We start from the raw sequence: 72,089 nt of genomic DNA, 5'->3' as shown, positions 1-72,089 counted from the left end.
GATGGCCCCGCCCCTCCCTGAGCCTGGTTCTGCCGGAGGTTTCTTCCTGTTAAAAGGGACTTTTTTCCTTCCCACTGTTGCCAAGGTGCTGCTCATAGGGGTCATATGATTGTTGGGTTTTTCTCTGTATCTATGAAGCGCCTTGAGGCGACTTTTGTTGTGATTTGGCGCTATATAATAAAATTGAATTGAATTGAATAGAACTTCATCACTTTTACTGCATACACAGAACTGGATGGCTTTCAATACAATGTTGCTTTTACAAGACTGTTATTGAAAAGCAAAGAAACATTGTTTAGAGAAAACCTGCAGGATGTGGAAGAGTTTTGATGTAATGATGGATGGAGGGCTGCAGTGATCCATACAGGACACACAGCATGAAGGTGTGAGGGACCACACGACAGAGAGCAAGGGGCGACTCGAACAATATATACTTACCAGAATTCAATTCAATTCAATTCAATTTTATTTATATAGCGCCAAATCACAAACAAAAGTCGCCTCAAGGTGCTTCATAGATACAGAGAAAAAACCCAACAATCATATGACCCCCTATGAGCAAGCACTTTGGCGACAGTGGGAAGGAAAAACTCCCTTTTAACAGGAAGAAACCTCCAGCAGAACCAGGCTCAGGGAGGGGCGGGGCCATCTGCTGTGATTGGTTTGGGTGAGAGAAGGAAGACAGGCTAAAGACCTGCTGTGGAGAGAGACAGAGGTTAATAACAGATATGATTCAATGCAGAGAGGTCTGTTAACACATAGTGAGTGAAGAAGAAACACCCAGTGCATCATGGGAATCCCCCGGCAGCCTACGTCTATTGCAGCATAACTAAGGGAGGATTCAGGGTCACCTGGTCCAGCCCTAACTATATGCTTTAGCAAAAAGGAAAGTTTGAAGCCTAATCTTGAAAGTAGAGATAGTCTCTGTCTCCCGAATCCAAACTGGAAAGAATAACAACAAAAGATGCAAAGGGTGGGATACAGCTGGAAACTATAACATGATGAGACATGAAATAAACACACCATGAGTCTGAACAAGGAACCATGGTTAGTTTAACAGGAGGACCAGACAGGACAGCACAGAGAGACGGATGAGATCGGGGACACAAGAGAACAAATCAGGGAAAATGAGACAACAAAGGCACAGAGGGACGATAACCACAGAAACACCAGATCGAAGGTCCATGAACAAACACAAGACTTACTTCACACACGAGACTAAAGGACAAAACACAGAGACCAAGATAAACAACATAGGAGGCATGAATACAAAAGGCACAAGCAATAAACTGAAACTAGATACAATACAGTAAACAACTCAATAAATGCAGAAAAATGACAAAACACTGGGTGGATGACCCAGGATGACCCCTTATGGTGCCTGTCTTCCCCATCCTGGTGTTTGAACCTCAGTGGGGTATACTGCATTGCAACACGTTCCTAAAGTATTGTCCAAACATTGATCTAAAATCCAGCAGATTTGATTGCACCATGTAATGTTTTATACATTTATATTTTTAAGGATCATGTATGTGTGTGGTCACCATGGTACCCAGTGCTTCTCTCTGTTTTCTGCCTTGCAGGTAGTGTCAGTGTTATACATGAGTCAGAGGCCCCAGAAAGTGAAAGACACGCTGATGAGATCAAAAGAAGACATCCGTGATAATGTCATTCACTATGACGACGAGGGAGGTGGCGAGGCTGACACTGACGCGTTTCACATGGGCACCTTGTGCAAAACAGACCACAGCAGCATCTCCAACAAGAAGAAAAATGGCTATGGCGACGGCATTCTGATGCATCTCAGCACCCACTGTGACATGTCAGGTCACCTGACATCCATCTGCAAACAGCCAGCTTCATCGCCCACCGGGAACAAGCCTCCACTCTTCTGCCGCGGCAGGGCGACCCAAGGCGATGCTGAATTGATCAGAGAGGTCATTGAACACCGACTGAAGGAGAGCCAGCAGGGTACGCGGCCCTACCTGCTGATTCAACTGGCAACCTACGCATACAGAGGGGGATGGCTCAGAGGCGCGTTCTCTCTCATCCATAGAGGACTCTTTTGTACTTGACAGTTTAGGGGATTTTAGCCTCGCTTGGCGACTGGGGACAGCCATTTAAAACACTGGCTAGCATCCTTGACAAGCAGCCACCGTCTCTCTTTAACGAGAGCTGAGAGGAAATTGAACTGAATATTAGTTCAGTTAGGCCAAATATTATTGAACATGTCACTTGTCAATGTATTTCTAAAGGTGCTGCTGACGTTTTCATACAAAAGGTGTCTTGAAGCTGTGATCTCAACAGAGGCTTGTTGTTACATTTCAGTAAGTAGTTTTTTTTTCCATGTCATTTTCTCATTATTACATCTGTGGTTTCATTTCTCTGCATGTGTGGACTGGATGGGTTGTTGCTGCAATCTGGTGGGAATTTCAAGTCAACGGCACCTTGAGAAATATATTTAGTTAAAAAATTGAATTGAAGCTTTCAAGCATTCTCCCAGTGGAACCTGGTTTTGGTTCATCTTTGGATTCACCTTAGTTTGGACAAGCTGGCAAGTAGGTTGCAAAAGTGAATATAAGTAAACCTCTTAACTGGTCAGTAAAGACCCATACAGGTTTAGAGTGGGGTTTTGTTTTAGCTACTATAAAACGACCATTTTGGTTACTTTCAAGTGTCATACATCAATGAGCAGTAATGTTTTTACCATTTAACGCTTTTTTATGTTCCAGATCGGTGATTTATTTTATAAAAAGAGCTAAATGTTACTTTGAATCTAACTCCAGATGCATCTCAGTGGGTTCGTTGCTAAGAGTTCATGTGTGTGACCTGTAAGCTAAAAATCCAGACTGAAGGTAAATGTGTTATTAACTCATATTAATTTGTTTCATTGTTTATGAACTGTTCCAATCGTGCGCCTAAATAAAGTCAGAACCACAGCCACCAAAGCCACTTCTATGTGCTCATTATTATTTAAAAAATGTGATTTATTTACAAAACTACTGGTTTTTAAAATAACATAAAACAAAAATTGCAGTTAAAAATAACAGTTAATAACATGACAGCAAATGAGAGGGGCTATGATTGTGCTTGCCTTTCAAACACAAAGACAGGATTGTATTTTTTTCCTGTTTTAGGTCCCTCACACCTTTCAAGAGCTACTAATATTAAATTGTATGTTCTATGAATGTTTTTTCGGGAGTCTGCCCCTAAGTCAACCAGACACTTTGTCAGAGCTTGCATCACTGAATTTTCCTTCTCCAGATTCAGAAGAGTTCCACCTCCTTTGTGGCTATTGCTAATGACCTTTTCTTTGTCAAAGCCAATCATCCATCAGCTTGCTGACCTCCCTTCAGAGGAAAGACTGAACTCAGAGTGGTAAAGCTCAAAAAATCTTTATTTACATTTCTGGAAATGGAGACTGAACACCACATACTCAGGTCTGAATTTTCTGCAGCTAAATCCATATATATATATATATATATATATATATATATATATTATATATATATATATATATACATATATTTCCTGCACTACGCTCCACACCGACACACCGTTTACTTAGTTCCTCTTTTTTGTGTCTGGTTTCTGTTCAGCTCTGCACTAAACTTCCCCTTTCTAAAGTCTGTTGCCAGATCGGACCTGTCACCCTCTGACCTAGTTGTTTTCTTATGCCTCTATTACCAAGTACAAAAGACAATAATAATCAGAAAATAAGCATTAAGAATATATATTTATATCGTAACATTACAATAAAGTTTTCTGTACTTAATTTAAAAAGGGGAAAGTCATTTAAATTCTGAAGTAAAAAAAGCTAAATGAACATTCTCCAAGGTGTGGTGATTTCATATTTATTATCTGGGATGTTGAAAGACTTTTCTGCTTGGTTGCAAACCTGCCTAAATTCATATTAGTTATTACTTCCATTACAACAATTAATTTTGGTTCTTGTTGTTATGGTCCTGGGTCGGTGACCTAGCGCTTTAAGTTTATTATTATCATTTTCCAATTTATTATCATGATTATTATTGTTTGAGTTCTACGTTTTATATTCGGTCTGCCTCTGAGTCTGCGTCTGTATCTGTCTGTCTATGGTGTCACCCCGTCTGTTGTGAATCTGTCTGTTTAGTTCAATGTCTTGTCTGGTTCCATGTGTCTGAGTTTCCTGTTTTATTGTGAAGGTCTGTGTCGTATGTGAGTGTGCTCAGTTTACGTTTCCCCTGTCTCGTCAGCTGTGATTTCTCCCAGGTGTGTTCCCCTCCTGTCTCTCCTCCCTTGATTACTGCCGTCTGTGTATTTAAGCCCTGTGTTTATCTGTGTCAGTGTCGCGTTGTACCCTCAACTTGCTGTGTGTTTGTAATGTCCTGTCCTCCAGGACCTCGGTTTAGAGTTTTGTTTTTGTAAGTTTTATTTCGTGAATCATTCCTCCAGCAATAAAGCTGCGTTTTTCAGTTTATTCCCATCTCCAAGAGTCCTGCAATTTTGGGTCCACCACTTCTGCTTGCCTGCCACACAGCCAACCATGACACTTGTGACATGATATGTACTACTATGTGATCGATAAGCATTTAGGAAGCTTATTTCCAATCTTACCAACCACTCCAAGCCATTTAGACTTTATAAAAAGAAACAAATAGTTAGTGCCTGTTAGAACCACTAAAGATCCGAGGACAACATTATAATTGAAACCTGATAACTAGAAACAGAGATTACATTTGTTTAAAAAGAATATATAATTCAACACATCCCCCTTCCTTTCAATTATCAAAATTTGTATATCTATGAGGGAAATGTACTGGTAGTTAGAAAAGCCAGCAAAAAACATAACTTTCTAATAATGAAATATTGTTGAATAGTGTGAAATATATCCTTCATTAAGAAACTTTGAAATATCGTATAGGTACGGTAAATTCATGTAGAAAAACAATTGGTTGCATTAATAGTTTTTATTAGGGTGAAGAGAGTAAAAGTCTACATTCAGGGGACACCAGAGTATCTCATCTTAAATAACATATGGTTAATATATTCTGTAATTTTATAAATGTTAAAAGTGGGGCCATGTGTTACCATCAATATGATGCAAATAGTGACAGTCGGGACAATCATAACATTATACAAAACAAATATACTGCCATAGCTTTCTTTATTCCCCTTGCCATCCAATGGGATAGTTCCAAAGCAAAAAAACAAATCCCGTCATACTGTCTGTTGCAAACTTTATCATGGTCATAGTTGTAATCCTTTGGCTTTTTTTTTTTTGGTGTAATTACAGTTACTAGTTTAAGAAATGCTGTCATTGAATCACATATAACAAAAATCCCAAGTAACTAGTTTGGTTTGTCTATTTCTGTATGTATATTTCTGTTCCTATTATTGCACACTATTGCATTTTTTTCAAGACATTTGCATAATGAGTTTAATAAATAGATAAATATATTTGTGGGTAAATATTAAATAGATATTACACTTTTTAACTTAAATCCCAACTAAACAGGAAAAGAAGAAGTAAACAGTAACATAAAAAAAAAAAATCATCCGTTCACAGTTTTAGTGTTTTTATGGGGTTTCCATCCATGATTTACCATTTAATAGATGGTAAAGACAAAGAGTGCCACTAATAGAGGAATTACATTCATTCTGACAGAGGATGCGTGACTTGTTGTCGTCGTGGATGTTATAGCTGTTGAAGGCATTTTAGTGGTTGTTGTTGCAGCTGTTGTCATAGTTGGAGCAGCTGTTGGTGGTGGTGGAGCTGCAGTTATTGTTGTTGTGGCAGCAGTTGTTGTGGTTGGAGCAGCTGTTGTTGTTGTTGTAGCAGCAGTTGTAGTGGTTCGAGCAGTTGTTGTTGTTGTAGCAGCAGTTGTAGTGGTTCGAGCAGTTGTTGTGGTTGTTGCCACGGTAGTTGTGATTGGAGCAGTTGTTGTTGTGGTTGAAGTAGCTGTTGTAGTTGTTGGAGCTGCAGCTGATGTTGTTGTAGAAGAAGTCGTTTTGGTTGGACCAACTGTTGTTGTTGTGGTTGGAGAAGCTGTTGTTGTTGGAGCAGCAGCTGATGTTGTTGTAGCAGCAGTTGTTGTGGTTGGAACAACTGTTGTTGTCATTGGAGCAGCAGTTGTAGTGGTTGGAGCAGTTGTTGTTGTAGCAACTGTTGTTGTGGTTGGAGTAGCAGTTGTGGTTGGAGCTGCAGCTGATGTTGTTGTAGCATCAGTTGTAGTGGTTGGAGTAGCTGATGTTGTTGTAGCATCAGTTGTAGTGGTTGGAGTAGCTGTTGTGGTTGGAGCTGCCGCTGATGTTGTTGTTGTTGCCACTGTAGTTGTGATTGGAGTAGCTGTTGTCGTGGTTGGTGGAGCAGCTGTTGTTGTGGTTGGTTGCCATAGCTGTTGTTGTGGTTGGAGCAGCTGTTGTTGTTTGTGGTTGGAGCAGCTGCTGTTGTTGTGGTTGGAGCAGCTGCTGTTGTGGTTGGAGCAGCTGTTGTTGTGGTTGGTTGCCACAGTTGTTGTGGTGGAGCAGCTGTGGTTTGTTGTTGTAGTAGCAGTTGTAGTGGTTGGAGCAACTGTTGTTGTTGTTGTTGTTGTTGGAGCAGCAGTGGTTGTTGTTGTTGCCACTGTAGTTGTGGTTGGAGCAGCTGCTGTTGTGGTTGGAGCAGCTGCTGTTGTTGTTGTAGCAGCTGTTGTTGTTGTTGGACCTGCAGTTGTTGTGGCTTGAGTAGCAGTTGTTGTTGTTGGAGCATCAGTTGTAGTGGTTGGTGCCACAGTTGTTGTGGTTGGAGCAGCCGTGGTTGTTGTTGTTGCCACTGTAGTTGTGGTTGGAGCAGTTGTTGTTGTGGTTGGAGCAGCTGATGTTGTTGTTGGAGGAGCTGTTGTTGTTGTTGGACCTGCAGTTGTTGTGGCTTGAGTAGCTGTTGTTGTTGTTGGTGCCACAGTTGTTGTGGTTGGAGCAGCAGTAGTTGTGGTTGGAGCAGCAGTGGTTGTGGTTGGAGCAGCTGTTGTTGTGGTTGGAGTTGCTGCTGTTGTAGTTGGAGCAGCTGTTGTTGTGGTTGGAGTTGCTGCTGTTGTAGTTGGAGCAGCTGTTGTTGTGGTTGTAACAGCAGTTGTTGTGGTTTGAGCAGCTGTTGTTGTGGTTTGAGCAGCTGTTGTTGTGGTTGGTGCCACAGTTGTTGTTGTGGTTGGTGCCACAGCTGTTGTTGTGGTTGGAGGAGCAGTTGTTGTGGTTGCAGCAGCTTTGGTTGTTGTTGGAGCAGCAATTGTAGTGGTTGAAGCAGCTGTTGTTGTTGGAGCAGCAGCAGTGGTTGTGGTTGGAGCAGCTGTGGTTGTTGTTGGAGGAGCAGTTGTAGTGGTTGAAGCAGCAGTTGTTGTGGTTGGTGCCACAGTTGTTGTAGTTGTAGCAGCCGTGGTTGTTGTTGTTGCCATTGTAGTTGTGGTTGGAGCAGCCGTTGTTGTGGCCATTTTAGTTGTGATTGGAGCAGCTGTTGTTGTGGTTTGAGCAGCTGTTGTAGTGGTTGGAGTAACTGTTGTTGTTGTTGGAGCAGCAGTGGTTGTGGTTGGAGCAGCTGTGGTTGTTGTTGGAGCAGCAGTGGTTGTGGTTGGAGCAGCAGTGGTTGTTGTTGGAGGAGCAGTTGTTGTTGTTGGAGCAGCTGTTGGGGTTGGTGCTACAGTTGTTGTGATGGTAGCAGCTGTTTTTGTTGTTGTTGTTGCCACTGTAGTTGTGGTTGGAACAGCTGTGGTTGTTGTTGGAGGAGCAGCTGTTGTTGTGGTTGGAGCAGCTGTGGTTGTTGTTGGAGCAGCAGTTGTAGTGGTTGGAGCAACTGTTGTTGTGGTTGGAGCAGCAGTTGTTGTGGTTGGAGCAGCTGTTGTTGTGGTTGGAGCAGCTGTGGTTGTTGTTGTCGGAGCAGCAGTTGTAGTGGTTGGAGCAGCTGTTGTTGTGGTTGGTGCCACAGTTGTTGTGGTTGGCGTAGCTGTTGTTGTTGTTGGAGCAGCAGTTAAAGTGGTTGGAGCAACTGTTGTTGTGGTTGAAGCAGCTGTTGTTTTGGTTGGTGCCACAGTTGTTGGAGCAGCAGTTGTTGTGGTTGGAACAACAGTTGTTGGAGCAGCAGTTGTTGTGGTTGGAGCAGCAGTTGTTGTGGTTGGAGCAGCTGTTGTTGTGGTTGGAGCAGCTGTTGTTTTGGTTGGTGCCACAGTTGTTGGAGCAGCAGTTGTTGTTGTTGGAGCAGCAGTTGTTGTGGTTGGAGCAGCTGTTGTTGTTGTTGGAGCAGCTGTTGTTGTGGTTGGTGCCACAGTTGTTGTGGTTGGAGCAGCTGTTGTTGTTGTTGGAGCAGCAGTTGTTGTTGTTGGAGCAGCTGTTGTTGTGGTTGGTGCCACAGTTGTAGTGGTTGGAGTAGCAGTTGTTTTTGTTGGAGCAACTGTTGTAGTGGTTTTAGCAACTGTTGTTGATGTTGGAGCAGCATTTGTTGTGGTTTGCGCAGCTGTTGTTGTTGTTGGAGCAGCAGTTTTTGTTGTTGTAGCAGCTGTTGTTGTGGTGGTTGGAGCAGCTGTGGTTGTGGTTGGAGGAGCAGTTGTAGTGGTTGGAGCAGCAGCTGTTGTGGTTGGAGCAGCTGTGGTTGTTGTTGGAGCAGCAGTTGTTGTGGTTGGTGCCACAGTTGTTGTGGTTGTAGCAGCCGTTGTTGTGGTTGTAGCAGCTGTTGTTGTGGTTGTAGCAGCAGTTGTAGTGGTTGGAGCAGCAGTTGTTGTTGTTGGAGCAGCAGTTGTTGTTGTTGGAGCAGCCGTTGTAGTGGTTGGAGAAACAGTTGTTGTGGTTGCAGCAGCTGTTGTTGTTGTTAGAGCAGCTGTTGTTGTTGTTGGAGCAGCAGTTGTAGTGGTTGGAGCAACTGTGGTTGGAGCAACTGTTGTTGTTGCTCGATCAGCAGTTGTTGTGGTTGGAGTGGCTGTAGTTGTTGTTTGAGCAGCAGTTGTAGTTGTTGGAGCAACTGTTGTTGTTGTTGGAGCAACTGTTGTTGGAGTAGCAGTTGTTGTTTTTGGAGCAGCTGTTGTTGTTGTTGGAGCAGCAGTTGTTGTGGTTGGTGCCACAGTTGTTGTGGTTTGTTCCACAGTTGTTGTGGTTGGAGTAGCTTTTGTTGTGGTTGGAGCAGCTGTTGTTGTTGTTGGAGCAGCTGTTGTTGTGGTGGTTGGAGCAGCTGTTGTTGTGGTTGGAGCAGCTGTGGTTGTTGTTGGAGCAGCTGTTGTTGTGGTGGTTGGAGCAGCAGTTGTTGTGGTTGGAGCAGGTGTGGTTGTTGTTGGAGCAGCAGTTGTAGTGGTTGGAGCAACTGTTGTTGTTGTTGGAGCAGCAGTTGTTGTGGTTTGCGCAGCTGTTGTTGTTGTTGGAGCAGCAGTTGTTGGAGCAGCTGTTGTTGTGGTGGTTGGAGCAGCAGTTGTAGTGGTTGGAGCCGCAGTTGTTGTGGTTGGTGCCACAGTTGTTGTGGTTGGAGCAGCTGTGGTTGTTATTTGTGCAGCAGTTGTGGTGGTTGGAGCAACTGTTGTTGTTGTTGGAGCAGCAGTTGTGGTTGTTGTTGGAGCATCAGTTGTTGTGGATGGTGCCACAGTTGTTGTGGTTGGAACAGGTGTTGTCGTGGTTGTTGCCACAGTTGTTGTTGTTGGAGCAGCTGTTGTTGTGGTTGGAGCAGCTGCTGTTGTGGTTGGAGCAGCTGTTGTTGTTGGAGCAGCTGTTGTTGTGGTTGGAGCAGCAGTTGTTGTGGGTGGAGCGGCTGTGGTAGTTGTTGTTGGAGCAACTGTTGTTGTTGAAGCAGCTGTTGTTGTTGTTGGAGTAGCAGTTGTAGTGGTTGGAGCAACTGTTGTTGTGGTTGGAGCAGCTGTTGTTGTTGGAGCAGCAGTTGTAGTGGTTGGAGTAGCTGTTGTTGTTGGAGTAGCAGTTGTTGTTGTTGGAGCAGCATTTGATGTGGTTGGAGCAGCTGTAGTTGTTGTTGGAGCAGCAGTTGTAGTGGTTGGAGCAACTGTTGTTGTTGTTGGAGCAGCTGTTGTTGGAGCAGCAGTTGTTGTTGGAGCAGCTGTTGTTGTGGTTGGTGCCACAGTTGTTGTGGTTTGTTCCACAGTTGTTGTGGTTGTTGCCACAGTTGTTGTGGTTGGATGTGGTTTGAGCAGCTGCTGTTGTGGTGGAGCAGCGTTGTTGTGGTGAGCAGCTGTTGTTGTGTTGGAGCAACTATTGTTGGAGCAGCAGTTGTAGTGGTTGGAGCAGCAGTTTGTTGTGGTTGGAGCAGCTGTAGTTGTTGTTGGAGCAGCAGTTGTAGTGGTTGGAGCAGCAGTTGTAGTGGTTGGAGCAGCTGTTGTAGTGGTTGGAGCAGCAGTTGTTGTGGTTGCAGCAGCTGTGGTTGTTGTTGGAGCAGCAGTTGTAGTGGTTGGAGCAGCTGTTGTGTTGTTGGAGTTGCTGTTGTAGTGGTTGAGCAGTTGGTGTTGTTGTGGAGCAGCAGTTGTTGTTGTTGGAGTTGCTGTTGTAGTCGTTGGAGCAGTTGTGGTTGTTGTTGGAATAGCTGTTGTTGTGGTTTGAGCAACTGTTGTTGTTGTTGAAGCAGCAGTTGTTGTGGTCGGAGCAGTAGTGGTTGTTGTTGGAGCAGCAGTTGTTGTGGTTGGAGCAGCTGTGGTTGTTGTTTGGAGCAGCAGTTGTAGTGGGTTGGAGCAGCTGGTGTTGTTGTTGGAGCAGCAGTTGTTGTTGTTGGAGTTGCTGTTGTAGTGGTTGGAGCAGTTGGTGTTGTTGTTGGAGCAGCAGTTGTTGTTGTTGGAGTTGCTGTTGTAGTCGTTGGAGCAGTTGTGGTTGTTGTTGGAATAGCTGTTGTTGTGGTTTGAGCAACTGTTGTTGTTGTTGAAGCAGCAGTTGTTGTGGTCGGAGCAGTAGTGGTTGTTGTTGGAGCAGCAGTTGTTGTGGTTGGAGCAGCTGTGGTTGTTGTTGGAGCAGCAGTTGTAGTGGTTGGAGCAGCTGGTGTTGTTGTTGGAGCAGCAGTTGTTTGTTGTTGGAGCAGCTGTTGTTGTTGTTGGAGCAGCAGTTGTTGTGGTTTGAGCAGCTGTGTAGTGGTTGGAGCAGCTGTTGTTGTTTTTGGAGTTGCTGTTGTTGTGGTTTGAGCAGCTGTTGTTGTTGTTGGAGCAGCAGTTGTTTGTGGTTGGAGCAGCTGTTGTTGTTGTTGGAGTTGCTGTTGTAGTGGTTGGAGCAGCTGGTGTTGTTGTTGGAGCAGCAGTTGTTGTTGTTGGAGCAGCAGTTGTAGTCGTTGGAGCAGCTGTGGTTGTTGTTGGAGCAGCTGTTGTTGTGGTTGGAGCAACTGTTGTTGTTGTTGGAGCAGCAGTTGTTGTGGTTGGAGCAGCAGTTGTTGTTGTTGGAGCAGCAGTTGTTGTGGTTGGAGCAGCTGTGGTTGTTGTTGGAGCAGCAGTTGTTGTGGTTGGAGCAGCTGTTGTTGTGGTTGGAGCAGCAGTTGTAGTGGTTGGAGCAGCTGTTGTTGTTGTTGGAGCAGCAGTTGTTGTGGTTGTTGCCAAAGTTGTTGTGGTTTGAGCAGCTGTTGTTGTGGTTGGAGCAGCTGTTGTTGTGGTTGGAGCAGCTGTTGTTGTGGTTGGAGCAGCTGTTGTTGTTGTTGGAGCAGCAGTTGTTGTGGTTGGAGCAGCTGTTGTTGTTGTTGGAGCAGCAGTTGTTGTGGTTGGAGCAGCTGTGGTTGTTGTTGGAGCAGCAGTTGTAGTGGTTGGAGCAGCTGTTGTTGTGGTTGGAGCAGCAGTTGTTGTGGTTGGAGCAGCTGTTGTTGTTGTTGGAGCAGCAGTTGTTGTGGTTGGTGCCACAGTTGTTGTGGTTTGTGCCGCAGTTGTTGTTGTTGGAGCAGCTGTTGTTGTGGTTGGAGCAGCTGTTGTTGTGGTTGGAGCAGCTGTTGTTGTTGTTGGAGCAGCAGTTGTTGTGGTTGGAGCAGCAGTTGTTGTGGTTGGAGCAGCTGTTGTTGTTGGAGCAGCTGTTGTTGTTGTTGGAGCAGCTGTTGTTGTGGTTGGAGCAACTGTTGTTGTGGTTGGAGCAGCAGTTGTTGTGGTTGGAGCAGCTGTTGTTGTGGTTGGAGCAGCTGTTGTTGTTGTTGGAGCAGCTGTTGTTGTTGTTGGAGCAACTGTTGTTGTGGTTGGACATGCAGTTGTAGTGGTTGGAGCAGCTGGTGTTGTTGTTGGAGCAGCTGTTGTTGTGGTTGGAGCAACTGTTGTTGTGGTTGGAGCAGCAGTTGTAGTGGTTGGAGCAGCAGTTGTTGTTGTTGGAGCAGCTGTTGTTGTTGTTGGAGCAGCTGTGGTTGTTGTTGTCGTAGCCGTGGTTGTTGTTGGAGCAGCAGTTGTAGTGGTTGGAGCAACTGTTGTTGTGGTTGGAGTAGCTGTTGTTGTGGTTGGTGGCACAGTTGTTGTGGTTTGTGCCACAGTTGTTGTGGTTGGAGCAGCTGGTGTTGTTGTAGCAGCAGTTGTTGTTGTTGGAGCAGCTGTTGTTGTGGTTGGTGCCACAGTTGTTGTGGTTGGAGCAACTGTTGTTGTGGTTGGAGCAGCTGTTGTTGTGGTTGGAGCAGCTGTTGTTGTTGTTGGAGCAGCTGTTGTTGTGGTTGGAGATGCAGTTGTAGTGGTTGGAGCAGCTGTTGTTGTTGTTGGAGCAACTGTTGTTGTGGTTGGAGCAGCAGTTGTAGTGGTTTGAGCAGCTGTGGTTGTTGTTGGAGCAGCTGTGGTTGTGGTCGGAGCAGCTGTTGTTGTGGTTGGAGCAGCTGTGGTTGTTGTTTGAGTAGCAGTTGTTGTTGGAGCAGCAGTTGTAGTGGTTGGAGCAACTGTAGTTGTGGTTGGAGCAACAGTTGTTGTTGTTGTTGCCACTGTAGTTGTAGTTGGGTTGGCTGTGGTTGTGGTTGGTGCTGCAGTGGTCGAGGGTGAATTACAGGTTGGTCCTGTTGTTATGGTACCAATGCTCTCTATGAACGGTAGAGATTTCAAGCTTGAGGCAGCTGCACACAGGTTCTTAGATGCACATCCGTAAGCTGGGAAAGTGTTGGTGCCGTCGGTCACTGCAGATGAAAAATTTTTATTGTCATGACATATCATATTTAAAGCATTAGTTAAGACATCTTAAAAATGAGTTTGCTGATATCCAGTATTAAATCCTCCCAATTCTTTTATTCTTTGGGCTGAAGGAAGGACAATTCTTGGTGTATAAATGCTCAATCAACTTTTATTCCATACAATTCATCACTTTATGAGCACAAACCATCCGGATCGGGAGACATGCATGCAGAGGGGCACAGCAAATCTCAAAATGGTGGAGCGTTACCCAAAGCTTTTATAGCCTCTGTTGACCCCCACCTAGTCGTAAAAAGCCTAAACTTACATACCCTCTAACTCTCAGTGAGCCTGTGTTATGACCTTGGCTCCCTGTCTTTCTGACATAGAGAAAGGTGGGGGTAGAACTTCTGTGGAATGTGGTCTGTCTCCTCCACTATCAGAAAAAAGGGCCCTCTGCACACAATATTCTCTTCTTAACTCAGCAGTATGACATGCAGTGAAACAGTGTAAATCATTCACAGTAAATCAACAGTATAGGATAATATAGACATATCTAATAAATCTAATGATTTTCACAATTTCTTAATCCAGAGGTATAATGCAAATTAAAACTACATACTAATTATACTCTCTATAATATGGAGTAGGGTGTGGCTTACAAGCAGTATAATGATTCACACAGTTCGATTATAGGGATAGGATAACATATGATAAAAAAGAATCTTACACCAGTAATATCCATTATTATGTTGGTTTAGTGCCTTTTGGTAAGTCATAAGTCATGGTAAATGGTAAAACAACTGATACATTTATTGTTGTCTTCTACTTTAATAAAGCCCCCAATTTAATTTTTCCACCAAGTCATATTTACCAGTTCAGACACACATTTACCTTTCCCTGCTCCAGTCTGTTGTCCCAAAAGGTTTTAAGAGGACCACCATCATCCCTGTCCCAAGGAAAACTAATGTGAGCTGCCTAAATAACTATCACCCAGTAGCACTCACATCCATTGTGTGAGTGTTTTGAGCGCATAGTTAAAGCTCACATCACACCTTTACTCCCTGCTTCACTCGTTGTGGAGGGGATCTCCAGTTTGCCTACAGGCCTAACAGATCTACAGACGACGCAATAGCAATTGCATTCCACACTGCCCTCTCGCACTTGGACCAGAAAAACACATATGTGCGGATGCTGTTCATAGACTATAGCTCTGCCTTCAACGCCATCATACCATCCAGACTCATCATGAAACTCCATGACCTGAGAACATCAGCTCCTCCCTGTGCAGCTGGATCCTGGACTTCCTGACAGACAGACCTCAGGTGGTTCGGATCAGCAGCATCACCTAATCCACACTCACACTCAGCACAGGTGCCTCCCAGGGATGCATGCTTAGCCCCCTGCTTACACCCTGTTCACCCACGACTGTACACCAACACACAGCTCCAACACCATCATCAAATTTGCAGACGACACCACCATCATTGGCTGCATTTCTGATGGAGATGAGACAGCATACAGGGCAGGGGTGAGAGCCCTGACATCATGGTGCCATGACAACAACCTCCTGCTTAACGTCAGCAAAACCAAGGAGCTCATTGTGGATTACAGGAGACTACAGAGAAGAAGCCACACGCCCAGTCACATCGAAGGAGCAGAGGTGGAGAGAGTCAGCTTCTTCAGATTCCTAGGCATCTACATTTGCAAGGATCTGAGTTGGTCACACCATGTTGGTGTGATCAGAAAAGCAGTAAGACAGCAGCTCTTCTTCCTGGGGCGCCTGAGAAGATTTGGCATGAACTCCAGAATACTTACAAACTTCTACTGATGCACCATTGAAAGTATTCTGACCAGCTGCATCACCACCTGGTATGGCAGATGTAACGCTCCCGCCCGCAAAGCTCTGCTGAGGGTGGGGAGATCAGCACAGCGCATCACCAGGACTGAGCTGCATGCTTTGCAGGATCTAAATAGATAGCCCTGCATGAGGAAGACGCAGCGGATACTCTCTGATCCCAAGCACCCCAGCCTTTTCACACTCCTGCTGTCCGGCAGATGGTTCAGGAGCATTCAGAACCGCACTAGCAGACACAGGGATAGTTTTTACCCACAAGCCACCAGGCTTTTGAACTGCTGACATTCTTACACCAGCTGTCGTCATGGTGTAAGGCCAATAACCTCCTCCTCAACAACAACCAAAGAACTCATAATAGACTTCAGAAGGAAAAAGGCAGAGACCCAATCACTATTCATTAATAGGGACTGTGTAGAAAGGGTGGCAAGCTTCCGCTTCCTGGGAGTCAACATAGAGGAGAACCTTTCCTGGAGTGTGAACACCTCCGAGCTGCTGAGAAAGGCCCAACAGAAACTGTACTTCCAGAGAATTCTCAGGAGGAATAACATCATACAGAGACTGCTGGTGTCCTTCTACAGAGCCACCATTGAGAGTGTTCTAACTTACTGCATATGCATCTGGTACACTAGCTGCAGAGGGGCTCAGAGGAAAGCACTCCAAGGGATCATGCATGGTGAAGCTCCCCAGTATATCTCTGACCTGTTGAAACCTCATGCTTCATCCCGAGCACTTAGGTCTTCAGGTCAGAGGCTACTGGTGGTCCCACGTACTAGATTTAAAACACGTGGGGATCGGGCTTTTCAGGCACTGGCACCTAGGCTGTGGAACTCTCTGCCATTGTCTTTACGCTGTCTAGACTCTACTGACTCCTTTAAAAGCAGCTGAAGACATTTTTATACAAACGGGCTTTTAACTAATTTAATTAATTTTAACTTGTATGTCTGATCTTACTGTAAAGCACTTTGTGATTTTTATCTGTGAAATGTGCTATATAAATAAATTTTACTTACTTACTTACTTACTATTAACACCGCCCAAAAGATCACTGGCTGCCCTCTCCCCACACTGGAAGTTCTACACAACGTCCACTGTTTTAAAAAGGCCCAAAACATCATAAAAGACACCTCACATCCTGGCCACTCCCTGTTTGAACTGTTGCCCCCAGGCAGACGGTACAGGCCAATCAGTGCAAGGACTAATAGACTCAAACAGCTTTTATCCAACTGCAATAACACGTCTGAATACTGCTACAAAAAAATGTCCATCACGCCACTCTTGTATTAATCTATGCGCTGACTGATGCATGTATGTGGGAATGTATGTGAATGTTTGTTGATACTTCTTATTAGTACTTTAAGTATTCTATTTATTTTTTTATTGAATTTTATTGTTTTATTTATATTTTGATATTGTTAGGGATGATGCATTGATTGGGAACCATTTTTAATTTCATTGTACCTGTGACAATGACAATAAAGTTTCTGATTCTGACCATTACACACTCCCTACAATTACTAGACTTTACACACTGCCACTTTATATCCTCACTGCATACTTTTTGCACAACTCTAAATACCAAACTGTAAATTCTGAACAACTGTCTCAAATTCTCTTAATATTAATACTTTAGTTTTTTGTTATTTGTTATCTTTATTATCATTATTATTATTATTGCTGTTGTTGTGGTTATTTTCTTTTTAAATATAACTGCAGACTTATATATGTTCATATAAAGCTGAGGAGCACGAGCCAAAGAATTTCACTACGGGTAAATGTGGCGACACTGTTTATATGTACATGACAATAAAACTTGAAACTCAGACAGCAGTTTTACAGTTAGCCTTTTTGTGCTCTCTAACTGTTGTACGCAACACTGATAATGCATGAGGTTAATTTGATGTTCAGAATCTTTCATGTTGACATGTGAACTCTAACCAAAAAATGTATAAGAAGACAAACATGCCTGTGTAGTAGCCTGTGACAATCTAAACATGTACTCAGAGTATTATAATTAAAATGGTTTCTTTTTTTATGCACTAACACTCCTGTCACAGCAATTTATTATTAAATATATTCTGTTACATTTTATTTAGAGCTTCTAATTATTTTTCAGTCAAAAGAAAATCATGAAGCTACACTGTAGATCAACTGTAGAGTTGTGGGCATTGACCATCATTATTGGTTTGCAAATGGTTAGGGAAATGCTTTGTACCTATCTTCAATATCTTTCACATAAAGAGTAATCTAAAATCTGTTTGTGTTCTGTTTGCTGAAACTCAAAATCTCACTGCAGTGACCTGAGAACACCACTAAAGGGTGTAGTTGTTTGTTTAACATTTCTAATGCCACATTTTTTAATCAGAGAGAAGAACAGAACCTGATTTTCAGTCAATTTTTATAGTGACTTTCAGGTTTATGAAAACATGTAGTTACAATTTCAGAAGCCACTGTGATTTCCTTTTAGTGAATAGTGTTCCTACACTGGGTGTTGGGAATACTTGTTAACTAATACATATATATAATTTCATGAACTAATTATCAAATCCTGACCTTCATCTTCAAAGATTTAAGGTACAAAATAAAATGTCTTACAAATACTGATGAAATGCTTCATAATGTTGCCACTGACTAATTAAAAAAAAAAATGTTTGTGAATTTATTTTAGGTATAAAAGCCAATTTAAAGATGATCTTTGTTAAAGTATACATGATGAAGACTCACTCATTGATTGAAAGCATTGGTCCTCCAATCCCTGACACGGTAATGGAGTGTTGCACAGAGGGGTGGAACAAACGTTACATAGTCGGCCATTACTTGACTGAGGAGCAGGAGCTGTAAAAGAAAAGAGCATCATTTCATTTCAGAACTGAGAACATTTCAGCAAATATCAGAATATTGTTTCTTATTGTGTCTTTAATAAAACACTTATAGATTTGTACTTACCAGCCAGAGTTGCTGAGTTGCAGTTATCTGTGTTGCAGCATGTGGCAGATGCAAGAGCACTTTGAACACCCATGTTAACTGAAAATGTCTGAGAGCCCGTAACTGGACACAGGGAGGAAGATGCACATGCCTTGTAGATTTGTGTTGCCGTAGTTCCAGATGAAGTAGCTGCAAATTCAAAGTGTATTTTGTTAATGTTGATGGAAAGTACACATAATTTCAAAGTCATTGAAATTTACTGAAGTTTATCACATAATATTTGATTTGATTTGATATACCTTTAGTCCCACAAGGGGAAATTTCATAATATGAAGAGAAGATTACCTAAAATAGTAGCTGTAACACACATGGTCTCTGAAGAACATGTAATTGGTAGTGTGCTTGAACACTTCTGATCTGTGCAGGTTTGACACTGAAGGGCTCCAGCTGCAATCAGGAGAGAAACAATAAAAGGATTGAAGTTATAATGAAAGGTTTTAAAATACCCCAGTATACTGGCATAATTAAAGAATCTTTATCTCTTTGATTTCTTTACACTGTTACACAGATTGATGAAATGCAGTTAATCTCTTTAACATGTGTGTGTATAAATATTTTTAATAAAGTCGACATGAAACACTACATTAAAGTTAATTTAAGGTTAATCTATTAAGGATAATTTACACCATGGAGGCCTGCTCTAAAAACCTTCCAACATTTAACAGTTTGTGAAACTATATTTAAAATGTTATAATTTTTATGGCATGTGTAGCACCACCTAGTGTGAGAAAAGAATCTGACCACTAGATGCGATCAGCAATATGAAATATTAAGGTGGACTTTAACTCCCAGTTATCTCTGGGTTAAACCTGTTTTCCCAATCACAAACAGTTCACGTGATAACAGGTTGTGACATCCACATCACAAACTGAACAAAGTGTTAAGCCATCCATCAAGATGTCCACACTGAAAGAAATGTTCACTTCCCAGTTTTGCTCAGCATGAAGTAGAACTTATCCACTCAGTGAAATGATTTGGCGAAAGTAAAAGACTTCCACATCAGTTTGCCAAACAGATTCAGAAACAGAATTTACAAACTAAAACAAAATGTATGGCATATCTTTCTCAGAGCCTCTTGGGTTTCTTTGTTTTGTTTTTTTTTGTTTTTTTTGTTTGCTTGTTTGCGTTTTAATTGGCTGTATCACGCTCATTGATCTATTTTCTCTACATATATGCTGACAGATATCTGGTTTCCTGATAATGCTTTGAGAGAAAACTTAGTTATGTTTTTGGTGTGATGCTCATGTAGTTACCTAATCTTGTAAACTGTTTGGATGTTCTTGGAGAAGGACATAAAATAAACTTTAAGGTTTTCTTTTTCTTTTATTGTAAAATTTAGACTTTAAATGTTTAAATTAAATCCTGAATGATAAGGAAAAGAGCAGTTACCTGTGCTGGAGAGTGCCCAAAGGACAATTAGAGCAGTCAGCTTCATTGTGATGAACAGGTCAGTTCTGCAGATTAGTTTCCTTGGACTGTGATACTAAATCTCAGGAGCACTCCTACACTTTATATACTGAACAGGTGAGCTCAGGATTGGGTGTGTTTACATTTTTACAGCATGAACATTCAGAATTTCATTTCCTCTTTTGTCAAATCATTCTGCTAGCGCACTTTACCACACCCTGTGTTCAATTATGCATTTAAACAAAAAGGGTACGCAACAGCTTTTAATTTCTAAATATAAATGCATGAGTACGATTTCTTATAATGCGTCACTGAGCCTTCATTTTCTCTTTTGCTATATAAATCTTTTTATTTTTTATTTTCCGTGTTTTGCATTTCTTTATTCACTAAATTAATATGAGTCCATGATTACTTGTCATAGTTGCTCATAGCGTCATATGATTGTTGAGGTTTTCTGTGTTATATTATTGTAGGGTCGATCTTACAATATAAAGTGCCTTGAGATGACTGTCGTTGTGGTTTGGTGCTGTATAAAAAAATTGAATCAAATTGAATTGAAACCTTTTTTTGTTAATAGGTTATTACTCGCTCCCTCAGCGACCTTACCTGGTCTGCTCATTGTTTTGAGATGTTCGTTTGGGCTCCTCCTGGCAGAACACTGTACATTACTGAAGTGAACTTGCTGGGTCTTTGCGTCTAAATTACACCACACTGCTAGTAGATCACCCTGTGAATACTTCACCATAATAATTTGACCTGTGCAGGATAACTGCTCCATAGTCTATACATTAAATCTTATTTTCTTTTATTTACCTGCTGGATAGTTACTGAGTGTAACGCCTTTCCTCCACTTTGTTTAACCACTGAAGTAGAATTTCCTCTATCGATCACTTTATCCCATCCATCCATCCATCCATTCGCTCCCGCTTATCCTTTTCAGGGTCGCGGGGGGCGCTGGAGCCTATCCCAGCTGTCATAGGGCGAAAGGCGGGGTACACCCTGGACAGGTCGCCAGTCTGTCGCAGGGCTCACTTTATCCCAATCAACTCTAATTAGAAGTTAAAATAATGATCATTCTAAAGAAATGATAATTAACCTTTGGCTGGAAAAGTATAAGTGTAGCTTGAATTGGATAATAACCACTACCTACTTTCTAGGAAGCATTTTCCTAGAAAGGAATTTTTTAAAACTTTTTAAATACATAAAGAAAAGTGCTGTTTTTCGTTTGTTGGTTTGTTTTTACTCTCTTTATGTGTTTAATGTCTATTTGCATTGTAACTCATACAGACATAGTAATTTCTATGTCTGTATAGGTTCTCAGTCATCCAGGTGATGGTAATATTTGTAGAAATAGTAGACTTTATTACTGCAGTTAAATAGGCAAACATACAATACGTAGCACTGGGAGTGGCATTCTGTCAGGGCAAGTAAGGCAAGCAGGACTGAAAACAAAAAATGAGGAAACAATTTTTAGTTTTCAGGAAATGGAATTAGAAGCATTTCCTTTCCTGCCACCGCAAGTGCCTGTCTCTTGATATAGAAAGTTTAAATAGTCCTTTTTTGCCTTTTCCTCTTCATTACTCTATTCAATTCAATTCAATTCAACTTTATTTATATATCGCCAAATCACAACAAAAGTCGCCTCAAGGCGCTTCATAGATACAGAGAAAAACCCAACAATCATATGACCCCCTATGAGCAGCACTTTGGCGACAGTGGGAAGGAAAAACTGCCTTTTAACAGGAAGAAACCTCCAGCAGAACCAGGCTCAGGGAGGGGCGGAGCCATCTGCTGTGATTGGTTGGGGTGAGAGAAAGAAGACAGGATAAAGACATGCTGTGGAAGAGAGACAGAGGTTAATAACAGATATGATTCAATGCAGAGAGGTCTGTTGACACATAGTGAGTGAGAAAGGTGACTGGAAAGGAAACACCCAGTGCATCATGGGAATCCCCGGCAGCCTATGTCTATTGCAGCATAACTAAGGGAGGATTCAGGGTCACCTGGTCCAGCCCAACTATATGCTTTAGCAAAAAGGAAAGTTTGAAGCCTAATCTTAAAAGTAGAGATAGTGTCTGTCTCCTGAATCCAAACTGGAAGCTGGTTCCACAGAAGAGGGGCCTGAAAACTGAAGGCTCTGCCTCCCATTCTACTTTTAAATACTCTAGGAACAACAAGTAGGCCTGCAGAGCGAGAGCGAAGTGCTCTAATAGGGTGATATGGTACTACAAGGTCATTAAGATAAGATGGGGCCTGATTATTTAAGACCTTGTATGTGAGGAGCAGGATTTTGAATTCTGGATTTAACAGGAAGCCAAAACAGGAGAAATCTGCTCTCTCTTTCTAGTCCCTGTCAGGACTCTTGCTGCAGCATTTTGGATTAACTGAAGGCTTTTCAGGGAGTTTTTAGGACTTCCTGATAATAATGAATTACAGTCGTCCAGCCTGGAAGTAATAAATGCATGAACTAGTTTTTCAGCGTCACTCTGAGACAGGATATTTCTAATTTTAGAGATGTTGCGCAAATGGAAGAACGCAGTCTTACATATTTGTCTTACTCTACTTTGTTTTCTCTATTACTCTGTGTTCTAAATTATACACTTTAATGGTTACGTCATGAACTACATAATATATAATTATATGCTGAACAGACTGGGTGTGTTTACATTTTGTAAATTCCAAACATGCAGTTCGCTCTTTTGCAAAATCATGACGTAAGTACAGGTCCCACACCCTTTTAATCCAGCATCTAATACTGTCAAAACAAAAAAGGGTAAACAGTTACGTTCATTTCTAAACTTAAATGAATGACAATTGTCTCCTGTTGTGTGTCATTTAGGCTTGTCATCTGCATTTGAATTGTGTATGAATTTCAGGTTTATTTATTATTATTATAGATTTATTTATTTATTTATTTTATTTTTGTCTGACCCTAAACGCCTGTTTAAGGGGTTCTTATTTTCTTCAACCAGTGATGAATAGTGTCATAGCAACAAACACTTTTTCCCACTTCTGTGTAATTTGTTAGAGTAAATGTAAATGTTACTAAGAAATGATCAGACAAAAGAGGGTTTTTAGGGAATGCTGCCACATGTTATGTTTCTATGGCATACATGAAAGGGTGAACAAGGATAAGACAAACTTCAAATCAATTAGAATTCTGTCTGGTTCTATGGTTGATTAATAAGCTGGAGTGGCATAATATGGCTTATGTCTTTCCTCCTTGGCATTTTTGTTTTAACACACAGAGTGCATTTAGAAGTACCTCCTTTTCCTAACCTGACCTTTACCTGACAAATCTTCAAGGTTGGGTAGGGGAATCATTAAGGACTTAGGGGAAAAAAGAGGAGGGTTCTACGAATGATATTACACAAGCCTTCAAACAATTTAATGTCAGATGCCTGCCTAATTGAAACTATAATGTGCAAAAGAAGAACAACAAAATACACATCTTACTTTATCCCATGTCCTTATTGTTGTATTTTAGGCAGGCAATGTAACTGAGAATGTCATTTACAAAGCTGGCGATACACAGTTAAATTAATGTCTAAATTCAATGACAAAACAGCAGCGTATGTTTTATGCCTGATGTCATTAAGATAGCTGCTTAGAACTCTGTTTCTGCTACTCTCTGTTTCTAAATTACAGCTCTGGCCAACATGGACCGTGAGGTGAAAGAGGAATACCAGGTTCTTCTCCAGGCCAAAGATATGGGTGGTCAACTGGGGGGACTGGCCTCCACCACCATCATCAATATCACCCTGACTGATGTCAATGACAACCCCCCACGCTTCACTAAGAGTAACAAACTCTTAGAAATGTCTAATTTGCTCATTGTTTAAAAAAATCTACCCATTCATTCATTCAGTTACGTTGGACTAATAATAGTGTTTAATTGGTTGTCTCTTTTTACTGATCTTTCTTACTCTTTAAGGTATTTTTAATCTTCATGTACCAGAGTCAGCATCATTGGGTGCAGCTGTGGGACGAATTCAAGCCCAGGATTTGGATGTAGGCAGCAACGCACGGGTGGAGTATGCCATTGTTCCAGGAGATGAGGGCAACATGTTTGACATCATCTGTAATGGTCAAAGTCCAGAAGGGATAATTGTTCTGAAAAAGGTAAATTCACCCTTTAGTGCACGTTAGTTGCTTTCTAAGTGCTTCCTGCTGCAAAGCATTGATCCATTCACACAGCACTTTATTTTATGTCTTCAAGCTGATGATGGAAAGATTGTTTTATGCTGATGCAAAGTTCTTTAAATCATATGAATTAGGCCACGTTCACACTGCAGGTCTTAATGCTCAATTCAGATTTTTTGATCAAATCCAAATTTTTTTTGTCTGTTTTTCACACTACGAATAAAATGTGACAGCAAACGCGCTCCAGTGTGAACGGTTCACGGCCCTCAAAGCGTCACACGTGCGCAAAAGAAGACGTCACACACAACACGCTCTGTTTACAGAAGTAAAAATGTCGGCTACAGAGCTGGTAGGTGTTGTTGCAGCAGTCGATCAATTTCTGCACAGTCGTAACCGACAGAATTTTGACAAATTAATTAAAGAAAAGACACTGAGAAAAAAAAGAGCCTTTGCTTTAACAATGGCCGCCATGCTTTCTCGTTTGTCTTCTCCGGAGCTGATAATTGGCGTCTGTCTTGTGTCAGTGACGTAAAAGACGGATTTAATGCGACGTGACCATCAAACAGCAGTCGCTTTCTACAACATCGGATATGTATCGGATTCAGTACCACATACGAAAGTGACCCAGGTCAGATTTGAAAATATTGGATTTGTGCCGTGATCGGATAGATGGGTCGCATAGGGTCAAAAAAGTCGGATTTGATGCGCTTTCGCCTGCAGTGTGAACGTAGCCTGAGACTGCTTCACAGCCACATTGTTAAATGTGGTTCATAGTTCTAAATGTGTTAAATTGTCAGCGAGAATAGAGAAACACTAACTGACCGTCTGGTCCATTGTAATTGCTGTCACTGGGGTAATACCATGTAAGGGACTATTGTACTTTGTACTGTATTCATTGCTTCATACTCTGTGCTCTGGTGACAATTTTGTTATTTTGTTGAATAAAAGACACATTTGGCTGACACGAGTATTTGACCAGGACTACACAGTGATGAGTGCAGGACAAACTCTCTGACTTTCCTGTGAGAGATAAAGACATGGATGTGTACATGAAATGGTTTGAAAACATTAGATAGAAAGCAATTATATGTAACCCCTGACTCACTTTAAATAGTTTAGAACAGCCAAAACTACAGACTAGGTTTAGCAGGATTACAATAGGAAATGAGGTGAACATGGAGTGAAATGGCTGGAGACAGGAAATGAGCAACAATGGTTATTGTTTTGTACAGAAATGAAAATTAAATGGCCTGCATTTGTATAGCGCTTTACTTAGTCCCTAAGGACCCCAAAGCGCTTTACACAACCAGTCATCCACCCATTCACGCACACATTCACACACTGGTGATGGCAGCTACATTGTAGCCACAGCCACCCTGGGGCGCACTGACAGAGGCGAGGCTGCCGGACACTGGCGCCACTGGGCCCTCTGACCACCACCAGTAGGCAACGGGTGAAGCGTCTCGCCCAAGGACACAACGACCGAGACTGTCCAAGCCGGGGCTTAAACTGGCAACCTTCCGATTACAAGGCGAAATCAATATTGAATCGGTGTGCAACTTTGCCAAAACAATGTCGGACTCTGTAGTTTTCTCTGGTCCCCTCCCCAATCAGACCAGGAGTGACATGTTTAGCCGCATGTTCTCCTTAAATTGCTGGCTGTCTGAGTGGTGTCCCAGAAACGATGTGGGCTTCACAGATAATTGGCAAACCTTCTGGAGGAAACCTGGTCTTGTTAGGAGAGACGGCATCCATCCCACTTTGGATGGAGCAGCTCTCATTTCTAGAAATATGGACAAATTTATTAAACCCCCCAAAATATGACTATCCAGAGTTGGGACCAGGAAGCAGAGTTGCAGTCTTACACGCCTCTCTGCAGCTTCTCTCCTCCTGCTACCCCCCCAAAAACCCATCTCCATAGAGACTGTGTCTTCTTCCAAAAAGACAAAAAACAAACTAAAAACCAGCAACAAACAACTTAAACATAAACAATCACAAAGAAAGAACAATACAGTATCCACATCTGAACCAAAGAGTAACACAGTGAAATGTGGATTATTAAATATTAGGTCTCTCTCCTCCAAGTCTCTGTTAGTACATGACTTAATAATTGATCAACAAATTGATTTACTCTGCCTTACAGAAACCTGGTTGCAGCAGGATGATTATGTTAGTTTAAATGAATCAACACCCCCGAGTCATTCTAACTACCAGAAATCTCGAAGCACAGGCCGAGGGGGCGGTGTGGCAGCAATTTTTCACACCAGCTTATTAATCAACCAAAGACCAAGACAGACTTTTAATTCATTTGAAAGCCTGATGCTTAGCCTCGTCCACCCCAGCTGTGAAACTCAGAAACCAGTCTTACTTGTTATCATCTATGGTCCACCTGGGCCTTACACAGAGTTTCTGTCTGATTTCTCAGACTTTTTATCTGATTTAGTTCTGAGCTCAGATAAAATAATTATTGTGGGTGATTTTAACATCCATGTAGATGCTAAAAATGACAGCCTCAACATGGCATTTAATCTGTTATTAGACTCAATTGGCTTCTGTCAAAATGTAAAAGAACCCACCCACCACTTTAATCACACTCTAGATCTTGTTTTAACATATGGCATAGAAACTGAACATTTAACAGTGTTTCCTGAAAACCCTCTCCTGTCTGATCATTTCCTGATAACATTTACATTTACAATAATTGATTACACAGCGGTGGAGAGTAGACTTTATCAAAGTAGATGTCTTTCTGAAAGTGCTGTAACTAAGTTTAAGAATATAATCCACCCACTGTTATCATCTTCAATGCCCTGTACCAACATAGAGCAGAGCAGCTATCTGAACGCTACCCCAACAGAGGTCGATTATCTTGTTAATAATTTCACCTCCTCACTACGTACGACTCTGGATACTGTAGCTCCTGTGAAAACTAAGGTCTCTAATCAGAAGTACCTGACTCTGTGGTATAATTCTCAAACACGTAGCCTAAAGCAGATGACTCGTAATCTGGAGAGGAAATGGCGTGTCACAGATTTAGAGGATCATCATTTAGCCTGGAGAAATAGTTTGCTGCTTTATAAGAAAGCCCTCCACAAAGCCAGAACGTCTTACTATTCATCACTGATTGAAGACAATAAGAACAACCCCAGGTTTCTCTTCAGCACTGTAGCCAGGCTGACAAAACGTCAGAGCTCTTTTGAGCCAACAATCCCTTTAACGTTAACTAGTAATGACTTCATGAACTTCTTCACAAATAACATTTTTATCATTAGAGAAAAAATTACCAGTAATCATCCCACAGATGTAATATTATCTACAGCTACTCTTAGTACCATTGATGTTAAGTTAGACTATTTTTCTCTAATTGATCTTTCTGAGTTAACTTCAATAATTACTTCCTCCAAACCATCAACGTGTCTTTTAGACCCCATTCCTACAAAACTGCTCAAAGAAGTCCTGCCATTAATTAATGCTTCGATCTTAAATATGATCAACTATCTCTAATGATCGGCTATGTACCACAGGCCTTCAAGCTGGCTGTAGTTAAACCTTTACTCAAAAAGCATCTCTAGACCCAGCAGTCTTAGCTAATTATAGGCCAATCTCCAACCTTCCTTTCATATCAAAAATCCTTGAAAGAGTAGTTGTCAAACAGCTAACAGATCATCTGCAGAGGAATGGTTTATTTGAAGAGTTTCAGTCAGGTTTCAGAGCTCATCACAGCACAGAAACAGCTTTAGTGAAGGTTACAAATGATCTTCTTATGGCCTCTGACAGTGGACTCATCTCTGTGCTTGTCCTGCTAGACCTCAGTGCAGCATTCGATACTGTCGACCATAATATCCTATTAGAGCGATTAGAACATGCTGTAGGTATTACAGGTACTGTGCTGCAGTGGTTTGTATCATATCTATCTAATAGACTCCAGTTTGTGCATGTAAATGGAGAGTCCTCTTCACACACTGAGGTTAATTATGGAGTTCCACAGGGTTCAGTGCTAGGACCAGTTCTGTTTACATTATACATGCTTCCCTTAGGCAGCATCATTAGAAGACATAGCATACATTTACACTGCTATGCAGATGACACCCAGCTCTATCTGTCCATGAAGCCAGATAACACACACCAATGAGTTAAACTGCAGGAATGTCTTAAAGACATAAAGACCTGGATGGCCGCTAACCTTCTGCTTCTTAATTCAGATAAAACTGAGGTTATTGTACTCGGCCCTGAAAAGCTTAGCAATATGGTATCTAAGCAGATTCTTACTCTGGATGGCATTACCTTGGCCTCCAGTAACGCTGTGAGGAACCTTGGAGTCATTTTTGACCAGGACATGTCCTTCAATGCACATATTAAACAAATATGTAAGACTGCGTTCTTCCATTTGTGCAACATCTCTAAAATTAGAAATATCCTGTCTCAGAGTGACGCTGAAAAACTAGTTCATGCATTTATTACTTCCAGGCTGGACGACTGTAATTCATTATTATCAGGAAGTCCTAAAAACTCCCTGAAAAGCCTTCAGTTAATCCAAAATGCTGCAGCAAGAGTCCTGACAGGGACTAGAAAGAGAGAGCAGATTTCTCCTGTTTTGGCTTCCCTTCATTGGCTTCCTGTTAAATCCAGAATTGAATTCAAAATCCTGCTCCTCACATACAAGGTCTTAAATAATCAGGCCCCATCTTATCTTAATGACCTTGTAGTACCATATCACCCTATTAGAGCACTTCGCTCTCGCTCTGCAGGCCTACTTGTTGTTCCTAGAGTATTTAAAAGTAGAATGGGAGGCAGAGCCTTCAGTTTTCAGGCCCCTCTTCTGTGGAACCAGCTTCCAGTTTGGATTCAGGAGACAGACACTATCTCTACTTTCAAGATTAGGCTTCAAACTTTCCTTTTTGCTAAAGCATATAGTTAGGGCTGGACCAGGTGACCCTGAATCCTCCCTTAGTTATGCTGCAATAGACATAGGCTGCCGGGGGATTCCCATGATGCATTGAGTTTTTCCTTTCCAGTCACCTTTCTCGCTCACTATGTATTAACAGACCTCTCTGCATTGAATCATATCTGTTATTAATATCTGTCTCTCTTCCACAGCATGTCTTTTATCCTGTCTTCCTTCTCTCACCCCAACCAGTCGCAGCAGATGGCCCCGCCCCTCCCTGAGCCTGGTTCTGCTGGAGGTTTCTTCCTGTTAAAAGGGAGTTTTTCCTTCCCACTGTCGCCAAAGTGCTTGCTCATAGGGGGTCATATGATTGTTGGGTTTTTCTCTGTATCTATGAAGCGCCTTGAGGCGACTTATGTTGTGATTTGGCGCTATATAAATAAAATTGAATTGAATTGAATTGAATTGAATTGAATTGAACTCTTGAGCCATGATCGCCCCAGTAAATCAGACACAAATTCCACAATAACAGCAGTAATAGTAATGATAAGCCGGCATAACAAAAATAACCTACTGAGCTCAATATTTCAATTTCTGGTCATTTGTCAGATCTGGATTCCTTATTAGTCTAGTCAGGGTTTCTTACTAGTCTAGTTCTTTTTTCCTTGGTTTTGTGGTTTGTGTGTTACCACTTTTATGCCTCTCTTGAGGGAGAGATTAGTTTAGTCTGGGCTCTATCCGGAGAGAATCCAAAATCTTAGTTGCTTTATCACACGAACAGAACACCTAGCCAAAATGACAGAAAATTCCGCACAGACCATCCGAAGCCTGTCTCGTCTACCTTCCACGTGCGAAAAACCAAGCTCGTGTGTAATGGTGGTCCGGTGCTTGGAAGGCGGGACTAAAACCACTTCCAACAAATGAAATGGCCATTACCCAATGTGATCCGTAAAAAGAAAAATGAAGTTTGATAGAGGATCACACTTCTTTCAAAATAAATTTGTCTTTTCAAAATAAGAGAGTGGAAATACATTTATACAAATAAAGAGAAAGCAAGAAAGAATAACAACAAAAGCTACTGGGTTACATACACTTGTGTGTAAAGCCCTCTATGTGGTTAAGTAGAGCAGCGAAGTGCTAGTGTATATAAGAACCAGTCAATTTATCATAGTTGTCATTACCTGGATCTATAGTACCATTAGAAACCTTGAAGTTGTTTTGTGTCTAAGACTGCATTTTTGACCTGCATAATATTGCTAAAATTAAAAACATGGTGTCTAAGAGTGATATTGAAAAAAATGTTCATGCATTTATGGATGGAACCATTTTGATTCCCTTTTAAATAATCCTAAGTCCTAAAAGCTATCTGTAAACTCTTCACATTGTGTTCATTGTATTTATTCCACAACCAGTCAAGGCAGGTGTTCATAAAAAACAACTACCCTCTCAGATGCATCATTTCTAATTTGGTTTCTTTGACTTCGTCTACGCCTCCATTTCTTTATCTCTCACAGGAAATGTCAGAGCGCTTGTGTTACGCCCCGGCTCTTTTTCAAGGGGAGGTAACATAAATGAGCCCAGAGACGGGGGGGCAGATTAAAAAAACACAAGGTTTATTACCACAACTGAAAACACATAGTGAAACGACTCACTAGGCACTGAGGCAATTCAAACAAAAAAACAACTCTCAAATATTCAAATAACACAAGAACACTAATAGAACACGAGTCATCTCAAAGGCTGCAACTCAAAAAACAGAGGCTCAAAAGGCAGCGGCACAAAGGCAGAGGCAGGAGGGACAGCCTACGTCTGTTCAAGAGAGTCGAACATGAGTGAAGAATCCTCAGCCTTTTGTACTCCCAGGTAAACGCAGGCAGCCGCAGCAGCCAACGGTGTGTGTGGACTGGTCAAATACTCGTGTCAGCCAAAAGCATTTCTCTATTCTCACTGACAATTTAAAGCATTTAGAACTATGAACCACGTTTGGTAAATGAATTGATTTTTATATAGCACTTTTCTATTCTCCCGGAGTACTCAAAGCGCTGTATAGCCTCATTTACACCCACTTCTAAACTCAAGTGTAAACTAACCAACATTCACACTCTGATGGATGCATCGGAGAGCAACTTGGGGTTAGTAAGGATATTTGGCATGCAGACTGGGGAAGCCAAGGATCGAACCTCCAACCTTCCAATCAGTAGCTGATCTGCTCTACTACCTGGCCAAGGTCTTTCTGTGTGGAGCCTGAATGTGATGCCTGCAGTTGGTTGGGATCTCTCCCAGTACTTTGGCTTCCTTCCACAATCCAAAGATATGCAGTTAGTGGGTTTTGGCTAATTAGTGGTTCTAAATTCTAAAATAACACGTACCAGTTAAATTAAACTACAGGAGAGTCTTAAAGAGAAAAAGACATTTATACAGCATCAAATCGCAACATCAGTCGCCTCAAGGAGCTTTATACTGTAAGGTCGACCCTACAATAATACATCCAGAGAAAAACCCAACAATCATATGACCCCCTATGAACAAGCACTTTGGCGACAGTGGGAAGGAAAAACTCCCTTTTAACAGGAAGAAACCTCCAGCAGAACCAGGCTCAAGGAGGGGCGGGGCCATCTGCTGTGATTGGTTGCAGTGAGAGAAGGAAGACAGGATAAAGACATGCTGTGGAAGAGAGACAGAGGTTAATAACAGATATGATTCAATGCAGAGAGGTCTGTTAACACATAGTGAGTGAAGAAGAAACACTCAATGCATCATGGGAATCCCCCAGCAGCCTACAGCTGTTGCAGCATCACTAAGGGAGGATTCAGGGTCACCTGGCCCAACCCAATAAGTCTCTTGATGGGGGGGGCATTTTTCTGTCCTGTACAATGAGATGATAAACATGTCAGCCGACTGACTAATTCTACATATACTGTGGTTTAAAATACAGGAATTTGATTGGACTGTTAAATTTTAAAGATAAATGCCAGAGATTTTCACTCGTCTTTGATGCCATCAAAATGAAGTTCAGTGCTCCCATATTTGAGCACACGTAATAAAAAACTTCACATTGCAAAAGGGAAGTAAAAACATTTTCTTAATGGCATATAGTTTCATTTTACAACACAATTACTGTGAAATAAAGCATGCAGAATACTTTTTAAACAATCACAGTCACATACATGAATAAAATGTCATTTTTATTTAACTTTCACACTGGATTGATTTTTTTTTGTGATCAACATTTTATTGTTTTAAAACGGGGTTGGGGGGGGTACAGACATATACAGTACAACTGTAAACTGCAGTAGCAAAGCAAACATTAGCAAACAAGGCATAGGGACAGCAAAGAAAAGACACAAAAACACAAAGTTAAAACCAATTATTGCCTCTTCCAGGAGATAACTCTGGATGAGAAGGTTTTCCAAGCGTCAACAGTCGTGGGTCGAGCTTTATTTAATTTTGCTGTGGTATCTTCAATACCAATAACACGGGTAAGACATCGTCTCCAGAATGATTCCATACAAATGTCAGGACAGAACCATTGCTTTGTAATAGTCTTCTTTGCGCTGGATTGATATTTTTGTTTGGACCGCAAAGACAAAAATTTCCGTAGTTATCTTTTTAAAAAGTTCCCAGATGGTCCTAAAATTATACTTCAGAAAGTATTTTAGTTAAAATCACTGTAGACGGCCTGTGGGGCGTCCTCTCACTGCAGACATGAGGTAATATAAGGATTGCTCTGAATTTTTTGCTTCATCTCAGTGGATTTCTTCCCATGTTTTCCAGACTCTTGACTATGAAACCCAAGCGTCCTATACTTTCAAGGTGGAAGCATTTAATGCAGAGCTAGATCCCTGTTTCCTCCATCTGGGGCCCTTCAAGGACTCTGTGACAGTCAAAATTAACGTACTGGATGTGGACGAGCCTCCTGTCTTCACCACGCCTTACTATTCTTTGGACGTGTACGAGGACACTCCCCCAGGAACCATCATTGGCTCAGTGACCGCTTATGACCTGGATGCTAGTAGCAGTGCTGTCAGGTGGAAAGCGCTTCACAGATCTGTGGAATTATGTCAACAGACTCTTTATTTTTTTAAGTATTGTTAACAGTATTAGGTTCAAGGTTCAAGGTTCAAGGTTCTTTATTTGTCACATGCATAGTTATACAAGTATAACACAGTGAAATGTAGGCTGACACGCTCCTCGACATGTGCAAAAATGGGGGGGGGGGGGGGGTGTAGAGGAAGAACATTATATATATAAATATATATATATATACAGACATATAGTATATACACTGGGTGAATGTGCAGTAGTAGCAGCAAGCAGGTGAATTCTGTATATTAATATGAATAGACATCTGACTATTTTACAGGAGACAATATAAACATATTTAAAATTAAAGGAATTTGAAATGTACATTGTGCCTTATTGTGTATTATTCATTTCCTGGAAGGCTGGAAATTGTAACGATGTTGTTCTACATCATAGTTTGAATTGGATTCTTGATCAGAATCTAAATTCCGGCCTTTAAGGTGGCGCGGAAAAATACAACAAAATAAAATGATCTGACCAAGACAAAAACTGGTATTTTGAAATTATATTAATAAATGCGAATTCACTGTGTAATTGTGTAACTTGATTAGAAGCGTCCTCCTGAAAATAAGCCATCAGAGTAACATCCTCCTCTCTGCCTCTTAATGCGCCCCGGTTGCTATGGTAACGTGTAAATATTTCTTTCAAAATAAGACTCACAATTGCAACACGGGAGGAAGGCCTTCCATTAGGCCTCCTGTCCTAATTCTCTCTCTCCATGAGGACACTCCAGGGCCAAGCGCAGCAGTGGGTGACCAAAATGAAAATGATGAGGAAGTGAAACAGCCACCAACGACAGGGAGGAACAGAAGAAGAGACAGGAATAATGAACTGCCAGACCTCATCAAAGAGTACATGAGGCAGAAAAGAGAGGCTGAGGAGAGGAGAGCGCAGGAGAACAGGGAGAGGATGGACAGACTGTTTTCACTTCTTGAAAGATTAGTTCCAAAATGGGGTAGTTTAATAATTTAGACTACCCCGCCCTCCCAGAGGCATGCCTACCTATTCAGACCTGGATATCGTCTTTCAGAGGTGGTGTGTGCCGCAACAATCTAAGTCATCTGCACCGTGCTACGAGCAGAGACACAGCTATGACGTGGATGGCTCTACCAAATGTAAGGTCACAGGTGAACAAGACTTATTTTAAATTACTTTTTCCTCTCTTCGGGGCTTGACATCTTGTTCCTGACAAAGACATGGATTTGCCCTGATGACTCCTTCTCCTTCTCGGAACTTCTTCCTCCTGACTGTTCCTTCTTTAGCTTACGGGCTACGGGTGGAGGTGGTGGCTTAGCCTCATTTTTTAAAAATATACATAAAGCTTGGCAGCAGCCTTCTCCTACCTACGGTAGCTTTGAAGTTCAATTAGTGGAACTGGTCAATTCTTCTAAAACTTTGTGTGCCGTGGTTTATCGACCGCCGAAGTATAATAAATTCTTTATTCATGATTTTACTGATCTGTTAGGATCTATTTTTGTTGAATAGGACTGTGTTCTTATTACTGGTGATTTTAACATTCATATTTGCTGTAAGGATGACCTTTTAGCCACAGACTTTCTTACCTTAACTGACTCTTTTAACCTTGTTCAGTGGGTTAGTGGGCCAACCCACTTCAAAGGCCATATTTTCAATTAGATGATGACGACCCATGATCGGAAGGTCGGGGGTTCGAATCCCCTGAACGGCTAACCTGAGGTACTCGTGAGCAAGGTACCGTCCCCACACACTGCTCCCCGGCAGCCACCACACAGCTGGTGGCTGCCCACTGCTTCACTGAGTGAATGGGTTAAATGCAGAGAAGAATTTCCCCACGGGGATCAATAATAATAATAATACTAATAATGGATTGCATTTATATAGTGCTTTTCGGGACCCTCAAAGCGCTTTACAATTCCACTATTCATTCACTGTCACATTCATATACTGGTGAAGGCAAGCTACAGTTGTAGCCACAGCTGCCCTGGGGCAGACTGACAGAGGCGAGGCTGCCATATTGCGCCATCGGCCCCTCAAGAAAGTATACATTATCATTATCACGACATTGCTCCTTCGTTGCACTGCTTCCTTGAGTGCACGAGAGAAGTTAGAGAATGGCTTTCAGGCAATTCCCTTATCCTGAATGAAAAGAAAACGGAGATTGTAGTGTTTGGCAACCATATCCCTAGGGGCCTATTAACTGATACCTTTGGTTCCTTTGCCACTTCTCTCTCTGACTCAGTTAGTGACCTAGGTGTCCTGCTGGATAGCTCTTTCAAATTTAACAAACAAGTGTCTTCAGTAATCAAATCTAGCTTTTACCAACTGCGCCTTATTGCTAAGGCTAAGCACTATGTCCCTCATAAAGATCTTGTAAAGCTCATTCATGCTTTTGTGACATCTAGATTGGATTACTGTAATTCTCTCTACTTTGGTCTTCACTCTGCTCTCCTTCACAGACTTCAGCTTGTCCAGAATGCCGCAGGCTCGCCTCCTGACTGGTACTAGAAAGCATGCCTCTATCACCCCTGTTCTTGCTGATTTGTATTGGTTACCCATAAAATATCATATTGAATTTAAAATATTGTTGCTCACCTTTAAAATTATAAATAATTTAGCCCCTCGTTATCTTGTCAAGTCTTCTTAGTCTATATGTCCCTGGGCGAGCCCTCAGTTCTTCAGCCCAATTACTCCTGGCTCAGCCTAGATCTAGACTTAAATCTATGGGTGACCGTGCTCTTGCCGTGGTTGCACCGAATCTGTGGAACAACCTTCCTATCACTACCTGTGCATCAGACTCCATTTTATCTTTTAAATCCCGTTTAAAAACGCATTTATTCAACATAGCCTTTTCATCTAGTTAGTGTCCCTATTTTATATTTGGTTCAATTTCCTAGTTATGTACTTTATCTTTCAGCTATATCTGTTCTTAGTACTTTGTTCTTATATTTCCTTCTATTGCCGTATAATTAGTGTCCTTTACCTGATGACATATGTGGTACTTTGTTAATTGTCTTTTATTTAATGTATTAATTTTCCTGTTTTTATTGTAAAGCACTTTGGTGTACCGCCGGTCTTTTAAACGTGCTATACAAATAAAGTTGTATTGTATTGTATTTGAATATATTTGTTACATTGTTATATGTGTTGCATTAGTTTAAAGGTTTTATGTTATTAATAAATTGATTAAAACAAACAATAATTGATACTGAACTCAATTTGATTTACAGGCATTTTTAACATGTATGAACATAACGCTAACTATGAACAATATTACATGGATATTTATTTGATAGCAATAAAATAAATAACAACAATTAAACCAGAATATTTCAAATACACAGTATGTAAAGGTGAAAAAACAATATTTACCATTGTTTACACAGGATTAACCTGAGTGACCTGTTCCTGGATCGTTTCTGTAACAACTGTAATAGATTACAGGAAGTCTCTGGCAGTGTTGCTGAATCTGCTGGAGCAAGATCAGAAATAGATGGGGTGCTGCAACTGAGACCTGCGGTTTGTCTTTTCTGGTCGGTGATTGTAGAATCTCACAGGGTTGTCTGCAAAGAACTTTAGCATGCTTCCTCCCACTGTCCACTGCATCGTCCATCCACAAGGTTTGCAGGGCTGGCTCACTCCATGGCTGCCACACCACTAAGATGTTTTCAGAAATATGCAAGCAGGACATGGTGGATGCTATATTACTACTAGTATAATACTTGTAACTCTGTAGCAGACAACAGTTTGATAAAGTGCTATGTACAAAAAGAAAACAAAAGATTAGATTCTATAAGTTTCAATGGCATTTAGTTTATATATTTTATATAATAAATTACATGTGTAATAATGACCGGTGTTGTGCCAAAAAATGATCGTCTGCCAAAAACCGATTTCTGGTTTTTGCCCAAAACTGATTACTCGTATTTAAATTGCTAAAAATACCTTGTTGGTCTATAATACGTGAAACATATGTCAAATGTATTAATGTCATTAATGATGTCATTAGTGATGACATGTTTCTCTAACAGGAGGACACTCTTTACACTCAACTCAGCACAGACACACTGAGGAACCTGGAAACAAGAACCTAAATCCAGGATAAAGAGTTTCAGTGAATGTGGTGTTGAAGGTGTGGAGGTGGATCAGAGTGTCAGAGGAAACTCTGTAGAAAGACAGAGTGCCAGCAAGACAGTCCACATACACTGCTACTCTGTTAGAGACGGAGGAGGAGGAGGAGGAGGAGGAGATGGATGTTCCTGTGTTATTGTGTCTGACAAATTGAGGACCATCATCAGTGCAATATAGACTCCAGGACTGATCATTAAATCCAAACAGACAGCCATCACCTCCTCCTTTTCTTCTGATTCTTCTGTAACTCACTGATACCTCAACGTCTCCGCTCCACTCGACCTCCCAGTAACAGTGACCAGTCACATCATTTCTACACAGTAGTTGAGTCCAGTAATCAAATCTGTCTGGATGATCAGGATATGATTGAACCTCCTCCACACGTGTCACCTTCCTGTTGTTGTCAGACAGTTGGAGCTTTGTGTTCACTGTGTTTGTGTCGATTGTGAGTTGACAGGAATCTGATGGAGAGAACAAACACAATCCAGCTGCAGTTATTGATCCATCATCTGTTCATTGATTGACCCTTTGATGATGACTCCTGACAACAGAGATGTGAATGATGAAGATGGTTGAATGTGTGCTGCTTTGTTTTCATGAATCCCATTAAAAACACACTTACACTTCCTCAGACCTGGTCTCAACCATTGGACTCCAGCAGGCTCCACCCTGAAAGGAGGAGGGGGGTCAGACCAGCACAGTCTCTTTCAGCATGCACACATGTACATTACATGGCTCTCATACACATGAACATTCATAGTGTTCATCAAAGTGAAATTCTGTAGAGATGTGTTTGTCCCATTTCCTCATTCCAGACTGTTACAGGTCCCGGATGGAGGAAACACAGCACAGATGACCCTCTCTAAAGACTTTATTGTCTGGCCCCATCCTGCTTTATGACTGAGGCGAATCAGATGTGCACAGGACAGACTGCCATTTCTCTAGACAGGGTTATCTTTGTATTAGTCCTAAAAGATTAATCAACATGATGTCTTGAGTCAGTGCTGCAGCACAGTAGTTTTACAAAGACTGTGACGCTGGCACTGTTTCAGGTAATCTCCCAAGTTAGCATCCCTAAAGAGATACTGGCCATCTCGTTCATGTCTTGCACACTGAAAGAACAGTACAAATTACTTGGCATTAGATTTATTTAGACCAGCATCTACCAGCCTCAGAGTGAAAGGTTGGTGGAGCATCTCAATAAGACTTCAAAGGTCATAATTCATAAATTAATTCACAAGAAATGCAATTGACTTTTTTGTTTGCAGTTTAGGAAGTGCACCACACCTCTGCAGGAATTTCTCCTTTAGACCTGTTGTTTGGCAGCAAATCCTGTGGGTGTTGGACCTAATTAATGAAAAGTGAAGAAGGTCCAAACTGAGTAAAAAATGAAATATTTTCTTAGAGCAAAACTACACACATAGGGCTAGTTGTGATGAGAGAATATGCTCCAGGGCAAAATCAGCAGCACTTATAAAAAAAGAGGGGCTATGCTTAAACAGTTTTCACTAGGAGACAAACACCTTGTATTGCTCCCTTCATCAAGATTAAATTTAGTTGCCAAGATGCAAGGACCCTTGGTTACATGGTGAATAAGGGCCATTTACCCCAAGTGATCTTGTGGCTGGGTACGCTGTCTTCACTATTATCTAGTGGGATGCCAGAGCTGGAACATGATTTTTTTTTTTTTTATATATAATAAATTCACAACACAACATAATTTCCCTGTGGTTGTTAGGTTGTCACACAGTCCACTTAAATACAGCTTTACCAATAATTTGTTTTTAACATTTTGATCAATTTAGGCTTAGTCCTTGCACTGTCCCTAAACAGAAATTAATCTAATTTGAATCCAGTCGAAAGTGAGGGAGAGGATTATTCTTTAAAAAGACTATGCCATTAAACATACAGACATCTATCCAAACAGGTTAATAAATGGTGAGCAAAATCCAGTTATGAATATTGGTCCTGGATTAGTCCTTTTTGTACACCACCCTGATTAGTATTTCTTTATAATCCCGTTTGATTAATATTTGTGTTTCTGAAAATATTCTGGCATGTGTCATTGTTCATGTCACATTTGCATCAATCAAATAGCAAGTGATTGAACAACACAGGAGATATTTCCAGCTCTTCCTCTTCTTCAGACATTCTTTTCATACCTTAGTGTGTCCAGTTTCCAGCGGGGATCCTTTAGTCCAGCCAACAGCAGCTTCATTCCTGAGGCTCCTGGATGATTGTAGCTCAGATCCAGCTCTCTCAAATGGGAGGGATTAGAGCTCAGAACTGAAGCCAGAGATGTACAGCCTTCCTCTGTGATCAGACAGCATGACAGACTGCAGAGATACAAAACAATCAATCTATAAATATTTATGTAGCAGTAAACCCTACAACATTACAGAGAATGCCTGAAAAAACAGACATTTTATTGGAGTTCTACTTGGGTATATTGGGCAGAAAAAACTGCCTTTTAACAGGAAGAGATGTCCAACAGAACTAGGCTCAGGGACTGTTGATTCAACTGTAACTATATGATTCAATTTAAAAAACAAAACAAAAAACGTTTGAGGTGTAATCTTAAAAGCAAAGATTGTCTCTGTCTCCTCAGTGCAAACAGGGCCCTGGTTCACTTTGGTGTTGCTTTGGCCATGCACCTCTTGATTTTTTTCAACTTTGAATTTTGCACTGCTGCTGGGTTAACAGTTTTTACTGTGATTTTAATGATATTTCAATACAGAAACTCAGAGATTCATAGATTATAGTGGGGAGGGTTTGTTGTAACATTTTAAAAAAGTTCAACTTTGCAGACTGAGAGTAATTGGCTTTGTTTAGATATGGGTACTATGATGTCTCAAACATATAATATTGCAAATGGCAAAACTGTATTTGAGAACAAGAATTTACACTTTAATTCTAGACTCAATGGGGGACATAGGAAGAGAAGCCAATGTGGAAATAACAGTTTTTAACTTTCTATTCACAGTCACTACTCGCTGGAGCATTTTAGATCAACTGAAACCTTTTCAGTCAGTATGTACATAGTTTTTTCAGCATCAGTCAGAATCAGAATGTTTTAGATTTTATTGGTGTTGATCACAACGGGGATGCCAGTATTACATTTATCTTATTGTACTGTACAATATAAAGCGCCTTGAGGCGACTGTTTTTGTGATTTGGTGCTATATAAATAAGATTGAATTGAATTGAATCTTCCTTATACACAATAAAAGACATGAGATGATGAGAAATGAGTCCAAAATTCCTGCTGATGTTTTGGAAATATTTCAGACAATGATTCAGAGTCTACTACTCAAACCAAAGGCAAATAAAATGCACCTGACAATTTTATAAACATTTATTAGAAATTGTAAGCTTGATTATATATTATGGAGAGTTGAATACTGACCTGAGACTTTCCAGTGTACAGTGTGGACTCTCAACTCCAGCACACAGAAGCTTCACTCCTGAATCTTCTAGGTTGTTGTCACTCAGGTCCAACTCTTTCAGACTAGAGGACTGAGAGCTCAGAACTAAGGACAAAGCTTCACAATTTCTCTCTGAAAGGTTACAGACACTCATTCTGGAAAATAAAGAACACAAAAACAGTTTGGGGACTGGCTGGAATAAATTTTGCCTTGTTTTAAACACATCAGAAACGTGGGAATTCCCCGTGATTTAGAAGAAATTAAAAAATACTGAGATACAACAAGAAACATGTTAAGTTCAAATTTATTAGCTACTTTAGACTGGTTAATCATGTCATTTAAAGAACAACATAACATTGTTGGAAGGGACCTTAGTGTTTCCAGTGCACAATGTGGACTCTGCAGTGCAGCAGACAGAAGCCTCACTTATGAATTTCGTAGGTCGTTGTTACTCAGGTCCAGCTCCCTCAGATTCGAGGTTTGGCAGGTGAGGACTGAGGACAGTGCTTCACAGCTTTTTTCTGAGAGGAAACAGCTACTCAAACTAGACATAAAGAACACAAGAATAAAATCAAACATCATGGATTCAAAATACTTTCATGGTGCAATGAGGAGGGTTCTAGATTTGGCTATACACACACACACACACACACACACACACACACACATCCATAGAGCGCAGTTCTAGGAACAGCTAAGAAAATGCACAGGACCCACAAGCTCCCAGGCCTCTGGTAGAGGACCCGAGCTTGTCTATAAATATAGATATCTATCTATCTACATATATATATATATACATACATACATGCATATACATATATACATACATATATACACATACATACATATACATATATACTAGGGGTGCAACGATAGACAAAATTCATGGTTCGGTTCGATTTTTTCGATACAAAAAAAATGTTCATGCCTTTTTAATTTGTCATTTATTAAAATTATAAATATATATTTTAACTCAAAAGTACAGTTTTTAAATTTAATGTTGCTGAAACAACAAAGTAATAAAAAAATAAATCTATCTGATCGAGAAATCACTCATCTTTGGAAAAGAGAGTTTATTACAGAGAAATGTCTCTTTCCAAAATAAAAGCTATACTATACGCTTCTTCTGGGCTATATTCTCAGCAGCATATTAAACATATCAGGTCCCCATAAGGAGAATCATGTGCTAACGGCTGTCTAAATGACTCGGGTAAAGTTTGTAGCATGCCTGCTTGTTTTTGTCTACTTCCACTTGTCTTTGCACTAGGATGCTGTCGGAGTAAATGTGCAGTCATATTCGTTGTGTTCCCACTAGTGCTGTCAGCGTTAATCTCGTTGAAATGATGTTAAAGCCACAACACGGCAAATCTCCGTTAACGAGCTACCGCGGATTGCCCCGTGCATGGGGCTGGACGGCGTCAACATGTTAACGAGCTAACTGCGCTAACACACTAGTTCCCACCAATGTAATTGAGCATTGCTGGCACATCCAACATACTGTTTTACTTTAGTCCATGACGCGCTTACCTTCAGGGTCATACGTCACATGAAAACCAAAATAGTTCCAAACGCCAGATCTGAATTAGGGTGGGGGAGGTTCAATTTGCCATGTTGCAAGGAGAGCTTAACTTCTGTCTCGCTAGCTTGCCCTGCACTCAGTGAATCTGCGTTCGACTACTCCGCCTAGGCTGCACTGTCGACCGCAGATCCACTGAGCGCTCAACACAGACAGCATCGTCAGAAGGAAAGTTGATAAAATAAATTAAAAATTTTGTATTGTTCGATACATATGCGTACCGAACCGAAAGCACTTTATCGAACGGTTCAATATCGATACGAGTATCGTTGCACCCCTAATATATACATACATATATACCCATACATATATACATACACACACACACACACACACACACACATATATATATATATATATGTGTGTGTGTGTGTGTGTGTGTGTGTGTGTGTGTGTGTACACATATATATACACACATATCCGGGCCATCAACACGTACGCCTTGCCCATGATCAGGTACCCTGCTGGGGTAATAGGCTGGCCAAAGGAGGAGATAGAAGCCACTGACATAAAGACAAGAAAGCTCCTTACCATGCATGGAGGGTTTCACCCCAAGTCCAGCACCCTGAGGCTGTACGCTAAGCGGAAGGAAGGGGGCCAGGGACTGGTGAGTGTCAGCACCACAGTCCAGGATGAGACAACGAACATCCAAGAATACATTGGGAAGATGGCCCCAACTGACCGAGTGCTCAGTGAATACCTCAGGCAGCAGAAACCCAAGAAAGAGGAGGGAGACGAGGAACCATCATGGAAGGACAGGCCCCTGCACGGTATGTACCACCGGCAGATAGAGGAGGTGGCTGATATCCAGAAATCCTACCAGTGGCTGGACAAAGCTGGACTGAAAGACAGCACAGAGGCACTAATCATGGCAGCACAAGAACAAGCTCTGAGTAGAAGATCCATAGAGGCTGGGGTCTATCACACCAGGCAAGACCCCAGGTGCTGTGTAAAGATGCCCCAGAGACAATCCAGCACATAACAGCAGGGTGCAAGATGCTAGCAGGCAAGACATACATGGAACGCCATAACCAAGTGGCCGGCATAGTGTACAGGAACATCTGTGCCGAGTATAACCTGGAAGTCCCAAGGTCAAAAGTCCCGAGGTCAGTCATTCTCCACCAAGGGTGGTGGAGAATGACTGAGCTAAGATCCTGTGGGACTTCCAGATACAGACGGACAAAATGGTGGTGGCTAACCAACCGGACATAGTGGTGGTAGACAAACAGAAGAAGACGGCTGTAGTCATCGATGTAGCGGTTCCGAATGACAGCAATATCAGGAAGAAGGAACACGAGAAGCTGGAGAAATACCAAGGGCTCAGAGAAGAGCTCGAGAGGATGTGGAGGGTGAAGGTAACGGTGGTCCCCGTGGTAATCGGAGCACTAGGTGCGGTGACTCCCAAGCTAGGCGAGTGGCTCCAGCAGATCCCGGGAACAACATCGGAGATCTCTGTCCAGAAGAGCGCAGTCCTGGGAACAGCTAAGATACTGCGCAGGACCCTCAAGCTCCCAGGCCTCTGGTAGAGGACCCAAGCTTGAAGGATAAACCGCCCACAGGGGCGTGCTGGGTGTTTTGTTATTTTTAATGTATGTATATATATATATATATATATATATATATATATATATATATATATATATATATGTGTGTGTGTGTGTGTGTGTGTGTGTGTACACATATATATACACACATATATAACAGGCTGTAATTACTGTCATTGAACTTTATGAAAATCAAATAGATATAGCAATTGACTGAGATTTGGAAATAATAAAAAATAGTGAGGCACAAGAACAAAAGGATGACGCTCACCTTTAGAGGTAAGTATTTCTCAGGTGCATTGAATAGATAGAATAAACTGTAGAAAACTAAACAGCAGAAAGAAGAAGAGAAATAACAATTTTAACATAAACCAGTGGCACACTCAAGGGCCTGATCAACCCTGGCAGGGCCTCCTTGGATGAGCGTGTCCAGTGATAATGGCCGAAACTCCGATGAATCCAAGGTCCTCTACTGACGATGTGTCCCAAATTTTAATATGATAATTTAGATCAGATATTTAATCCCTAAACCTAACCAAGGGAAAATGGCAGATTAGACTGGGTAAAAGAACGAAAGTTATACATTTAGCCGACCTCAGACTTTCCAGTTTACAATGTGGACTTTACAATGCAGCAAACAGAAGTTTCACACCGGAATCCTGAAGGTTGTTGTTACTCAGGTCAAGCTCTCTCAGCCTAGAGGACTGACACCTGAGAACTGAGGACAGAGCTTCATAACTTCTCTTTGAGAGGAAACAGCCATTAAGTCTGAAAAAAGAAAATCACCTACATTTATCACCATGTCCTAGACATTTGGGAGAATGGAATGGATTTTTTCTTAGATATTTCAATAGGGCCGCACAATCACAATAGATAGATTAGCAGCAGTTCAGTGTTACTGCTATGAAGCATTAAAAACATCTTGTATTTGACTGTAAATACTATCTAAAATACATTAAAATTTCAAGGGATAATGCTTTTAGTTTCTTCTTTTTTTCCCTTTAAAATCCACAGGACAGTTTTTTTTTAACTAGAATAGATATTTAAAAACTAAAAGTATAGTCACATGTTTACTTACAGAGCTTTTTTGGAGGCTTTGATCACTGGCAGCAGCCTCAGAAGAGCCTCCTCTGAAGCAGAGTATTTCTTCAGGTCAAATACATCCAGATCTTTTTCTGATGACAGTAAGATGAAGACCAGAGCTGACCACTGAGCAGGAGACAGTTTATCTGTAGAGAGACGTCTTGATCTCAGAGACTGTTGGATCTCCTCCACTAGAGAACAATCATTCAGTTCATTCAGACAGTGGAACAGATTGATGCTTCTCTCTGCAGACATATCCTCACTGAGCTTTTTTTTAATGTACAGGACTGTTTCCTGATTGGTCTGTGAGCTACTTCCTGTCTGTGTGAAGAAGCCTCGTAGGAGAGTCTGACTGGCCTGCAGTGAAAGACCCAGGAGGAAGCGGAGGAACAAGTCCAGGTGTCCATTTGGACTCTGTAAGGCCTTGTTCACAGCACTCTGGTGGAGAGATTGAAGTTTTGGTTTGTCAAATAATTTAGAGAATTTGAGGGTTGTTTGTTGTTCTTCCAGCAGATTGAGTCCAGACATGATGAAGGTCCGATGGACATGAAGAGCAGCCAGAAACTCTTGAACACTCAGATGGATGAAGCAGAACACCTTGTCCTGGTACAGTCCTCTCTCCTCTTTAAAGATCTGTGTGAACACTCCTGAGTACACTGAGGCTGCTCTGATATCGATGCCACACTCTGTCAGGTCTGATTCATAGAAGATCAGGTTTCCTTTCTCCAGCTGATCAAAAGCCAGTTTTCCTAGATACTTAATCATCTTCCTGTTCTTGGGACTCCAGTGTGGATCTGTGTTAGCTCCTCCATCATACTTGACCATCTTCATTTTGACCTGAACCACCAGGAAGTGGGTATACATCTCAGTCAGGGTCTTGGGCAGCTGTCCTCCCTCTCTGGTTTTCAGCACATCCTCCAGAACTGTAGCAGTGATCCAGCAGAAGACTGGGATGTGGCACATGATGTGGAGGCTTCCTGATGTCTTGATGTGGGAGATGATCCTGCTGGCCTGCTCCTCATCTCTGAATCTCTTCCTTAAGTACTCCTCCTTCTGTGGGTCAGTGAACCCTCTGACCTCTGTCACCATGTCAACACAATCAGGAGGGATCTGATTGGCTGCTGCTGGTCGTGTGGTTATCCAGAGGTGAGCAGAGGGAAGCAGTTTCCCCCTGATGAGGTTTATCAGCAACTCATCCACTGAGGTGGACTTTCTAGGATCAGTTAGGATTGTTGTTTTGTGGAAGTCCAGAGGAAGACGACACTCATCCAGACCATCAAAGATGAACACAACCTGGAAGTCTTCAAAGCTGCAGATTCCTGCTTCGTTGGTTTCAGTAAAGAAGTGATGAACAAGTTCCACCAAGCTGAACTTTTCCTCTTTCAGCACGTTCAGCTCTCTGAAAGTGAATGGAAATATGAACTGGATGTCCTGGTTGGCTTTGTCTTCGGCCCAGTCCAGGGTGTATTTCTGTGTTAAGACTGTTTTCCCAATGCCAGGCACTCCCTTTGTCAGCACTGTTCTGATTGGTCCATCTCTTCCAGGTGAGGCTTTAAAGATGTCTTCTTGTCTGATGGTTGTTTCTGGTCTGTCTGGTTTCCTTGATGCTGTTTCAATCTGTCTGACCTCATGTTCACCATTGACCTCTGCAGTCCCTCCCTCTGTGATGTAGAGCTCTGTGTAGATCTGATTCAGAAGGGTTGGGTTTCCTGCTTTAGCAATCCCCTCAAACACACACTGGAACTTCTTCTTCAGTGCAGATTTAAGTTCATGCTGACAAACTGCAGCAAAGTGTTCTTGATGGAAAGCAATATATAGAAACTAATTATGTTTTAATAATCACAAATTACATGTTTAATTTTCTAAAGAACCACTGTTTGAATACATTTAATCCTTTAACACCAGTCGGAGCGGGAATGCTCCATTTTGCGTAACTATTTTTAAATGCCTGTAGAACTGCAACCACATAAGCTAGCGCAATATTTTTTTCTTGCATGTGAAACCGGAGGAGTTGTACTTGCATCTTATGCCATCGGCTTGTCCTAGGTCACTGTTTCTTTCCATATATAGCTTTGCAAAACTTGCGTAAAAATCACTGGCAGCAACAAAAACACAATATTCCAGAAAAACGCTTTGCCGATCCGACCATAGCACTTCCTACATTGGAATAGACATCAGCGTGAACTAAAGGGCTTTGGAGAGTGATGTAACGAGAGGGGGCGTGGCCAGGATTTTTGGTTGAGGTGCCATCTTTCTGGGCCAAACAAAGTTCAAGCGAAAGAGGAGCGAAAGCACACACATCAGCCATGGTTCGCACTTTCTGTGTGGTCGGCTGTAATGTTCGATCGCACGACCGGCAAGGGAATAAGCTTGAGAATGGTATATCTTTTTATGCTTTCCCAACCTGGAAGCAACATGAGGGAGCTCATGTATCGGATGTTACCAAAAGAAGACGTCTAGCCTGGATAGCTGCTGTGAGACGAGCTGATATCCAGTTCTCTTCCATCTCCAAATATCTGTTGGTGCTCCAGACATTTTCATTCCGGTAAGTTCTAAATATGTTCATATCACTATTTATAGCTTATTAGTTTAATTTTCGATGCACTCTGAGGTCATAGCAAATTACAACAAACATCCTACTGAGTGATTTTGCAGAATTACTCTCTATTTATAGAGTTGCTAATTATTTGGCATTATTGCAGGCAAACCAGCCTATGAAATGGATGAAACACATCGTGACTGAGTTCCAGCGCTACACAAGAGACCTGCTTCAAACATACCACCATGCCAATCAGATTAATTCTTCCATGTGAGGGTGAAGAGGTGACCCTTCTGGATAAGATGGTGAACAGTATGGTAGTAAAACCAGGGAAAAATGAAACTTGTTCCTGTTAAATATTCTTAAGTCTTGTACTGTATAAATAGCAGTAATGTTTCAGAAGATACAGTAAATTAAGTACTGTTAGCAGTGGGTGCTATCATGTAAACGCTGTCATGATTTTATGTGAACATTTTGTCATTTGTAAACTATAAATGGCATGGATTCTACATTGTAACTGATATGATGATCTATAAAGTGGTTTTCATTTTTTTTAAAAAAGGCAAAAATTAGTTTGTTTCTTTAGTCAACTTTTGAACAGTGGTACTCAGTCAGTACATATTCAGTAAATGTAAATTATTTACATGGCAGTGCACTTCAGGCATAAGTCTAGACCAGTAGATAAAACATTATGGGTCATTCCCACAACCCACAGCTTTACTGTGTTCCAGCAAAGTATCCAATAGCGGTGACAACTCCTCCACCGTAGCAGGTGGGATTTTTCTTTTTTGAGGACGGCTTCTTTTACCTGTCACTACGGATGGTCTGTTTATGTTTTGATCAAGAGCCTTTTTTGGGGCAGCTGAAGAGGAGAAGTCCATCTTAGGGCCAACCTCTGGCTGCATCTTGGTCATATTCCCCAGCAACACCCAGTATGCAGGTTCATCTGTAACAGTCCTTGTGCCACAGATCAACACTGTTGGTTCTACATTAAACAGAAGAGCAGCGACAGGGGTGCAGGTCTCCGTGACTCCAGCCATACAGGTGTAGTGGGCGGCCCACTACACCTACCCAATCTTTGGTGAATTGGATGTGTCCCTCCAGAAATTTCTAATTGCGAAACTGGTTCCCCTTGTATGCGCTGACTCCACAGACAAGGTACGATAATATATCAGGCTACGTCAATAGCGGTAGGTCTTCAGGGTTTCTACTCCACGGGTCCACATTTCCAATGTACGGTATTTTATGCAAGTACTGCCTCTTTGCATCCAGATGCAATCTGTCTCTGTACCGTCCTTTTTCTTTTAAACTGCTTTAAGAATGTTTCTAGCAACCGTCCTTCCAAGATAGTGTGTTTGTTTTGATTAGTGGCCCAGGAAGATGGCGCCGCGCTCCCACAATGCATTGTGGCATGACGTCAACTCCAAAGCCCTATCGTATGTCTGACATTACGTGCCCAGAACCGGAAGTGACATAATTTTTGCGGAAAATGTAGTTTTTACCTTCGTGGCCTTATAAGCCTACACTTGTGTTTTTAAAAAGTCATGTTTGACTTTATGCCTTATAAATTAGAATAGACAGCTAAAGCTAGAAAACTAGAAGCAAGGGATGAACAGAATGTGGGAAAACAGCCAACTGGACAACAAGAAAAGGGAGACTGAGGACTTAAACCCACACATAGGAAAACTAGGGGATGGGAAACAGGAAGAGACTATCAAAATAAAACAGGAATTACGCCAATTATGGAGAAAGACTTACACACCAGGCTTTCCACAGGGACTGAGAGGGGAAAAACACAGACATGAGAAGAAGACTATCTGGTAAGACAGAAAGGGAAAACCAAATGTGAAGAAAATGCTGACTAAACCCAAGAGAAGAATAGATCGCTAGGGAGGAAAATGCTAAGTTAACCAAGAGCAGAACTAACTAACTAACAACTAACCATAGCACACTTTATACATAAGGTAAACACAATCATGAAACTAGTGGTATAGGATATTCCAATAACCCAGCAACCCAGTAAAGTCCAGAAACATAGACATAGACAAAGTACCATGACACAGAAGGTTAAATCTTTAGATAAATCCTCTTACTGCTCTGCAGACGGTCAGCTAACTCATCCTGCTTCATTCTTTTTAGGAAGTCCACTGTGATCTTCATAAATGCCTCTCTGCTGCTGCTCCTCTGACTCTCTAAGCATTCTGGGTAATCTGGACTCAGAACCTTCTGGATCTTCTTCAGCTCGTTCTTCACAAAAGTGATGATGTTGTCCTCCAGCAGCTGGAGCAGAATATTTATGAATGAGCCAATCAGACTGAAATCATGGAGCCAAACATCAGATCCATGTTGGACACACTGACCATCCACTGGTCAACAAAGAGCAGCATGGAGATGACTGTGAACAGAATAGATGTAAAAGTAGTTGTTGTACTTGTACAGACCATAAATATGGAGTCCAGATGTGTTTGATGCTCCTGGGCAGACTGACCACTGGGAACCTCTGAGCTCTCCTGGTCCACTCTGTGGCGTAATCAAGGAGAATTACCGAATTTCTCGGAGGAACACACCCGAGGGATTAATAAAGTTTTATCTAATCTAATCTAATTAGTTCAAGGACAGAGCACAGATGAGTAAATTTTCTTCTCTGTGTTAGTTCTCAGAAAATGCAATCCCAATCAAGTTTGTAAAGCTTTAAATGGTATCTCAGATATATTAGGCCAGGGGTGGGGAACTCTGGTGTTCTGCAGGTTTTAGATATCACCCTGGGTCAACAGACCGGAATCAAATGATTAGTTCATTACCAGGCCTCTGGAAAATTTCAGGACATGTTGAGGAGGTAATGTAGCCATTTGAATAACCTTTGTTGGATGAAAGACACATCTAAAGCCGGGAGGACACCGGAAGTTCCCCACCCCTGTATTAGGCAATTTCATTTATTTTTCCAGATGCATTCTCGCACCTACCCAGTCACACCAATCTCATATTGCACCATTTTGAGATATGATTCCTAAACAATAGCTTAAAAATGTGAAAAAATATAAAACAGGCTTATGTTGCTGCCACTTAGTTCAGCTCACAGATCTGGTTGCTGAACTGCACTCACTGTAGGTTCAGGCTTCAGCCTCCATTATAATAGTTGCCGACAATTGAACATTTATTTCTGCATGTGCAGTTTTCCATTTGCCTCACTCCAGTTGAGTACCCTAATATTTGTCATAGTGTTTTCTTACTAAAGATCATCAAAGGCATCTCAGATATCTTCTAAGTTGTATTTTTGTTATACAGAATTCCTCTTTTGAGGGGACCAAATGAGACATTTTCAGTGTACTACGCACTGCATTAGTTCACATTAGAATAAAATACTTCAATGCAGAGTGTGTTTTTGATGTCTTTATTTTGTGCATTAAACATGGGGATGTTTTCTGTTGTTGGCAGGTGGTGGGACAGCTCTATTCTGAAATTTTGTCACTTGTTGTCACTGATCACTTCCTGTTTGCTGAAGTGGATTCTAGTCATTTAGAAACCTAAGCCTTGTTATTAAGAGACAATTTTAATGGGATTGAGGTAATGACATGTTTGCATTGCAGCAACAACAACACCAAGCAGTTAAATCAACTCTCAAAGAGTTCATGTTCCTAACAACTCACCTCTCCACAGTAGACGCCTGATTAACTTTAAAATCAATGGGCCGGTCTTCAGACCAGTCACTCTGTAAGGACACAGAGCTGGGTGGAGGTGCAGGTTGGTTCCTGTGAATAATGATGGAGCAGTGATGTGAGTGCTGAGCTGTGACATGGAGAAGAGTCATGGACAGTTAGAGATGGTCATCTCACCTCTGAGCTTTGGTCTGGCTCTCATGTTCCCCACACAGAGTGGTTTTAGAGCGAGGGACTCCCTCCTCTCTTTCCTCACACTGATCCATGCTGCTGAATTCACATCAGCTCACACACACTTTCTACCTTCACCTGCAGAGGAAACACAAATCATTCATGTGCACATTGTTAATCTATTGAACCTGCATCCCAATATTGTTGTTGTCCCAATGTCTCCCCGTCTTCTCTCCTGTTCGCTGCTCTATTGTTGTCTCTTTCTCTCTTGACCCTCATCTGCCGTGGCAGAATTCTTTGCGGGTTCCCGCCTCTGGCCAACACAACTGCAATCAATCTGTTGTGCATCCTGACTCACCAGTGACTATTTAAGATGGCTGTTCAGTGTTTCTCATCGCTGGATCATTGTACGACACTCGTCTTTGCAATGCCAGCTCTCTTTAGTTAATTCCTTGTCTCTTGTGATTTTCCTGGCTATACTAACCATGTTCTCCATGTCAATAGAACCTGCCTTTTCCCCTGGAGTGTGTTCGTGAGTGTTTTCTCGAGTGGCGAGAGGACGTTTTCTGTGTGTGACCGAACAAGAGTGTGGTTTTCCCTTCCTGCCCCAGGTTTCCTTATAGCTGTTGTCTTCCCTTGCACATTTTTATATAGCACTTGGTTTTTTGGTAAATAAACTGTTCAATCTCTTTTTAAATGGAGTCCTGCTCTTGAGTCCGCTCAGTGACTGTGACAAATACAGGAAGTCTAAATTAGCTTTGTGTTTAAAAAGTCCAGTATCTAATCCTCTGAGTGTAGGTGTTTTAGAGCTCGGATGGAGCTGATGAATGAGAGAATATCCCAGTTCTAACTGCCTCTACACTCTCTGGATGTCCACCCTGCCTACTCTGTTAAAATCTGGCCTTGCAGGCCTGGTACTTGCCTACCACGTTTGTTGCAGCAGCTCCCCTCTAGATCAGTCCTGTTGGAATATAGCAGTTTAGCAGTGTGAAGAACAGGCCCCAGGAGTTCCTTTTCAAGCCTACAGTAAGTTGTAATAGCTTTTGCTACTACTGTAGATTAATCCTCAGTTGCTCACTTTCACTGTTTCACAAAGTAAGAAGGTAATGTTTACAGTTTAGTCTTTTTTAAAGATGTAGATGTATGACTGACTGGACCCTACACTCTTCCTGAATTTGTAGGTTTTTTTTTTTGACACTTTTAACACATTTCTAAAATTGGAAGAGAAAACACAACAACAACAAAAGAACAATTTAAAAATCAATTTTGTATCTGAGCGAGAGAGTATATCCATGTATGTGTTTATTCTTCTCCCGTTTTCTTTTGCCTTGTCCGCTCAGGGTATGGAGCTTTGAGAAACTACCTTGTTGTGACTGTAATCACTACACAAACTCACAGCAAGAAAGTCCCGTATTCAATTCCACCAGCAGGCCTCGGTCATTCAGTTTGGAGTTTGGATGTGTCCAACCCGGTGCAAAAGACTTTTGCACCGGGTTGGACACATCCAAACTCTTGGTTATCTTTTCTCCAACCTTCCTTTGCCAATAGAGGAGCCAGTTAGTGCCATACTGTCCTCCATCACTCCTTTTAAAACTTCTGAACTCCGCTGTGCACATAATTTCTCCCTCACTTTCGCCAACATCACTAAACCTTCTCTCCTTGACACAGTCATTCGAGACAGGGCTCCAACAAGATGACTACTGCCTATAAGGCATTGTCATCTCCTATGAGGTTAGTTGTCCCGACTGCAGTACTGTACTTGGCTCTGCCAGTTTTGGGGGGTTACCATCATTGAGGACAGGTCTCCTCTAATCAGTCTTTCAAGTCAAGCAACCCTTCCAAAACTGCTCAGCGTTACCTCTCTTCATTTCAGAAATCTGCACAGTAGTTATTGCTACCCTACCCAAAGTAAATTAACCAGGCAGGCACCCCTTCTCAATCATCTACTCTAAGATAAGCACACGTAAGCATTTACGAGCCATTAACTAGAGTCTCAAAATCCCGGCAGGCATCACTGTCAGTACTTCAGTTCAGAGTCAAGCCTCGTCGCTACCTGACCGAGGGTTCCCCTCATTCATCAATCAAGGTCTTTCAATGTCCAAAAAGGAACACGCCCCCTCCGGGTCTTATTTATATAAACATATTTCATTTTAAACATATTTCTAGTTAAACCTCTGGGGTCGACGGACGCGGCGGCACGTCGAAATCACATGACCAAATCAAGACAACACAGCTACAAGATGCAGCGACTCAGAGTCTCCATTTCAAATTGGGTCGAAAGTGTGGACTTCAAACTATATACCACTCTTCGCTTGCAAGTGAAAAAAGAAAAAACACCCCTTCCTTATTGGTGTTAAAGTTTACCATGTCAGCCAATCAAAAAAAAAGATACGGCAACAGTGACACCCGCGACGGAAAGCGGGCGAGCGAAGGAAAGAGAGAGAGAGAGTTTTCATATGTGAGACATTAGGGACGTTTAGTGTGTTTGGAGGCTACAGTTAGTCTGTTGTGTAGTTATTGTTTTGTATTGTGTGTCAGTTATACTGATGAATGTCACATTGGCTCCAAAAAAGCCACCAAAACCAAATTCCAGTGTAAACGCTGTCTCCACATGGAAAACAGGACTGATACACCTCCTGCTGTCAGACCTGCAGGGTTTAGACCTGTGGTGTTCTCCTCTGTCTTATACTAAATAAAAACTATTTTTTTTTTACTGGCACAAATAATTTGTGTGCCTTCTTATTTGATGCAGAACACCTAATTGTTCTGTAAATAGTATTAAATGGTTATATAAAAACGGAACCCGACAGTGGTGATGCTGCAGGCAGTGATGCAGCAGGAGGAGATGCTGCAGGCGGAGATGCTGCAGGCGGAGATGTGGATGCTGAAGGCAGAGATGCTGCAGGCGGAGATGCTGCAGGCGGAGATGTGGATGCTGCAGGCAGAGATGTGGATGCTGCAGGTGACGATGTGGATGCTGCAGGTGACGGAGTAGAAGTTGCAGGGGATGATTCAGCGGGTGACGGCTGAACAGACTTCCCCGGACTGTCACAAGACATGAGAATGTGCTGGTTGCGTCCCCCCGGACCCTCAGCTGATGAGGCGTGGTGCTGTGTGGGCTCCTAGGACCCACCAGCTGACGAGGCATGAGGCTGGACGGGCGATTCGGGCCCTCCAGTTGACAACACTTGAGGCTGGATGGGCGACTCTGGTCCTCCAACTGTCAACACTTGAGGCTGGACGGGCGATTCGGGCCCTCCAGCTGTCAACACTTGAGGCTGGACGGGCGACTCGGGCCCTCCAGTTGACGACACTTGAGGCTGGACGGGCGATTCGGGCCCTCCAGTTGACGACACTTGAGGCTGGACGGGCGATTCCGGCCCTCCAGCTGTCAACACTTGAGGCTGGACGGGCGACTCGGGCCCTCCAGTTGACGACACTTGAGGCTGGACGGGCGATTCGGGCCCTCCAGTTGACGACACTTGAGGCTGGATGGGCGATTCGGGCCCTCCAGTTGACGACACTTGAGGCTGGACGGCGACTCGGGCCCTCCAGTTGACGACACTTGAGGCTGGACGGCGACTCGGGCCCTCCAGTTGACGACACTTGAGGCTGGACGGGCGATTCGGGCCCTCCAGTTGACAACACTTGAGGCTGGATGGGCGATTCGGGCCCTCCAGCTGTCGACACTTGAGGCTGGACGGGCGATTCGGGCCCTCCAGCTGTCGACACTTGAGGCTGGACGGGCGATTCGGGCCCTCCAGCTGTCAACACTTGAGGCTGGACGGGCGATTCAGGCCCTCCAGCTGTCAACACTTGAGGCTGGATGGGCGACTCGGGCCCTCCAGCTGATGACACTTGAGGCTGGACGGGCGATTCGGGCCCTCCAGCTGATGACACTTGAGGCTGGACGGGCGATTCAGGCCCTCCAGCTGTCAACACTTGAGGCTGGACGGGCGATTCGGGCCCTCCAGCTGTCGACACTTGAGGCTGGACGGGCGACTCGGGCCCTCCAGCTGATGACACTTGAGGCTGGATGGGCGACTCGGGCCCTCAACATTATGCTGGTTTTGGATCTACTTGATTACTCTGATTTGGTATGTGACAATAGCTTCATTCTCTTCCTGGATTTTTATAAGGCTTTTGATACAATTGAACAGCCAAAAATTTGGCTTTGGAGAGTTTTTCTGTGAAGCTGTCAAAACCTTATACACGAATGACAATAGTTCTATTAAAATGATTAACGGCTCCGCCCCGAGATTTGACCTGAAACGTGGTATTCGCCAAGGATGTCCTATTTCACTATATTTATTTTTACTTTGGTGGTTACAATTCTACCGGTGTTCCAGATTAACTGGCGTCGCAGTTCAACTGGTGTTGGTCATGCAGATGTGTGGTAGACTTGCTTTAGAGGAGCCGCTACCGACAAAACAGCAAATAAACACCAAATATTTTATCTGTGACATTTGTGAGGTTACCTCAAGCACGAAACAAATTCAAAATAGGTGATAGAGCCAGCTGCAGATGTGTGTCACAAGTTAATCTGTGATTATACTGGCTGTATAATAAACAGAAACAAATTATCCCTGTTGTCTTTGCTTATTGACTGGCTTTACTCACGACAATCCACATTGCTGGCATTGCTTTTTTCAGTATGTTTGGGGGTTGATTTGAATGCACCAGTGTAAGTGCAGCCACTCAGCCTCTACTGCAGATGTGTGTCACAAGTTAACCTAGTAGTAGGCTATGGCACTTGGCCACAGGTGGCAGTAGTGGACTGACCTCCATGTGAGACTGCTCCAGCTGCTATGTGATAGTCAGTAGATCTGCTACCAATTTCTGATCATAAGCAAGTTTTGGAAATAAATCATGAATATTCCTAGCTTAGCTTTAAAACCAAGAAATTCTAACTCTCCCCCACACTCACAAACAGATGAAAAATCAACTGACACACCTGACTAACTCACTTTTTTAAATCCACTCACTCTCACTGGCTCTGTTTATTACTAATCACTGTGTAACTGCTGTAAATTCACAGTATCTGCCATCTCCTTACAAATGTTTATTATATTAACCACACTTATACAGACTGTATATAAAAACCAACTCTCCAGCCATGTTGATGAATTATCTATATTCGTTGGAAATGTTAATTTCCAGAGAAAAGACACAGACAGACTATGCTTACAGGATGTGATGATACAACACTAATTAAATATTGATGTGTCATATATTTGTTCAGACATATGTCTTTGTTATGGGACGAAATATTGAAATCATCAGGAACAATGGGAGTGGTGATTTCTATAACTTTGTGTATATAATTTGGCATTTCTTACTGATTTAGGCAAAAAATAAATACATAATACCATTTCATTTATTTTAGCGTCTTATTTGGAAGACGCAAAAACAGACAAAATAGAAAGTTCCAAATGTATTGTGCATGAAACGAATTCAAACATAGCGATTGAGCCAGGTGCAGATGTGTGTCACAAGTTAATTTGGCTGTAGACTATGGCAGTTGGACACAGGTGGCGGTAATTGACTCCACTCTATTCGAGTGCACACAAACTGTCACGATCTGGTACAGGGATTCAAACGCAGAGCGGTAAGGTATCTCCAAGGTGTAGTTTATTTACAGTGCCAGTGCAATATATGTACAGTGAAGGGATCCAAAACTCCGGGGGAATCACAGGGTAACTCGCTCACGTCTTCTTCGCTCACACTCACACACGTTCCCGCAGCAGGGAGGTCGCAGGTCCCGGGGGGGGAGATCTGAGGCAGACGAGAAGGCAGGTCACCAACTAATCACAAATCACGAATATGAAGCACAAGAGCTGTGAGAACACTAACGTTAGGGGTACAATCATCCAGCGACGAGAGGATCTGTGTTCCAGCCTCAAATAGTGCTCCCGGTGATGATGGGTGAGTGTTGTCAGGTGTGTGTGTGGGCCAAGGGCAGGAGCCCACAGTGAGCTCCGCCCAGGCAGAGAGGGAGAGAACAGAAACAGCAATTGTAGCCTTGTGGGGCCGACCGGGCAGGCACGGAGACCATGACACAAACCAAAAGAATGACAACGACAACAAGCTTTTCCCGATTGTTTACTCTTGCTGTCTTGTGAACAGCATCGGTGTGGTGACGTTTATTTGTTTGCTGTTTTCACCTTCTTCTCATACATGAGGATATCACCAGGTAAACTCGCGACATTTTTTTTACATTTTGTTGTTGAACAGCAATAAGACTGACTTAGTGTGTTTGAGGTAACCTCACAAATGTCACAGATGAAATATTTGGTGTTTATTTGCTGTTTTGTCAGTAGAGGCTCCTGAAAAGCAAATTTACCACACATCTGTTCGACCAACACGTGTTGATCTGCGACGCCAGTTAATCTGGAACACCGGGTTTTAAAGTAGTTACGCAAAACAAAGCGTTTTCGCTCCGACCAGTCATTAAGGGTTAAGCCATTCGCCTTTATCTACTGAAAAGGCTGCCAAACCTTAAATTCAATCACATGAATGAACTTTTCCTTTATCAAAATGCAGCTGTGTGTGTGTGTGTGTGTGTGTGTGTGTGTGTGTGTGTGTGTGTGTGTGCGTGTGTGTGTGTGTGTGTGTGTATGTGTATGTAGGCTACACCTTCAGATTTTCACTCCAAAAGTACTGTGTTTGACCGAACTGTCAGAGTAAAGTTGACTGACGTGTGAGGACATGAAACCTTGTTGTAGCGTCAGTGTAAAACACTTATTGCTGTGACAGAGCTGACGTATTTACATAATCCTCTTCTTAGAAGTCCTGAGTGAACTCACACATAACAGCAAACATCCAAGTCCAAACTTGCTGTACTTGATATTTAGAAAAAAGACAGCCATTACCTTGAATGAGTCAGGGCTCCACCTCTTATAGAACAAAGACAGTAGAAAGATTTCCCAACGAGAGACAAGCTCCAGGAGATCTTTGATTTATTGACCCACAGAAAGATGAGATGCACTGATGCTACCTCACTCAAGGCCCAGTCTAACAGTATTTTGTAAAACCGTCACATAAATGGAATCTATGTTTTGTGCTCATGGTCTATTTTTATGCCGGTGAGCCTGGATTTTTAAGAAATTACTTTTGACAGGAGGGTGTTGACAAAACAGAGTTTGCCTACTGTAACCATGAAAACACAGGTTAACCACTGTATTTTAGTCCAAACTATGATTGTCTTTCTAAACCTAACCCAGTAGCTTCTTTGAAACTTAACCCCTCAACATGTTTTAATTAGAGATAATTTAACTGAGTTAAGGACAATATGGGACACCTCGTATGCTACCTGTCCTTTATATGCCTTTCTCATTTTTGTTCTCATTCTCATGCAGTCTCAGCCCAAGATCTATTCTTATTCAATCTGCAGTAAATATTCTCTAATCTAATTGAGGATGAGGTCCCTATGATTGAAATTAACACTGGGACTCAAATTTGTGGCAAGAAATATGAATAGATTAAAGATTGCAAGCAATTCATGGGTTGTCTGGGAGTCGCTCTATCTGCAGCACCAGTGTAGTAAATTGGTTAATGGTACAAACTCCAGCTACAGATTTTTTCACTGTATTTATTTCAGCACCAAATTGCAGTAAAGTCAACTTCACTTTCAAATAAAAACATTGATTTATTAAAATTATTAATGACCGCTACAACCATTTTCTATTACTACAGACAAACTATAGAATAAGGATTTGCGAGCCAGAGCTTCAGAAGGCTAATACTGCCCTGAAGATAATGGCAGCATGTACATGAGTGTAAGGAAACACACCCATTTTAATTAGTAAAATTTATATGATAGCCTCAGAGAGTCGATGGTTTCAATGAACTGTGTGGCAGCGGCCAGCTGCCTAAACTGATTAAAGATTAGATTTGCCTTTGTGTCACTGTGAGCATTCTGCAAGTTCTTTAAACACTCAGTCATGTGATATAATCACAGAAAATAAATAAAAAGCGAACCCAACATCTGGAACATTCAGACTGGAATATGAAAACAAATCTAAACCAGTTAACATAAAAAAAACAGTCAACCTAGAACTGTATTCCTGGACTGGGCTCATCTACAAACATATACAGTATCTATTTCCCAGTTTCAGCTGTGAGTCCGTTACCGTGAACTACTGAGCGGCAGATTTGTGCTGCTTGTGCTGGAACTAAGCTGCACACAGGTGATGTTAGCCAGGGAAACATTACACACTGACTTTAATGGAGAGACCGGAAATAAAAACACACACAGTTTGTTGTGTGAAGAAATCAAACATGAGCTGAACAAACAGTAAACCAGTAAAGTTCCTAAAGACAAACTGTTAAAGGAGGAAACAAAGCAAACTTACAGTTTCTTCAAACACACACCAACAACAAGCTCCACTCCACACCTGGACGCTAAACACAGACACGCAGGTGAGCTGCTTCCTGGAAGGAGGCGGGACTCCACTTGTCGTACATCAGGACAGGTGTGGGAGGGAGAGAAGGAAGATTTTCACAAAAGCAGCATGTTGTTTTTGAATGAGTATAGAATGAAAGCTCTGATTTGGACACACACACTCCAACTAACAAGGAAACAAGAAGCAGGCAGGAATGGTGCTTCACCTCACTATTGTGCTACAGAATAAAAGCTGATTATCGGTCAGCTTTATAAACACACTTTGAAATATGTCACGGGCAGAATAATCTGTTCCAAAGTGACTGCTGTAAGCCAGAAACCAAACTACTTGCGCTGATGATACAAAACCTAAGAGAAATAATGAAAAGCTTATTTAACTCTGTTTTAACACATGAAAAATGCAGAAATGATAAATCATCGTCATAAGGGTCTTCTGAATTGCTCTTTATCTGGTCCCTCACCCAGGACCAATTTGCCATGGGAGACCCTACCAGGGGGCAAGGGCCCCAGGACAACATAGCCCCTTGGATCCCTGGGAAACACAAATCCTCCATCATGATAAGGTATTAATTCATGGAGTTGTAGGGCTGTCCTGGTTGACACGCCTCTACAATGATGCGTGGAGATCAGGGGCAGTACCCCTGGACTGGCAGACCGGGGTGGTGGTTCCCATCTTTAAGAGGGGGGGAGGGAAGGGTGTGTTCCAACTACAGGGAGATCACACTTCTCAGCCTCCCTGGGAAAGTCTATGCCAGGGTGCTGGAAAGGAGAGTTCGTCTGTGAAGGTTACAAATGATCTTCTTATGGCCTCTGACAGTGGACTCATCTCTGTGCTTGTCCTGCTAGACCTCAGTGCAGCGTTCGATACTGTCGACCATAATATCCTATTAGAGCGATTAGAACATGCTGTAGGTATTACAGGTACTGCACTGCAGTGGTTTGTATCATATCTATCTAATAGACTCCAGTTTGTGCATGTAAATGGAGAGTCCTCTTCACACACTGAGGTTAATTATGGAGTTCCACAGGGTTCAGTGCTAGGACCAATTCTGTTTACATTATACATGCTTCCCTTAGGCAGTATCATTAGAAGACATAGCATACATTTACACTGCTATGCTGATGACACCCAGCTCTATCTGTCCATGAAGCCAGATAACACACACCAATGAGTTAAACTGCAGGAATGTCTTAAAGACATAAAGACCTGGATGGCCGCTAACTTTCTGCTTCTTAATTCAGATCAAACTGAGGTTATTGTACTCGGCCCTGAAAAGCTTAGAAATATGGTATCTAACCAGATTCTTACTCTGGATGGCATTACCTTGGCCTCCAGTAACGCTGTGAGGAACCTTGGAGTCATTTTTGACCAGGACATGTCCTTCAACGCACATATTAAACAAATATGTAAGACTGCGTTCTTCCATTTGTGCAACATCTCTAAAGTTAGAAATATCCTGTCTCAGAGTGACGCTGAAAAACTAGTTCATGCATTTATTACTTCCAGGCTGGACGAATGTAATTCATTATTATCAGGAAGTCCAAAAAACTCCCTGAAAAGCCTTCAGCTGATCCAAAATGCTGCAGCAAGAGTCCTGACAGGGACTAGAAAGAGAGCAGATTTCTCCTGTTTTGGCTTCCCTTCATTGGCTTCCTGTTAAATCCAGAATTCAAAATCCTGCTCCTCACATACAAGGTCTTAAATAATCAGGCCCCATCTTATCTTAATGACCTTGTAGTACCATATCACCCTATTAGAGCACTTCGCTCTCGCTCTGCAGGCCTACTTGTTGTTCCTAGAGTATTTAAAAGTAGAATGGGAGGCAGAGCCTTCAGTTTTCAGGCCCCTCTTCTGTGGAACCAGCTTCCAGTTTGGATTCAGGAGACAGACACTATCTCAACTTTCAAGATTAGGCTTCAAACTTTCCTTTTTGCTAAAGCATATAGTTAGGGCTGGACCAGGTGACCCTGAATCCTCCCTTAGTTATGCTGCAATAGACGTAGGCTGCCGGGGGATTCCCATGATGCATTGAGTTTTTCCTTTCCAGTCACCTTTCTCACTCACTATGTGTTAACAGACCTCTCTGCATTGAATCATATCTGTTATTAACCTCTGTCTCTCTTCCACAGCATGTCTTTATCCTGTCTTCCTTCTCTCACCCCAACCGGTCACAGCAGATGGCCCCGCCCCTCCCTGAGCCTGGTTCTGCCGGAGGTTTCTTCCTGTTAAAAGGGAGTTTTTCCTTCCCACTGTTGCCAAAGTGCTGCTCATAGGGGGTCATATGATTGTTGGGTTTTTCTCTGTATCTATGAAGCGCCTTGAGGCGACTTTTGTTGTGATTTGGCGCTATATAAATAAAATTGAATTGAATTGAATAGAACTTCATCACTTTTACTGCATACACAGAACTGGATGGCTTTCAATACAATGTTGCTTTTACAAGACTGTTATTGAAAAGCAAAGAAACATTGTTTAGAAAACCTGCAGGATGTGGAAGAGTTTTGATGTAATGATGGATGGAGGGCTGCAGTGATCCATACAGGACACACAGCATGAAGGTGTGAGGGACCACACGACAGAGAGCAAGGGGCGACTCGAACAATATATACTTACCAGAATTCAATTCAATTCAATTCAATTTTATTTATATAGCGCCAAATCACAACAAAAGTCGCCTCAAGGTGCTTCATAGATACAGAGAAAAACCCAACTATCATATGACCCCCTATGAGCAAGCACTTTGGCGACAGTGGGAAGGAAAAACTCCCTTTTAACAGGAAGAAACCTCCAGCAGAACCAGGCTCAGGGAGGGGCGGGGCCATCTGCTGTGATTGGTTGGGGTGAGAGAAGGAAGACAGGCTAAAGACCTGCTGTGGAAGAGAGACAGAGGTTAATAACAGATATGATTCAATGCAGAGAGGTCTGTTAACACATAGTGAGTGAAGAAGAAACACCCAGTGCATCATGGGAATCCCTGGCAGCCTACGTCTATTGCAGCATAACTAAGGGAGGATTCAGGGTCACCTGGTCCAGCCCTAACTATATGCTTTAGCAAAAAGGAAAGTTTGAAGCCTAATCTTGAAAGTAGAGATAGTCTCTGTCTCCCGAATCCAAACTGGAAAGAATAACAACAAAAGATGCAAAGGGTGGGATACAGCTGGAAACTATAACATGATGAGACATGAAATAAACACACCATGAGTCTGAACAAGGAACCATGGTTAGTTTAACAGGAGGACCAGACAGGACAGCACAGAGAGACGGATGAGATCGGGGACACAAGAGAACAAATCAGGGAAAATGAGACACAAAGGCACAGAGGGACGATAACCACAGGAAACACCAGATCGAAGGTCCATGAACAAACACAAGACTTACTTCACACACGAGACTAAAGGACAAAACACAGAGACCAAGATAAACAACAATAGGAGGCATGAATACAAAAGGACACAAGCAATAAACTGAAACTAGATACAATACAGTAAACAACTCAATAAATGCAGAAAAATGACAAAACACTGGGTGGATGACCCAGGATGACCCCTTATGGTGCCTGTCTTCCCCATCCTGGTGTTTGAACCTCAGTGGGGTATACTGCATTGCAACACGTTCCTAAAGTATTGTCCAAACATTGATCTAAAATCCAGCAGATTTGATTGCACCATGTAATGTTTTATACATTTATATTTTTAAGGATCATGTATGTGTGTGGTCACCATGGTAACCAGTGCTTCTCTCTGTTTTCTGCCTTGCAGGTATGTCAGTGTTATACATGAGTCAGAGGCCGCAGAAAGTGAAAGACACGCTGATGAGATCAAAAGAAGACATCCGTGATAATGTCATTCACTATGACGACGAGGGAGGTGGCGAGGCTGACACTGACGCGTTTCACATGGGCACCTTGTGCAAAACAGACCACAGCAGCATCTCCAACAAGAAGAAAAATGGCTATGGCGACGGCATTCTGATGCATCTCAGCACCCACTGTGACAATGTCAGGTCACCTGACATCCATCTGCAAACAGCCAGCTTCATCGCCACCGGGAACAAGCCTCCACTCTTCTGCCGCGGCAGGGCGACCCAAGGCGATGCTGAATTGATCAGAGAGGTCATTGAACACCGACTGAAGGAGAGCCAGCAGGGGTACGCGGCCCTACCTGCTGATTCACTGGCAACCTACGCATACGAGGGGGATGGCTCAGAGGCGCGTTCTCTCTCATCCATAGAGGACTCTTTTGTACTTGACAGTTTAGGGGATTTTAGCTCGCTTGGCGACTGGGGACAGCCATTTAAAACACTGGCTAGCATCCTTGACAAGCAGCCACCGTCTCTCTTTAACGAGAGCTGAGAGGAAATTGAACTGAATATTAGTTCAGTTAGGCCAAATATTATTGAACATGTCACTTGTCAATGTATTTCTAAAGGTGCTGCTGACGTTTTCATACAAAAGGTGTCTTGAAGCTGTGATCTCAACAGAGGCTTGTTGTTACATTTCAGTAAGTAGTTTTTTTTTCCATGTCATTTTCTCATTATTACATCTGTGGTTTCATTTCTCTGCATGTGTGGACTGGATGGGTTGTTGCTGCAATCTGGTGGGAATTTCAAGTCAACGGCACCTTGAGAAATATATTTAGTTAAAAAATTGAATTGAAGCTTTCAAGCATTCTCCCAGTGGAACCTGGTTTGGTTCATCTTTGGATTCACCTTAGTTTGGACAAGCTGGCAAGTAGGTTGCAAAAGTGAATATAAGTAAACCTCTTAACTGGTCAGTAAAGACCCATACAGGTTTAGAGTGGGGTTTTGTTTTAGCTACTATAAAACGACCATTTGTGTTACTTTCAAGTGTCATACATCAATGAGCAGTAATGTTATACCATTTAACGCTTTTTTATGTTCCAGATCGGTGATTTATTTTATAAAAAGAGCTAAATGTTACTTTGAATCTAACTCCAGATGCATCTCAGTGGGTTCGTGCTAAGAGTTCATGTGTGTGACCTGTAAGCTAAAAATCCAGACTGGAAGGTAAATGTGTTATTAACTCATATTAATTTGTTTCATTGTTTTATGAAATGTTCAATCGTGCGCCTAAATAAAGTCAGAACCACAGCCACCAAAGCCACTTCTATGTGCTCATTATTATTTGAAAAATGTGATTTATTTACAAAACTACTGTTTTAAAATAACATAAAACAAAAATTGCAGTTAAAAATAACAGTTAATAACATGACAGCAAATGAGAGGGGCTATGATTGTGCTTGCCTTTCAAACACAAAGACGGGATTGTATTTTTTTTCCTGTGTTTTAGGTCCCTCACACCTTTCAAGAGCTACTAATATTAAATTGTATGTTTTATGAATGTTTTTCGGGAGTCTGCCCCTAAGTCACCAGACACTTTGTCAGAGCTTGCATCACTGAATTTTCCTTCTCCAGATTCAGAAGAGTTCCACCTCCTTTGTGGCCTATTGCTAATGACCTTTTCTTTGTCAAAGCCATCCATCCATCAGCTGCTGACCTCCCTTCAGAGAAAGACTGAACTCAGAGTGGTAAAGCTCAAAAAATCTTTATTTTACATTTCTGGAAATGGAGACGGAACACACATACTCAGGTCTGAATTTTCTGCAGCTAAATCCATATATATATATATATATATATTTCTGCACTACGTCACACCGACACACCGTTTACTTAGTTCCTCTTTTTTGTGTCTGGTTTCCTGTTCAGCTCTGCACTAAACTTCCCCTTTCTAAAGTCTGTGCCAGATCGACCTGTCACCCTCTGACCTAGTTGTTTCTTATGCCTCTATTACCAAGTACAAAAGACAATATAATCAGAAAATAAGCATTAAGAATATATATATTTATATCGTAACATTACATAAAGTTTTCTGTACTTAATTTTAAAAAGGGGAAAGTCATTTAAATTCTGAAGTAAAAAAAGCTAAATGAACATTCTCCAAGTGTGGTGATTTCATATTTATTATCTGGGATGTTGAAAGACTTTTCTGCTTGGTTGCAAACCTGCCTAAATTCATATTAGTTATTACTTCCATTACAACAATTAATTTTGGTTCTTGTTGTCATGGTCCTGGGTCGGTGACCTAGCGCTTTAAGTTTATTATTATCATTTTCCAATTTATTATCATGATTATTATTGTTTGAGTTCTACGTGTTATATTCGGTCTGCCTCTGAGTCTGCGTCTGTATCTGTCTGTCTATGGTGTCACCCCGTCTGTTTGTGAATCTGTCTGTTTAGTTCAATGTCTTGTCTGGTTCCATGTGTCTGAGTTTCCTGTTTTATTGTGAAGGTCTGTGTCGTATGTGAGTGTGCTCAGTTTACGTTTCCCCTGTCTCGTCAGCTGTGATTTCTCCCAGGTGTGTTCCCCTCCTGTCTCTCCTCCCTTGATTACTGCCGTCTGTGTATTTAAGCCCTGTGTTTCTCTGTGTCAGTGTCGCGTTGTACCCTCAACTTGCTGTGTGTTTGTAATGTCCTGTCCTCCAGGACCTCGGTTTAGAGTTTTGTTTTTGTAAGTTTTATTTCGTGAATCATTCCTCCAGCAATAAAGCTGCGTTTTCAGTTTATTCCCATCTCCAAGAGTCCTGCAATTTTGGGTCCACCACTTCTGCTTGCCTGCCACACAGCCAACCATGACACTTGTGACATGATATGTACTACTATGTGATCGATAAGCATTTAGGAAGCTTATTTCCAATCTTACCAACCACTCCAAGCCATTTAGACTTTATAAAAAGAAACAAATAGTTAGTGCCTGTTAGAACCACTAAAGATCCGAGGACAACATTATAATTGAAACCTGATAACTAGAAACAGAGATTACATTTGTTTAAAAAGAATATATAATTCAACACATCCCCCTTCCTTTTCAATTATCAAAATTTGTATATCTATGAGGGAAATGTACTGGTAGTTAGAAAAGCCAGCAAAAAACATTAACTTTCTTAATAATGAAATATTGTTGAATAGTGTGAAATATATCACTTCATTAAAGAAACTTTGAAATATCGTATAGGTACGGTAATTCATGTAGAAAAACAATTGGTTGCATTAATAGTTTTATTAGGGTGAAGAGAGTAAAAGTCTACATTCAGGGACACCAGAGTATCTCATCTTAAATAACATATGGTTAATATATTCTGTAATTTTATAAATGTTAAAAGTGGGGCCATGTGTTACCATCAATATGATGAAAATAGTGACAGTCGGGACAATCATAACATTATACAAAACAAATATACTGCCATAGCTTTCTTTATTCCCCTTGCCATCAATGGGATATTTCCAAAGCAAAAAAACAAATCCCGTCATACTGTCTGTTGAAAACTTTATCATGGTCATAGTTGTAATCCTTTGGCTTTTTTTTTTTTTGGTGTAATTACAGTTACTAGTTTAAGAAATGCTGTCATTGAATCACATATAACAAAAATCCCAAGTAACTAGTTTGGTTGTCTATTTCTGTATGTATATTTCTGTTCCTATTATTGCACACTATTGCATTTTTTTCAAGACATTTGCGTATGAGTTTAATAAATAGATAAATATATTTGTGGGTAAATATTAAATAGATATTACACTTTTTAACTTAAATCCCAACTAAACAGGAAAAGAAGAAGTAAACAGTAACATAAAAAAAAATCCTTTCACAGTTGTAGTGTTTTTATGGGGTTTCCATGATTTACCATTTAATAGATGGTAAAGACAAAGAGTGCGACTAATAGAGGGATTACATTCATTCTGACAGAAGATGCGTGACTTGTTGTCGTCGTGGATGATATAGCTGTTGAAGGCATTTTAGTGGTTGTTGTTGCAGCTGTTGTCATGGTTGGAGTAGCTGTTGGTGGTGGTGGAGCTGCAGTTATTGTTGTTGTGGCAGCAGTTGTTGTGGTTGGAGCAACTGTTGTTGTTGTAGCAGCAGTTGTAGTTGTTCGAGCAGTTGTTGTTGTTGTTGTAGCAGCAGTTGTAGTGGTTCGAGCAGTTGTTGTGGTTGATACCACGGTAGTGTGATTGGAGCAGTTGTTGTTTTGGTTGAAGTAGCTGTTGTAGTTGTTGGAGCTGCAGCTGATGTTTTTGTAGAAGAAGTCGTTTTGGTTGGACCAACTGTTGTTGTTGTGGTTTGGAGAAGCTGTTGTTGTTGGAGCAGCAGCTGATGTTGTTGTAGCAGCAGTTGTTGTGGTTTGAACAACTGTTGTTGTCATTGGAGCAGCAGTTGTAGTGGTTGGAGCAGTTGTTGTGTTAGCAACTGTTTGTTGTGGTTGGAGTAGCAGTTGTTGTTGGAGCTGCAGCTGATGTTGTTGTAGCATCAGTTGTAGTGGTTGGAGTAGCTGATGTTGTTGTAGCATCAGTTGTAGTGGTTGGAGTAGCTGTTGTGGTTGGAGCTGCCGCTGATGTTGTTGTTGTTGCCACTGTAGTTGTGATTGAAGCAGCTGTTGTCGTGGTTGGTGAGCAGCTGTTGTTGTGGTTGGTGCCATAGCTGTTGTTGTGGTTGGAGCAGCTGTTGTTGTTGTGGTTGGAGCAGCTGCTGTTGTTGTGGTTGGAGCAGCTGCTGTGGGGTTGGAGCAGCTGTTGTTGTGGTTGGTGCCACAGTTGTTGTGGTTGGAGCAGCTGTGGTTGTTGTTGTTGGAGTAGCAGTTGTAGTGGTTGGAGCAGCTGTGGTTGTTGTGGTTGGAGCAGCTGTGGTTGTTGTTGTTGCCACTGTAGTTGTGGTTGGAGCAGCTGCTGTTGTGGTTGGAGCAGCTGCTGTTGTTGTTGTAGCAGCTGTTGTTTGTTGTTGGACCTGCAGTTGTTGTGCTTGAGTAGCAGTGTTGTTGTTGGAGCAGCAGTTGTTGTGGTTGGTGCCACAGTTGTTGTGGTTGGAGCAGCCGTGGTTGTTGTTGTTGCCAATGTAGTTGTGGTTGGAGCAGTTGTTGTTGTGGTTGGAGCAGCTGTTGTTGTTGTTGGAGGAGATGTTGTTGTTGTTGACCTGCAGTTGTTGTGGCTTGAGTAGCTGTTGTTGTTGTTGGTGCCACAGTTGTTGTGGTTGGAGCAGCAGTAGTTGTGGTTGGAGCAGCATTGGTTGTGGTTGGAGCAGCTGTTGTTGTGGTTGGAGTTCCTGCTGTTGTAGTTGGAGCAGCTGTTGTTGTGGTTGGAGTTGCTGCTGTTTGTAGTTGGAGCAGCTGTTGTTGTGGTTTGTAACAGCAGTTGTTGTGGTTTGAGCAGCTGTGTTGTGGTTGGTGCCACAGTTGTTGTTGTGGTTGGTGCCACAGCTGTTGTTGTGGTTGTAACAGCAGTTGTTGTGGTTGGAGGAGCAGTTGTTGTGGTTGCAGCAGCTTTGGTTGTTGTTGGAGCAGCAATGTAGTGGTTGAAGCAGCAGTTGTTGTTGTTGGAGCAGCAGCAGTGGTTGTGGTTGGAGCAGCTTTGGTTGTTGTTGGAGGAGCCGGTTTAGTGGTGAAGCAGCAGTTGTTGTGGTTGGTGCCACAGTTGTTGTAGTTGTAGCAGCCGTGGTTGTTGTTGTTGCCATTGTAGTTGTGGTTGGAGCAGCCGTTGTTGTGGCCATTTTAGTTGTGATTGGAGCAGCTGTTGTTTGTGGTTGGAGCAGCTGTTGTAGTGGTTGGAGTAACTGTTGTTGTTGTTGGAGCAGCAGTGATTGTGGTTGGAGCAGCTTTTGGTGTTGTTGGAGCAGCAGAGTGGTTGTGTTGGAGCAGCAGTGGTTGTTGTTGGAGGAGCCGTGGTGTTGTTGGAGCAGCTGTTGGGGTTGGTGCTACAGTTGTTGTGATTGGTTAGCAGCTGTTTTTTTGTTGTTGTTGTTGCCACTTGTAGTTGTGGTTGGCACAGCTGTGTTGTTGTTGGAGGAGCAGCTGTTGTTGTGGTTGGAGCAGGTGTGGTTGTTGTTGGAGCAGCAGTTGTTGTTGTTGGAGCAACTGTTGTTGTGGTTGGAGCAGCAGTTGTTGTGGTTGGAGCAGCTGTTGTTGTGGTTGGAGCAGCTGTGGTTGTTGTTGTTGGAGCAGCAGTTGTAGTGGTTGGAGCAACTGTTGTTGTGGTTGTTGCAGCAGTTATTGTGGTTGGAGCAGCTGTTGTTGTGGTTGGAGCAGCAGTTGTTGTGGTTGGAGCAGCAGTTGTTGTGGTTGGAGCAGCTGTTGTTGTGGTTGGTGCCACAGTTGTTGGAGCAGCAGTTGTTGTGGTTGGAACAACAGTTGTTGGAGCAGCAGTTGTTGTGGTTGGAGCAGCAGTTGTTGTGGTTGGAGCAGCTGTTGTTGTGGTTGTAGCAGCTGTTGTTGTGGTTGGTGCCACAGTTGTTGGAGCAGCAGTTGTTGTTGTTGGAGCAGCAGTTGTTGTGGTTGGAGCAACTGTTGTTGTGGTTGAAGCAGCTGTTGTTTGGGTTGGTGCCACAGTTGTTGTGGTTGGAGTAGCTGTTGTTGTTGTTGGAGCAGCAGTTGTTGTGGTTGGAGCAGCTGTTGTTGTGGTTGGTGCCACAGTTGTTGTGGTTGGAGTAGCAGTGTTGTTGTTGTGAGCAGCTGTTGTAGTGGTTTAGCAACTGTTGTTGATGTGGAGCAGCATTTGTTGTGGTTTGCGCAGCTGTTGTTGTTTGTTGGAGCAGCAGTTTTTGTTGTTGTAGCAGCTGTTGTTGTGGTGGTTGGAGCAGCTGTGGTTGGGGGGGTTGGAGGAGCAGTTGTAGTGTTGGAGCAGCAGCTGTTGTGGTTGGAGCAGCTGTGGTTGTTATTGGAGCAGCAGTTGTTGTGGTGGTGCCACAGTTGTTGTGGTTGTAGCAGCCGTTGTTGTGGTTGTAGCAGCTGTTGTTGTGGTTGTAGCAGGCAGTTGTAGTGGTTGGAGCAGCAGTTGTTGTTGTTGGAGCAGCAGTTGTTGTTGTTGGAGCAGCCGTTAGTGGTTGGAGAAACAGTTGTTTGTGGTTGCAGCAGCTGTTGTTGTTGTTAGAGCAGCTGTTGTTGTTGTTGGAGCAGCAGTTGTAGTGGTTGGAGCAACTGTGGTTGGAGCAACTGTTGTTGTTGCTCGATCAGCAGTTGTTGTGGTTGGAGTGGCTGTGGTTGTTGTTTGAGCAGCAGTTGTAGTTGTTGGAGCACTGGTGTTTGTTGTGGAGCAACTGTTTGTTGAGTAGCAGTTGTTGTTTGTTGGAGCAGCTGTTGTTGTTGTTGGAGCAGCAGTTGTTGTGGTTGGTGGCACAGTTGTTGTGGTTTGTTCCACAGTTGTTGTGGTTGGAGTAGCTTTTGTTGTGGTTGGAGCAGCTGTTGTTGTTGTTGTAGCAGCTGTTGTTGTGGTGGTTGGAGCAGCTGTGGTTGTGGTTGGAGCAGCTGTGGTTGTTGTTGGAGCAGCTGTTGTTGTGGTGGTCGGAGCAGCAGTTGTTGTGGTTGGAGCAGGTGTGTGGTTGTTGTTGGAGCAGCAGTTGTAGTGGTTGGAGCAACTGTTGTTGATGTTGGAGCAGCAGTTGTTGTGGTTTGCGCAGCTGGTTGTTGTTGGAGCAGCAGTTGTTGGAGCAGCTGTTGTGTGGTGGTTGGAGCAGCAGTTGTAGTGGTTGGAGCCGCAGTTGTTGTGGTGGTGCCACAGTTGTTGTGGTTGGAGCAGCTGTGGTTGTTATTTGTGCAGCAGTTGTGGTGGTTGGAGCAACTGTTGTTGTTGTTGGAGCAGCAGTTGTGGTTGTTGTTGGAGCATCAGTTGTTGTGGATGGTGCCACAGTTGTTGTGGTTGGAACAGGTGTTGTCGTGGTTGTTGCCACAGTTGTTTTTGTTGGAGCAGCTGTTGTTGTGGTTTGAGCAGCTGCTGTTGTGGTTGGAGCAGCTGTTGTTGTTGGAGCAGCTGTTGTTGTGGTTGGAGCAGCAGTTGTTGTGGTTTGAGCGGCTGTGGTTGTTGTTGTTGGAGCAACTGTTGTTGTTGAAGCAGCAGTTGTTGTTGTTGGAGTAGCAGTTGTAGTGGTTGGAGAAACTGTTGTTGTGGTTGGAGCAGCTGTGTTGATGTTGTGGGGCAGCAGTTGTAGTGGTTGGAGTAGCTGTTGTTGTTGGAGTAGCAGTTTGTTGTTGTTGGAGCAGCAGTTGATGTGGTTGGAGCAGCTGTAGTTGTTGTTGAGCAGCAGTTGTAGTGGTTGGGCAACTGTTGTTGTTGTTGGAGCAACTGTTGTTGGAGCAGCAGTTGTTGTTGGAGCAGCTGTTGTGTGGTTGGTTCCACAGTTGTTGTGGTTTGTTCCACAGTTGTTGTGGTTGTTGCCACAGTTGTTGTGGTTGGAGCAGCTTTGTTGTGGTTGGAGCAGCTGTTGTGGTTGGAGCAGCTGTTGTTGTGGTTGGAGCAGCTGTTGTTGTGTTGGAGCAACTATTGTTGGAGCAGCAGTTGTAGTGGTTGGAGCAGCAGTTGTTGTGGTTGGAGCGCTGTGTTGTTGTGGAGCAGCAGTTGTGTGTTGGAGCAGTTTTGTGGTTGGAGCAGCTGTTGTGTGGTGGACAGCAGTTGTTGTGGTTGCAGCAGCTGTGGTTGTTGTTGGAGCAGCAGTTGGTGGTTGGAGCAGCTGTTGTTGTTGTTGGAGTTGCTGTGTTTGGTTGGAGCAGTTGTGTTGTTGTTGGAGCAGCAGTTGTGTGTTGTTGGAGTCTGTTGTAGTCGAGCAGTTGTGTGTGTTGGAGCAGCTGTGTTGTTGTGGTTTGGAGCAACTGTTGTTGTTGTGAGCAGCAGTTGTAGTGGTTGGAGCAGCTGTGTTGTTGTTGGAGCAGCAGTTGTTGTGGTTGGAGCAGCTGTGGTTGTTGTTGAGCAGCAGTTGTAGTGGTTGGAGCAGCTGTTGTTGTTGTTGGAGTTGTTGTGTGGAGTTGCTGTTGTAGTGGTTGGAGCAGTTGGTGTTGTTGGAGCAGCAGTTGTGTTGTTGGAGTTGCTGTTTGTAGTCGTTGGAGCAGTTGTGGTTTGTTGGAATAGCTGTTGTTGTGGTTTGAGCAACTGTTGTTGTTGTTGAAGCAGCAGTTGTTGTGGTCGGAGCAGTATGGTTGTTGTTGGAGCAGCAGTTGTTGTGGTTGGAGCAGCTGTGGTTGTTGTTGGAGCAGCAGTTGTAGTGGTTGGAGCAGCTGGGTTGTTGTTGGAGCAGCAGTTGTTGTTGTTGGAGCAGCTGTTGTTTGTTGTTAGAGCAGCAGTTGTTGTGGTTTGAGCAGCTGTTGTAGTGGTTGGAGCAGCTGTTGTTGTTTTTGGAGTTGCTGTTGTGTGGTTTGAGCAGCTGTTGTTGTTGTTGGA

General features: G+C 42.4%; 3 protein-coding genes across 3 annotated transcripts; 1 reads left to right on the top strand and 2 right to left on the bottom strand.

Moving 5' to 3' along the window:
* Nucleotides 1–9,472: 9,472 nt before the first annotated feature.
* LOC120736699 (mucin-5AC-like) lies at nt 9,473–12,392 on the bottom strand (the record flags this gene model as incomplete). Its single annotated transcript, XM_040036977.1, has 3 exons — nt 9,473–9,505; nt 10,772–10,806; nt 11,201–12,392. Coding segments are annotated over 3 exons (1,260 nt in total), but the record flags the coding sequence as incomplete, so codon positions are not given.
* A 23,182-nt stretch (nt 12,393–35,574) lies between these two features.
* On the bottom strand, nt 35,575–52,060 carry LOC120736698 (NLR family CARD domain-containing protein 3-like). The gene is given in 10 exon segments (XM_040036976.1): nt 35,575–36,948; nt 37,110–37,156; nt 39,894–40,067; nt 40,283–40,456; nt 44,111–45,911; nt 48,748–48,934; nt 49,096–49,174; nt 50,302–50,403; nt 50,488–50,535; nt 52,014–52,060. Coding segments are annotated over 10 exon segments (3,198 nt in total). The 3' UTR covers nt 35,575–36,409.
* Nucleotides 52,061–58,795: 6,735 nt separating this feature from the next.
* Nucleotides 58,796–64,004, top strand: LOC120736688 (cadherin-12-like). The gene is made up of 2 exons (XM_040036960.1): nt 58,796–59,448; nt 62,645–64,004. Exon 2 carries the CDS (start codon nt 62,647–62,649, stop codon nt 63,235–63,237), a length of 591 nt encoding a protein of 196 aa, XP_039892894.1. The 5' UTR covers nt 58,796–59,448; nt 62,645–62,646; the 3' UTR covers nt 63,238–64,004.
* Nucleotides 64,005–72,089: the final 8,085 nt, after the last annotated feature.

Source organism: Simochromis diagramma, unplaced genomic scaffold, assembly GCF_900408965.1.
Source record: "Simochromis diagramma unplaced genomic scaffold, fSimDia1.1 OVJJ01000630.1, whole genome shotgun sequence".
In the NCBI taxonomy this organism is placed as follows: Eukaryota; Metazoa; Chordata; class Actinopteri; order Cichliformes; family Cichlidae; genus Simochromis; species Simochromis diagramma.
This window is presented reverse-complemented; position numbering and strand designations above follow the sequence as displayed.

What these genes read in the sequence shown, in the direction of transcription:
- LOC120736688 (XM_040036960.1), top strand. Translation starts at nt 62,647, where the DNA reads ATGTCAGTGTTATACATGAGTCAGAGGCCGCAGAAAGTGAAAGACACG.